Source organism: Crassostrea angulata, chromosome 4 (assembly GCF_025612915.1).
Source record: "Crassostrea angulata isolate pt1a10 chromosome 4, ASM2561291v2, whole genome shotgun sequence".
Lineage (NCBI taxonomy): Eukaryota > Metazoa > Mollusca > Bivalvia > Ostreida > Ostreidae > Magallana > Magallana angulata.
The window spans coordinates 14,246,800-14,305,735 of NC_069114.1; the positions used below are offsets into that span (position 1 = coordinate 14,246,800).

General features: G+C 33.2%; 2 protein-coding genes and 1 pseudogene across 2 annotated transcripts; 2 read left to right on the forward strand and 1 right to left on the reverse strand.

Annotated features, from left to right (window-relative positions):
- Window positions 1–1,975: 1,975 nt before the first annotated feature.
- LOC128182084 (zinc finger CCCH domain-containing protein 13-like) lies at window positions 1,976–6,001 on the forward strand. Its single transcript, XM_052850699.1, has 3 exons — window positions 1,976–2,621; window positions 3,225–3,616; window positions 5,450–6,001. The coding sequence occupies exons 1-3, from the start codon at window positions 1,976–1,978 to the stop codon at window positions 5,999–6,001; spliced, it is 1,590 nt and encodes a 529-aa protein (XP_052706659.1).
- Window positions 6,002–19,146: 13,145 nt separating this feature from the next.
- LOC128179891 (leukocyte elastase inhibitor-like) lies at window positions 19,147–20,743 on the forward strand. The gene has a single exon (XM_052847579.1). The coding sequence runs from the start codon at window positions 19,422–19,424 to the stop codon at window positions 20,544–20,546; it is 1,125 nt and encodes a 374-aa protein (XP_052703539.1). The 5' UTR covers window positions 19,147–19,421; the 3' UTR covers window positions 20,547–20,743.
- A 378-nt stretch (window positions 20,744–21,121) lies between these two features.
- LOC128179907 (cysteine-rich venom protein Mr30-like) lies at window positions 21,122–29,861 on the reverse strand (annotated as a pseudogene).
- Window positions 29,862–58,936: the final 29,075 nt, after the last annotated feature.

Here is a 58,936-nt window from a genome sequence, read left to right on the forward strand (position 1 = left end):
GTCTTCAACACGTTTAGCGGTTAAAGAACGCAGTAAAATGAATTAATTATTTGATGTAACTATTATTAAAATTGTTTGATATGCATGTAGAATTCTTCTTGGTCAATCGTTACACAGATTACCTACCTGCCTCATTCCTGTGTATTCTGTGCGTTAAAGCGTAGAGTGATTTCCTGTCAGTGCGACCACCGGTTTCACACCTTTGTGTAAAACAATTAGGACTAAAGTCAAATAAAGTTAACGACAGTCATAAAGCGGTGGGGGGGGGGGGGGGTAAGGTTACGATAACAGGAAACGGGTTTATATATTTGTAGTAGCTTTCAATAAGATTACATGTACATGCACACATAAAATAATATCAATACATTTACTGAAATGTTTTTTTTATCGGCATGAAATATCAACAGCAAAACTTTCAAAACCTGTTCTTAATTTCTTTGAAATGTGAAAGAACAAAAGAACGGTTTAACAACATTTCCTTCTCAAAATTTTTTATCTAGTTATTCTGTTAAGAGAGAGAGAGAGAGAGAGAGAGAGAGGCTCGGTCGCGAGCGAACGCTAACCTCCGTCACGGCAGGTAGCTGGTACACCACATGGGATACCCACAATATCTTTCGATTACATAATTTTATGAAACTCTGTGTATCTCTAAGGCTCCTTACTCTCTATTTGTTATAATTCAGTTCAGAGAGATATACGTTAATTTGACTTTTCGCATTACAATGCGGCGTATTCGAAGGTGGCAAAGATTTTGATGAGAAAGGAGAGGCTGGTAGACACTCGGTATCTTCCATCTCTCGCAGCTTGGCCCTCATGTCCTGCTCACATCCAGTATGCAAGACCACAGCTCGATCGACTTCCTCAGGCCGGCCCCACTGAACGTCATTCTCATTTCCACACTGAATATTCAAGTCAGACTGAGTCTTGAAGAACACACGGCTTTGCACTTAAAGATTGTCGTCGCAAACGTAACGCACTAGAAAGTGGGAATTCTCGCGCAATGACAAACGACGAGCCATACATGTACCTATAGTAACGCAACACAAATTCACTAAAACGTGAATTCACAAAAAATGTTCTTTACACAAAGAAGACCTTGTAAGAAATGAACGGAACGTGCTAAAAATACTGGGTTGGTAATTTTATAGTAAGCCCTAATTTTTAATCACTTGCTCATGATTAGTTGACACGCATGGACTTCAACAACAAACAATACAAATGTAGGCGGACCAATTAATTGTTAAGAAAACACAATCACACTGCATACACATTTATAATTTTATTGGCAAATAAAATCATTTCATGATAATTTTTAATTTAACGACCTTTTTAAAATATGATAATGGATTCGAAAATATTTTATTTGCAATTGCTGCACAAGTATTAAATTAAATACTTTTATAATTTATTTAATAGCTATGAAATTAAAAAAATATGTTAAAAAAGACTCCAAGTATTTTGATTATAATCTCTGTCAAAATCTGGTTAAATATCGTCATTAAATATAAAGAAACATGCAATTTATTTGTCATTCGGGGAGATAACTCCCGCTTGTATACGATACTCTTCCATCGATAATTTTACCGTGGCGGGGACAGGTAGATGATGAGTTTACCGTGATGGGAACGCGGTATACCTGTCTCACCTGGCCGATCACCTCGATGTGTTTATACCGTGACGGGTCGCGGGAAACCCGGGATCCGCGTTGCCTGTACTGTATATGAGAAACAAGAGACAGGATCCAGAGTTCAAAGACAAGGAAAGGGACAATAAGAGAAACAAGAGACAAGATCCAGAGTTTAAAAGCAAGGAAAGGGACAGTAAAAGAAACAAGAGACAAGATCCAGAGTTTAAAGACAAGGAAAGGGACAATAAGAGAAACAAGAGATAGGATTCAGAGTTTAAAAGCAAGGAAAGGGACAGTAAAAGAAACAAGAGACAAGATCCAGAGTTTAAAGACAAGGAAAGAGACCGTATGAGAAACAAGAGACAAGATCCAGAGATTAAAAGCAAGGAAAGGGACAGTAAAAGAAACAAGAGACAAGATCCAGAGTTTAAAGACAAGGAAAGAGACCGTATGAGAAACAAGAGACAAGATCCAGAGATTAAAAGCAAGGAAAGGGACAGTAAAATAAGCAAGAAACAGGATCCAGAGTTTAAAGACAATGAAAGAGACCGTAAGAGAAACAAACGACAAAATGCAGAGTTTAAAGGAAAAGAGAGGGACAGTAAGAGAAACAAGAGACAGGATCCAGAGTTTAAAGACAATGAAAGAGACCGTATGAGAAACAAACGACAAAATGCAGAGTTTAAAGGAAAAGAGAGGGACAGTAAGAGAAACAAGAGACAGGATCCAGAGTTTAAAAGCAAGGAAAGGGACAGTAAGAGAATTAAAAGGCAAGAAGAAGAATATAGGCATGATGAGCAAATAAGAGATTTAAAGAAGAAAAAACAAATGAGACAAAATTCTAACCAGTTAGAAAAAGAGAGATTGAAGATGAAAGAAAAGAGAAAAAATGAACACTATAGAACATCAGAGAATATTGCTGCAAAACAATCAAAAGCACACTCACGAGGGAATTTGGACGATATTGAAACTGAAAAACAAAGATACAGAAAAAGTAAATTTGGAGTTGATGCAATTGAGTGTGTTGACAATTTTCACAACAATGTAAGATTGGGTACTGTGTTTGTATGCACATGTTGCCAACAAACATGGTTTCAGGAAAGTGTTTCAAATGTAGATAATATTTTGTTGGATGCTGAAATCAAAAGTAAGTATTTTACTAATACAAAGTCTGTAAACGAGCAGGAATGGATATGCAGCACATGCAATTCAAGTTTAAAAGAAAGTCGAACTCCAAAACTCTCTATTGCAAATGGAATGATATGGATTCAAAAACCAAGTGAATTGAATCTGTTACCATTGGAAGAAAGACTCGTATCCTTAAGAATTCCCTTTATGCAGATAAGAGAATTACCAAGAGGAGGACAGTATTCTTTAAAAGGAAATGTTGTAAATGTGCCAGTTGACATTCAACCAACAATCAATAGTCTTCCAAGGAGACTTGATGAAAATATTACAATACCTGTGAAGTTAAAAAGAAAACTATCATTTCAGCACTCTTATTGTCATGGAAATATCCGACCTACAAAGGTTCTGATTGCTTTACATTGGTTAATGAAAAACAGTGAATATTATAAGAATTCAAACATAAACATAGATGACAACTGGTTCCATGAGGTCACCAATTCTGCAAGCGAATTAATGAGAGAATTTATAGAGGGTCACACCAATGAAGATTCAGCAATGCATGACCAATCAGATGGATCAGACTCTGATGAATTCTGTGAAGTTGATAGTGGTAAGGATGGAAATCGTGATACTCTATTAGACAGTGACTCATATGACATGAATCAGATCTTCACGTTTGCTCCAGGAGAGGGACAGCGTCCAATTAGTTTGTATCAAGATCAAATGGCTGAGTATTTGTCATTTCCAACAATATTTTGTGCTGAAGGAAGAGTAGAAAACGATCAGCGTCAAGTACCTGTTTCATATGCTGATATTGCCAAGTGGGAATTACGAAGTGCTGATAGACGTGCTGCACAGTCGGTACCAAATTTGTTTTTCAAATTGAAAAAGATTCAACTAAAACAGGTAACAGACAAATGCAATTTAGCCCTTAGGAAGTGCAAAACAAAGGGGAAAACCTTTACTGCAAATGAAATAAGAAATCCTGATCAAATCAGTGACATTGTTAGACACAATGAGGGATTTTATGTTTTCAAACAATTGAGAAATTCTCCTCCTTATCTTGAAACGAGAAAGAAATATGTTTTTGCAATGATACGACAACTTGGTCTACCAACTTGGTTTATGTCCTTTTCTGCTGCAGATACACGTTGGAATGATCTGATCAGAGCACTAGGAGTTTTAAACAATGGCAAACAGTACACAGATTCTGAAATTCAGAGCATGACATGGACTGAAAAGTCAAAGTTAGTTCAGAAAGACCCAATTACATGTACAAGATATTTTGATCATCGTTTTCGGACTTTTTTAAATACTGTGCTTAAGAGTGATCATCATCCTATTGGCAAGATACAGGACTTTTTCTATAGAGTTGAATTTCAACAAAGGGGATCACCACATGTTCACATGATTGTTTGGATTGAAAATGCTCCAAAATACTTAGAAAATGATAACAAGGAAATTGTTGCATTTGTTGACAGCTACTTGAAGTGTGAAAGGAATACAGAAGACAATTTGATAGAATTGCAAGTTCATAAACACTCACAAACATGCAAAAAAAAGGAAAGGCTGTTTGCAGATTTGGATTTCCACTTCCACCACTCAAAGCTACTATGATATTGGAACCTTTTGACAGTGACATTGAGAAATACAAGAAAATGTATAAGACTATGCAAGACAAAGTGAATGCCTTTAAAAATGGATGTGACATCAGCTGCACTTTCCAAGACTTTTTGCAGAATGTACTACAACTATCTGAAGATGATTATATAAAATGCATCAGAAGTTCTTTAAGAACACCCAAGGTACTTTTAAAACGTAAACCCTGTGACTTGAGAGTGAATGCTTACAACAGTACTCTTCTTCATGCATGGGCAGCAAACATTGATATTCAGTATGTTTTAGATCCATATGCTTGTGCAATGTACATTGTCTCATACATAAGTAAATCCCAAAGGGGCATGAGTGATCTGCTGAGTAGAGCTGCAAAAGAAGCAAGGGAGGGCAATCGTGACATTAAGAGACAAGTTAGACATATTGGAAATCAATTTCTTAACAGTGTTGAAATTGGAGCACAAGAAGCAGCATATCTAGTTTTGCAAATGCCCCTTACAAAAGCATCAAGAGATGTAATGTTTATAAACACATCTCCAGTTGATGACCGTGTAATACTTGTCAAACCTGATTCAGAACTTCAAAAGTTGAATGCTAATTCCGCAGACATAGAATGCAGTAACATAGTCAAAAGATATGCAAAACGTCCAAAACAACTTAAAAACTGGTAATTAGCTGACTATGTTTCACAGTTAGATGTAGTTTTCCCAAAGGAAAGTATAACTCACCTATCTGAAATGGAAACAAATGATGATGAGAGACACCAGTCAGAAAATGAAGATAGTGGATCTGATACTGAGGGTGAATTTAAAGACGACAGCACATTAGTTGTGTTTAGAAATGGAATTAAAATTAAGCGCAGAAAAACACCAAGAGTTATACGATATGTGCGCTATAGCTTAAAGACAAACCCAGAAAATTACTATAGAGAAAAACTAATGCTGTTCACTCCATGGCGAAATGAAAGTTCTGATCTTCTGTGTGGACATCAGAGCTTTGAACAATCATTTAACCAGAAAAAAAATTTTCTTAGCTAAGAAAATCAAACAGTATGAACATAATGCTGATATGCTTGAGCAGGCAGAACAGATGGCGCAGGATGATTTGACAGAAGCATATGATGAATTAGCTCCTGGTGCTCAACAAACTGATGCAGATGATGAATATGAAGGAACTGTTGACTCTGAAACATTTGTTCACTTTAATCCAGAAAGGCCAATTGAACAGAGAGAGTATGATATAGGAAGCGATGTTGGAATTCCATCAACAAGACAACTGAATGAGCAGAGTTCTGTTAGATTACCTGATGATGAGTATTTAAAGCTTGTAGCCAGTTTAAATTTGAAGCAACAGGAATTCTTCAATCATGTTATGCAATGGATCAAGTATAAACAGGAACCTATTCATGCATATCTGTCAGGAGGTGCAGGAGTTGGAAAGTCAGTGTTAATCAGAGCGCTTTATCAAGCTTTACATCGGTATTTAGCTGCTAAGGAGGGTGAGAATCCAGATGATATACGAATTCTTCTTTGTGCATACACTGGTAAAGCTGCATTTTACATTGGTGGTCAAACAATTGTTTCTGCATTTCACCAGAAAATTAACCAAAAAGCAGCAAAACATGCATTGTGATGAACTCAACACATTTAGAACTATGTATAGAAATTTGTCAGTAGTCATCATCGATGAAATTTCAATGGTTGGCAACGCAAAGTTGCAATTTATAAATGACAGACTTCAGCTTCTTACTGGTTTGAAGAGGCCGTTTGGAGACATTAGTATTATTGCTGTTGGAGATTTCTTTCAACTTAAACCAATCATGGATGGCTGGATTTTTCAAGATTTAAAACAAAATGCCCAAGCACTTGCATGTAATCTTTGGAAAGAAAACTTCACCTTATTTGAGTTAGATGAAGTAATGCGACAAAAGGATGATTTAGAATTTGCACAGCTTTTGAACCGTCTTCGTCACAATGAGATGACTTCTGAGGACTTAAATATAATTCACAGGCGCATCATTGCTAAAAATAGTCCAAATTATCCACACAATGCTCCCCATCTTTTCACAATGAATGCAAAAGTAGATGAATATAACAATAAACTTATAGAGCAACTTCCTGGTGAAAAAGTCATTGTTAAAGCTGTTGACAGTGTCCTCCAAGACCACAATAAATATGTGAAAGACCAACTACTCAGATCATTGCAATATCAAGATGATGTAAGCAAAACTGCAAATCTCATGACAAGACTAACTCTAGCCATTGGAATGATATATGACATTACGGTTAATATTGATGTTACTGATGGCTTGACAAATGGTTCATCATGTACTGTATTTCTTGTTGAAAACAGATTACCTGGTGTATCAAGTCCAAGTATTGTGTGGGTGAAGTTTTTAGATTCTGCAGTAGGAAGAATTGCTCGACAGAAATACAGACATCTTTTCCATGATGATGTTATGGATGATTGGACACCAATATTTGACTGTCAGCGATCTTTTGTTTTCAATTCAACTACATATCAAAGAATACAATTTCCTTTAAGACCAGCTGCTGGTAAGACAATTCATAAGGCTCAGGGCTGCACTGTTGATGAAATTGTAGTAGATTTGTCTCAATCAATGATAAGGAAAACACCCCACATTCATTATGTAGCTCTTAGTAGAGTTAGATCTGTTGACAAATTGCATATTCTGAATTTCAATGAACAAGCATTAACTGTTGATAAAAAAGTTGTAGAAGAAATGGAAAGAATGAGGAAGGAAGCACCTCTAAAACTGTGTTATTTTCCATTGTACAAAACAGAGCAGAACAAACTAAAAATTATGTTTAATAATGCAAGATCTCTTCACAAACATTTCAATGAAATTAAAAATGAACCCAATGTTTTAGCATCAGATGTTATTGGTTTTTCAGAAACAAGATTAACCATCAATGATGAACAGAATTTTATGATGGAAGGTTACTTGACTTTGTTTAATCATGAAAAGAGAAGTGACAGCTATCGTCCTCATCATGGAACAGCATTATATGTTAAAGAAGACCATTTGATGAAATGTATCTCAAAATTCAGCAACACTTTGCTTGAATTCATCATAGCTTTAATACATTTCAAAGACCTTGGAGAAGTGCAGATAATTGTTTTATACAAGTTCCCTGCATGTTCTTTTACAGAATTTGAACGTGAAGTTATGTTGCATTTAATACCTTTTGTAGACACAGAGAAGAAATTGATAATTCTTGGAGATTTCAATTTTGATTTGTTTACAGGTCACAAAGAATTTCTGAATTTTATGAACTTGAATTTTAAATGCACACAATTGGTAAAAAAGGCAACTCATGAGTCGGGTTCACAACTTGATTTGATTTTCACAAACTTTCCTCATTGTGAAACTGATGTGATTGAGGCATATTGGTCAGACCATAAAATGATTTACTGTACATTTACTTTATAAATCTGATACTAGGGACGCACTAGTATTTATTTGGGAGAGATAAGTCATCTTGTCCCCTCTCCCACCTACCAATGTGCCAGTGTCACTTAGTGACATTTGGTACATTGATTACTGTATACAGGGTTATATTTGCCCTAGCTGTGTTAATTAATTTCACCCTTTCACGTAATTTTGCAGCATTTAAAATTCTCCCCAGTCGCAGTTTTAATGAAGAAATCATACCATGTTCTTTTAATTTACCCCGTTTTAAATTTGTCTACCTCTAAGATGGATGACGGGGGAAAATAAAATGGGGCGAATATTTCCCTGTATACAGTATCTGATAGGCACCAATTACTTGATGTAAAATCTTGTTTCTTATTAAACATATGTATACTTTAAGGTCAGACGACACTTTCCTCAATTTTAGATAACTTTTTCCAGTAATTTGTTAATGGTTTACAACTACTTTGACAAGCTTTCTTGCAAAAAATTAGGGTCCTTACCAGGCATTTCTGCAAAATACTTGAGTATGCAATTTCCTGTATAATCGTCTTGAAAATACACTTGAAAAATACACCGGGGCTAGGCTTTGAACTCACGACCTCTAGAACCTATACACTTCTGGTAGTGTGCGGACCTCTAGAACCTATACACTTCTGGTAGTGTGCGGCCACGGTTCTAACCACTCGACCATCTAGACACATAACCAAATCCAAGTAAATTTTGAACATTCCTAAAGTAATTATAAAATTAATATTTTTTATTGGAACTCTTTATTTATAATCGTCTTGAAAATACACTTGAAAAATACACCGGGGCTAGGCTTTGAACTCACGACCTCTAGAACCTATACACTTCTGGTAGTGTGCGGACCTCTAGAACCTAAACACTTCTGGTAGTGTGCGGCCACGGTTCTAACCACTCGACCATCTAGACACATAACCAAATCCAAGTAAATTTTGAACATTCCTAAAGTAATTATAAAATTAATATTTTTTATTGGAACTCTTTATTACGAGGAGATAGAAAAAAGATTCTCGAGGAACATGTCATCTGACCTTAAACTATTTTTATATGCATGCATGGAATAGCTTAAAAAATTGCAAACAAATCATTAATGATCACAAAACAGTTGTACTAAACAGGAACCCTTCATTATGACTTTTTATTAATTTTCAACAGACAATTAATAAATGTACAAACTAATTGAATATTGTATGTTACTGAAAATTCATGTGCCATCAATGACAATCATTCATGTAAAAAAAATGATGATCATTGTATTATATGATAATTAATATTTATAAATTATGAATATACTGTATTGATGTTTGTGAGTTAGTTTTACCCTTGCTATTTATATTCTTTTCTTTAATGATACATGCATATCATGAACTTAATATTTTGAATATACATGAAATTTTTTGAGATTACATGAATTGTTTACAAAGTTTAATTTCAAGAAATTAATGACTTCTGGTAAATAATGATTAGAGTTGTACTAGAAATATACACTTGCATCAAGTAATTGGTATCATTGATATATGTTCAACACTGTATTCTATAGTTTTATCAAGTAAATTCACCGAATATTACCTCTTCATGAAATAATTGCTGTATAGAAAAATTGTAAATTTATTAATGTTACTATGTATGTGTCATTTAGTCCCTGCAGAACAATACTGGAGTACATGAGAATATAAACTTTTACAGTGTATATGAATTCATATTTTTTCCAGAGCAAATATAATAACAATTTCAGTGTCAATATTCTTATCATACATGAAATTCAAGTCTTTATGTAATTACTTTGTAATCAACCTAATGCAGTATTGTAGAAATCCCAATTGCTGAGGCTTTAAACAGGCTGTGTGGTCTACAAATTAACCAAATTCAATAGATGCACCTGAAAATGAAATACATGTACTTGCAAAAGTTCACACACTCTATTAAAAGCCATTATCTATGATTTTATTCAGAGCTCCAAGAAATTAGATTACTTATCATGACCATCCAGCATACTTATTGATTTTTGTTTCAGTCACTTGTTTATTCTTGAAGCTGAATTAGAATTTGATACATGAATTTTGAAAGCATGTGCAGCTCAGTTAGAGATTTTTTTTCCATATATATCATTTACATCATTTTATTTTGAAATAATGTTCATTGTATATATGAACTTATATGTTTAAGTTTATTGTATTTTTGTATTTCAAAACAGTCAGAAATTCCTTTAAACATTTACCTTTACTAGCTCTAGTTACCTGTGTAGAATAGGAATGCAACCTGCTTAATCAGAGAGATACCTACATCTCATTCTAAGTTACTAGTATATTGCTGATTTCAGTTAACTCCATATTAATTGATATTTAATTTTCTCCAGCATTGAGATATTTAATATGTGACCACCATTATATTATTCTCTAATGAGAATCGACTATATATTAAACACTTATAGGCAGGTAAGTATCAAAAGAGGGGGTCAATGGACAGCCCGTAAAGGGAAGTAAACCTACCTCTTTTTAACATTACAATTTTTCCTATAAAAGAGAGGAAAAAAGGTGGATCACTAGAATCTCTCATGACTGGTCTTTAAAATCAAAATTATTGATTGCAGAAAGATCTTAATCATTCCATCTTGGAATATTACCATCAAGTTTAGGTGATCTGATTCCTGCAGGTACTCCAATTAAATGTTACCTATTAAAAATTCTTTAAAGATAATATTTGATATTCAAAGTCAAAGTCTGTTGACCATCATATAATTAATTACTTTCAGTTGCAATCTTTCCGGTTTTCGCTTTCGTTATGTATAGGAAAGATTTACTACCGAGAGAACTTAAAAAAAAAGTGTATATTTCATATCTTTCAAATCATTCCTTTGATGTGTTAAACTTTTCTCTAAACAAATGTTTGAATTAAGGTATTCAATATATAACCACCATATTTCGTACCTAAGAAATGAATGGTCCAATATTTTTAATCATGGTAGCATTTTGAAGATGTTATCAAATAAAAATGCTCCACCAAAGGACTTTACAAAATTTTGATTATTGGCCGAATAATTTCACATTGAATTTTGCATTGAAGTCTATGGGCAGTGCATGAATTATATGATATTGTAAAATATGATTTGAATTTCAAACAAATCTCTTGGTTGGAAATATGCATAAACACCCTCCTCATTAAAATATGAAATAAATGAATTTTTTACCGCAGAAATTTTCTACTTTTCATCAAGGGCAAAACCTCTTCAAAAACTTTAAATGTGCAAAATGACCATGCATCTCCTTTCATGTTATGAGTCTTGTGAATTTTGTTAATTTCAATTTTTAATACCTTAACTGTTTAAAAAGCATCTATGTTTACATGTAATGCTATTGTCAAGAACTAGCTTCTGCATTTCTGTCGCAAAATTGTTGCAATATTGCATATTTGATACTGTGTACATAAATATGTCTTTAAGTCATATAAAATTTAGATAGTTCATTGTTAGTAAATAATGCTTCTTACTTTTTATTATATTATCTACATTTACTTATTGTCTGAAAAATTTTCACCAAATCTGTTGAATTTTGTAAACAAATAAAAGTAAAATCTTGTTCACATTTTCTGTTTTTATTATAACTATCTTAGCTAATATTAACCCCCCCCCCACCCCCCAAAAAAGGAGAAAAATGTTAAAGCATAATATTACACTTGAGAGTTGACAGTACAAGTGCTATATTCTGCAGAAATACTGAGATTGACCTCTTTATGACTAAATTGATAATGAGGTAGGCATTTTAAAAGCACTGGTTGGAAAGAAAGCCATTATGCTTAGATCAAGCCCAATTAAACAAAATGAATAAAAAGAGGAAGTCCATACTCTAACATCTACATGCATAATTCTTGCAAGTCAACGTCTTCCACTCAGGTGACCGATATGGCCCCTGGGCCTTTTTTTTTTAAATGTAACTTACGACGTCATGTGACGCCAAAGTCTAGACGAATGTCACGTGCAGTTTGACAAGCCTGATCTTATTTTAAAAAACAAAATAAATATCTGCGCTCGCCATAACGGTCGCACTGTCAACATATTAAAGATTTTCAAGCAAATATTTCTGCTTTATTTTCTTAAACTTGGTAAGACAAAGACGAAAACTCACCGAGTCGACCTCTAATATGTGGCGGCCAATGGGAGGTAACTCTATATATTATCATAATAAATTCAGTACTAAATAGGTACATGTACCAACGATAACTTAAATCCACAGGCACCTGACGTTACTTATTTTTCTTTTAATAAAAAATATATACTAGGTATGGATATTTTATTATTAAAAGAAAAATAAGTAATGTCAGCTGCCTGACTGTGGTTAAATAATAGTGTATTTTCCATGATGTATTCTTTTATATAAGTATTTTGATATAAAGTTAAATATATTGTTCATGAGAAATATATTAATTGTACTTGTATTTAAAAGCTAATTTTTAATGTAAATCCTGCTGTATTCTATAATTTCTATTTGCCATTTCCCGATTAAAGTCTTCGGCATATGCATTTTCTCTCTTTTGAGATTGGTAGATTGCATGATCAAAATTTTTTTTAAAATTATTTCATTGGTTGAAATGCTGTAAGAAAAGGTAACGGAATAAGCCGAGGCTTGTCGAAAGATCAACCTTTTACGGTACATAGAAATACTTACAAATTGTTTAGTTAAAAGCATCGGTAGGAAGTATAGATTTCAGTTTGTACAAAACCTCCCTCCCCTGCACTCACTTCAATACTGAACTCATTTTGGCTTCTACCTAGCAAGCTGCTCAGGTGAGCGATGTGGCCCCTGGGCCTCTTGTTTTGGTGTGTGCGGGGTTTTTTTCGGGAACAGACAGACTGATATAAATAATTGATATTTTCATGAATTCAGATACATGTATGTATTGTATCATGTGGACAAACTAATTAATTTTGAGTAGTCTGTCTCTCAAATCCTTGTAATTCATTACGGTAATGTAAATATTCATTCATTTTTAGACGGGGTCACGTGACCCCGTCTATTGGTTTACTGTCAGCCGAAGTCTCAAACCGGATGGAAAGCGTAGAACACATGAATTGAGTCTACGCGATAGAAAATAGTGCAGAAAGTTTTCATGCATTTCAGTAAATATGTATTATAAAAACACGCATTAAATCTTTTTAAGTCCTTTGTGTATAAACAAAATTCTATTTAGAAAATAAACAAATAGTTTTATTAATCAAAATATTCTTGCTCGGGTTCAAAAGTGAAATGAGTTACGTAACTGAATGCACATCGCCGTTGACGATTCAGTTGGTATACGAGCTCATGAAGCAATAGAAGAGGTTAATGGTGGAATCGAAATTAAAGTTCCCAAACGCAATGTGCCATTTTTGAAAAGTTTTGAATTTTGTTTTGACAATCTTTCACCTTTATACTACCAAACTTCAAGCGCAAGCGGAGGTTAAAATCGGGACGGATTATATACAGCTGTTTTACAAATCAAATAGGTATTTCATTGGCCTCAGTCTACTTGCAGGATGACTGCTGTTCGCCTCGAAAGGAATTTTGTACAAATAAAATAAAAACAAGTCTGAATTTGCATTCTCGTTCGTTGGCTCTTTAGTTGATTAAACTGAATTTAAATTCTAAACAATGCATTGTAAGCAAAATTTATATTAGATTATACATTAAGGAAGACTTATACATCATATTATATACACAATCTTATCGATTGAAGAACCAAGTTAAATGTTAATGTTCATGTTTCCGGCTTAGTTGGAATCAGGCTTGGGGTGAATTACATTGTAAAAAAATGCATTACATTACCATTACTTCATGAATTAGGGCATTAAATAACCATTACCTAATTTTCTAAAAGTAATGCATTACATTACAATTACATGAGTAAAGTACAAAGTAAAGTACAATTACCATTACTTTGTGAAAGGTCAATAAGTTTTCAAAAAGTAATTTAAAAACTAAATGAAGAGTTTTTGTAAATATTTGAATAATAAAACATGCTTAATATATTTAAAGGTTCACGTTCATGTTCACTATAAGGTTCAAATTTAATGACATATACAATATTGCTGTTGCACTTGTAGTTCTCAAAGTAAGGCTGGTCCCGTAACATTTACACGCTAATGGCAGAGTTGACAATCTCTGTTATTTATGTCTCTGATTTTCGGAGTATAATTTTTAAGGAAAGGAACGGTTGTATCGTAATTCGTGAATCGATGCACGAGTTTACACAAAAAAGTAGTAAGTGGCGAACGGATTTATTTTTACCAATTAATTTTGCATGAATCACAATGAAGAAAATCGTGTCAGATAAGTCAGTCTTAATTGGCGACCATGACAAATCTTTTTATTGTCAAAGTTCTTGGAATCTTATTGTAAAAAAATATTTCTAACGTCAGGTGCCTGTGTTTGTTATCGATATACAAATGTTCACTTTGTTTGTTAATTCAGCCGTTTTAGAGTTTTCGGGGTTTTTTAAATAAAACTCTTATTACAGATACCGTCCGACTTGTGGATTTTCCCTTGGATCACAAAATTGAATAAATCTAATGATTAAAATCATCTACTTTGAAATAGTTGTTTGATTTTCCCGGTTAGTAGTAATTTTTAAAAGTTTTCTTTGGGGTCTTATTTTACATAATCTATTACATTGTGTCAATTTTCTACAATTATGAAGGCTGGGATTGAGAAAAATTTAGACAAAGTATCAGACAATTGCAAAAAAGCCGAACTAACATAGAATGTAACAACTAATTCAAACTCATAAATTTTGGAAGCTTATTCGAGGAAACTCAGGACAATTACAAATTCAAACTTTCAAGACCCCGTCTTTCTGTAATCTCAGTACTTTGATATTATTTAACCCTGTTGGCAAATAGTGAAATGAAATAAATAATAATACACGCTAAAGTCGTACGATTTAAAGCAGCATTTTAGTTTTTGTGGTCGGTTCACTATTCAAATTACCGTATGTGTTCTAGATAACGTAAATTCCTTTAAGTTATATTATCACGAGAAACAACGAAATAATAAAAATTGTCGCTCCAAATGGCTTGACCATTGACTTATTGAGCTGTCCTTGAAAGGGTGAAGGTAATACATGTACGTAATAATAGGAGTACTATCAATGGGTTTTTTAACATATATGTAACGTAGTTGAGCCAGGCGATCTCCAAATAACACTCAAGACAGTTTCAAATAATGAATTTATTTACAAGAAAATAAATCAAAAGAAAATATTTACAAATTCTCACTGACTTTCACCCTCACTCACACACTCACGTTCGTTCAAAAACTAAATGCTTACATCTAAACCCCAAAAATTAAATTCCCTTCTTAACAATACAATGTAACTTGTATAAATTTTAAATAATAGACAGCTAAATGATCTTATTCATAATGTTCAGTTTACAAACACCATTGTATTGTATATTATATTCTATATATATGTTGCCAAACGTTCCCAAGAACACTTCTTGTCCACTAGTCCTATCGCTATAGGGTTTCACTTATCTCAACCATCGACATACGAACGTCTACGCTGGTGGCTAAAAAAAAAACCACAATCACATGTCCACCCTCATCACAATTTCTGGGGCTGTAGTCCTAGAACTGGTTGTGGTGTGGCGTGGTAGTGAAACAGTTCTATGGATCCAAACGTGTGCCACATCATCATCATGCTCATCGACCACTGTCACAACGCTACAAAGTCAACACTAATAAATCAACTGTATCAAAACGCACAGTATATAAATCCATGTAAATCCATGTAGGCAACAACCATAGGCAACATTATTCTATTACTATAGTATATAATATCTTATAGCTGTCTATAATGATTGAAATACATATGCATGGTAACATGTAAACACAGTTTAAACCAATATGGCTTCCACTTCCGGGAAATCACTTCCGCCCACAACATATAATTCATTTTACTAAAAAAGTATCTCCACATTACAAAAATACGTTTATAAGGAGAGTAAAAATAAAAATACAAAAGGCGTTTAACATTATCGATAGAAATAAGAATGGGGTATTTAAACTTTCTCTCCACTGTCACACCTGAGTGAACAACACAGGTAAGTTTTGTGAACGCTAACCAAGCTATATTTAAAAAAAGGTTAAACGACAAACTTTTACTTTATACGCAAAGATAACAAGAATACATATCGAATGCACTGTACAGTACTCACCACGGTCTGTTTCCGTGCCCGTGTTATGAAGTAAGTTATGCAGCTATATGCATAGACATGATAGTAGATTAATCGTGCGCCCCTCTCGCAGCACGACCGCACACCTGAGAAAATGGCTCGATTCTACTACGTCACAAACGATCACGTGTTTTATAGAATTGTGGGTAATACCAAGCCGGGTTTAAAATACAGGGCCGTAAAGCTAACCTGATATATGTGATTGTTACAATATATACAATCTCATATTTAAACGTTCATCTTTGATCAGGACGGAACCGTTGACCCTAAAAAATAATTAGGTTTACACGACCATTAAGATGTTTAGCTAGCCTATTGAAACTACAATGAAATATCTCACTTCTTTTTTTATTTTTGTGTTTGTTATTGAAATGTCAATTTTCAAAAATATGAATACGTTATAAATTTTGTTACGTACGTTTAACTAATCGGTTTATTAAGATAAGATATAAACATATTTTTTTAATGAAATATTGGTATGATTAGAACACTTTTATAAGACATGAAATGTCCTTATCTTTAATAGGATATTGGGTTAAGGTTTTCAATATAATAAAAGAAAACTTATCTTTCGATAATTAATAATATGTCCCGGGTTGTAAATAAACACATATAGAGTACAATGTGCATGAATCGTATTATAGAAAGTAAACTGAAAATAACATTAAAATATAATAACGTAAAATTCAACTGGATAAAGTTCTTGGTGGGATGGGAATCACCGATATCTTTTCCAGAAAAGCCAACTTCGGCGCCATGATGGAAAACCCGCCAGAGGACACTCATGTATCTGACGTCATTCATAAAGCGTTTGTTGAGGTCAACGAGGAGAGCACGGAAGCCGCCGCTGCTACAGCAGTGATGATGAGACTGATGAACATGCCGCTAGAACCAATGGTGATTAAAGCGGACCACCCCTTCCTCTTTCTGATCAGAGAAAGTTCGACGGGAACTGTATTGTTTATCGGTCGCTTCTTGAAACCAAGCAATTAATATCATGAAATGTAAACCATCATTTTTACGAACTAAATTCTATTATCAAAATTTATTGTATTAATACACAATCTTGTATAAATTCTTTATACATTGTAATTTCATTGTTAGACATGTGCATTTATTTTGTTATTGTTTTCACATATATTTTGTACTATGAATTATTCATAATATTCATTGCAATACAAGGCAAAGTTCGACAACTCCATTTCCTGAAGTATACTGTAAACACATACAGCTGATAAAGAAGTAACCAATAATTTTAGAAAAACTGGTATAAACATGGCTCTTATCGGAAGAAAACGAAGAGCTTTTCAAGTTCCTGCGATAGATATGTCGCATTCTTATCTGTCATACGAAAACGTGCTACTGGAATTTGGACTCAATGGTACGCGGATCGAGTACCAGGGTTATCCTATGTTTTCTGAAAGTTGTCCGTCGGCATATTTGCCTGTTCCAGCTGGGTTCTCTTATCTTTCTGTTGACTGCATAGTCAAGTGTGCAAAGAATTATCATATACAATTTGGAAATTACAAAATCTTCAGCAATAACTGTAATACATTCACCAATATAATGTCGGACATTTTGTGCCATGAAATCCGCTGTCCTTACTGGTGTAGATAGTAATGCTAATTTGTGTTTCTCTCGAATGAATAAACGCATTTCTTAAATTTTAAATTAATATTTACATTGTATAATTATTGATAGGTATTTTTTAAGATGTGTTGATATAATGTGTATTATACAGTCATATTCTCTCTCTCTCTCTCTCTCTCTCTCTCTCTCTTTCTCTCTCTCTCTCTGTTTTGTCTATATAGTATAATATATATTCTTAAGTTTAGGTATTTATTAATAATATTTAAAACTTTTATTTAGACACTAGCATATAAAAATGTTTCACCTTGCATCATATACATGTATGCACTGGTCCTAGGTTTTACTTCATTAAGATGTATTCCATTAATTCTTAACTAAAATATTTGTAAGTCATATGAAGCAGGTGTTTAAAATTTGATTTTACATTCGTTACTTTCTTTAGGATTTCAAGTTTCTATGTAACGATGATCATGATGAAAGAATTCAATTTTTGTTGCGATAAACCACTAATACACGTCTTTAGTATAAATTTCTTAGGAATCTTGGAATTTGTTTCTTTAAAAAAAATATGCTAATAAGCAGATGTTTACTCTAAAATTATTTGAGTATTGAATGTTCAAAAATCTTGCCCTATTTTTAAACCCTACCCCCTCCAATTGCTTTATATAAAGAAAGCTTGCCTTATCTTTTAAACCCTACCCTCCCCCTTCCAAAACAAATAGAAAAAAAGAATCCCCCTCCTCCCCCCCCCACCAAAACAAAAAAAAAAACCACCAAAAAACAACAACAATTAAGAAATTAACGAAACTAGCACAATTCATTGATTGTACATAGAGTGTTTTAATTTTTATTCGAACATAATTTTTATTCTTTTATACATTTAACATTATGACAAATTACAGAACATTACGCATGTATAGTTAATCAAAAGTCTACTTTTGTACCAATACAAGTGTGTGCTAAAATTTTGAGGATTTTTTTAAGGATATAAACATAATGGCGTGAGATAAATAAAAGCTAAAACTGTAAAAGTACATGTTTTGAAGTAGATCTCTCTTTTCTTAAATAATTCAGTATTATATACAAAAATAGATGCAAGCGTATATGCTATATATGTTATCACTACATGTTGAGCTGCACATGTGCATGCCTCTCAGTCTACACTATCGTTAATATATGTATGTATAATTGCGCTTGTTGAGTTCATACTATATTTTCAGCTGTCGATACTATTCAAATATACACCTTTACAAAACAATTGAGTTTGATTTTTACGGTACATCTCTTGTAAGAAAACAAAAATACCACTAGCTGCAATCTTCTTTGTTTCACATAGGCTACTTGGGCAAAGAACTTATCATGATTAACTACATTTAAAATTCCTTTTTATTGCATACTTTTTAAAATACCAACGCTGTACAGTACTGAGCCCATAAACGTGTTATACACGTATAGAGAGCTTGTATACGGAAACCCTGTGGGGAGCCCCATCTACAGGTCAAAATGAATGACAATTGTAAACAAGACGGAGGATTATAAATAACATAGTGAGGGATGACCAGGTAGTGCAGGTATCACATAGTTATCGAGCAACACAGGTAAATAAAATTACAGCTTTATTGCACACTATAAAAGTGGCAGACGATCTGTGCAGTTTGTGAAATCCGCATAATCCGCATAATCCCACGGAATCACGCCAGAACGGAGATAAACACGGAAAGAGACAGGAAGTGATAGAATTTATCAGCTCTACAAGATTTTCTAATTTCAACTGGATCTTTACAAGATCAGTCATGGAGAGTGCAGTCACAGACTTCTCTTTTAAACTCTATCGAGTTCTATGCGAAGGGGGTGGGAATCTGTTTATGTCACCCTACAGTGTATCGGCGGCTCTTATGTTAACGATGTTGGGCGCCAAAGGGGAATCCGAGGAGCAGATAAAACATGTATTGGGAGTAGCGGGAGTTCCTAACCCGCACCAGGCGTATCAAAAGCTACACGCCACCCTGACGGGAAAGTCTAAGGTCGGGGCAAAGCTCGCTATAGCCAACCGGATATTTTCCAAACTCGGTCTGGAGATAAAAGAGTCATATAAAAAGGAATCGCTAGACTATTACAACAGTGAAATAGAATTGTTGGATTTTGTGGGAAACCCGGAAGGGTCGAGAACTCGAATCAACACCTGGGTTGAGGACCAGACCAACAATAAAATCAAGGAATTGATTCCAGAGGGAGGGATTAACTCCCTTTCGTTAATTGTTTTAACCAATGCTATTTACTTCAAAGGGGATTGGGAAAATGCATTCAAGGCCTCGAATACAAAGAACGAACCATTTCGAATATCCGAGACAGAGTCGGGCACGGTTGAAATGATGAATATGAAAAAGGAAAAGTGGCTAATTGGTATGTCCAAATCACTGGATTGCCAAGTTCTGGATCTTCCATACAAAGGGGGGGAACTGAGTATGCTAATTATTCTTCCGAACAAGGTTGACGGGTTGTCGTCATTGGAATCAAGCTTGTCGGCTGACACGTTTCGGGAACTAACAAAGGAAATGTACAGCGAGGATGTCATTGTATCCATACCGAAATTCAAACTAGAAAGCTCGTTTCAACTGGATAAAGTTCTTGGTGGGATGGGAATCACCGATATCTTTTCCAGAAAAGCCGACTTCGGCGCCATGATGGGAAACCCGCCAGATGGCACTCATGTATCTGACGTCATTCACAAAGCGTTTGTTGAGGTCAACGAGGAGGGCACGGAAGCCGCCGCTGCTACAGCAGTGATGATGAGGTTTATGTGCATGCCACTAGAACCCATGGTGTTTAAAGCGGACCACCCCTTCCTCTTCCTGATCAGAGACAATTCGACCGGAACTGTATTGTTTATCGGTCGCTTCTTGAAACCAAACAACTAATATCATGAAATGTAAACCATAATTTTTACGAACTAAATTCTATTATCAAAATTTATTGTAATAATTCATGATCTTGTATAAATTTCTTATAGCTTTCAATGTTTGACATGTACATTTAATTTGTTATAATTGTTTTCACATATATTTTGTACTATGAATTATTCATAATATTCAGTGCTATAAAAGGCTGAGAAATATCAATTTGTTTATTATCTCACTTCTAAAATAATCTTTGGATTTAGGCAAAGTTCGACAACTCTATTTCCTGAAGTAAACTGTAAACACATACATCTGATAAAGAAGTAACCAATGATTAATACCTTTGAGATATTTTAGATGGTACGTGTAACTGCAATTCTTGAATGTAAACAAAATTGGCATTGTTTAATAGTTTAAATATTTCATTCAGGGTTGAATAGCAAGCCATGGATGAAAAGTTTTGAGGCTACGCTATAGCAAAAAACAGTATTTTATATGATTGTATGTATCGAATGTGTATAAAACCATGTAATTGGAAACAGAAAAATATAAGGACGTTTAAATATTGGCTAAATATAAGCAGAACAATAGAATAATAATTGTTCTTTTTCTTTATTGTCATAATATATTGTACATTTATAAAGATACATGACGTTACATTGAGCAGTAAAGTAACATAAATTAAGATTTAAGGGTGACCCGACAAACAGATTTGGTGTGTCGGTCGTAAAGATTTCAACATTTTAATTTTCTGATAAAACTACAGATACAAAGCAAAATAAACATTAAAAAGTTAAGACCCTATTTACCAGGGGCCATGTATTATGGGTATAAATTTGAGTTAAAGTTGATTTTTTATAGTTTACTGTCTGTAAGCAGACAAATAACGTACATATATGCACATAGTTTTGGTGAACAAGGGGGCCTCTATATAATTGTGAGATAACACCCCCCCCATATAGAACCAGGATTTATGGTGTAAGGGTAAGAATCTGTTAGGTTATTATTATTATTATTATTTATTCTTCAATTTTATCCCATTGCTTCTTTTACCGATGAATCTTGACAAGTGTGGTCCAGAGATATTTATAGTGACCCCCTCCTCCTTAAAAAACTGTATCAGTTATTTCATACAAAAATGTCTGACACAAAAACATAACACGATATCATTTACATTCATTTTCAGAAAATTAATCGAAATGAAATCAATACAATCATCGTTGTTAAGATCGATAACCGTGTATTTGACTTGACTGGTTCTTGTCCCCCGTCAGGTGCCGCGAATCCGATCCCAGCATCTGTAAACAAATTGTACTTATTGTCACAATTCTATACCAGAGCGTGTCATAAAACCATACAGTATCACCGTAACCATTCCATACCAAAACTTATAAAACCTTATTTAAAAAAAAGCTTCCATTCTATTCCACATCGTTCCATAAAACAAATATCACTGTCGCGGTGAGAATTATTTTGTAATGACGAGATACTCGAGAACGTCGCGTAAAATTCTTGCACGCGTTTAAGGTGAAATGGGACACCTGTCGATATTAATGTGGACAAAAGAAAAGAAATATCAATATACTTTAACAGATTTAGAATTTTCAAATTTCACAATATTTAACCAAGAAATAAGTTTTCAATTTTTTTTTTAGAAAGTTAAAACTTATTAAAGCCCCAGCGGTAATCGAACTTATGACTTACAGATTTGTAGTTAACGCTATAACCAATTGCGCTAAGCTGTTAAGTAACAATTTCGGAAAAGGAAATATTCATAAAATTAATATACTTGATTTTATTGTTTCGATAGTAAACACGTCACAATATTGAGGTGTCCCATACCACCTTAACAGTTGGTTTACAGTATACGTGTATACTAGTATATACAAGTGAATTATAATATAAAAGCGTTTATCAAGGACTTACTTGGGTACATAATACAATGCATTTAATATAAAAGTGTTTATCAGGGACTTACATGGGCACGCTTTGCAATATGTAAAAGTGTTTGTCAGGGACTTACATGGGAACGCTTTGCAATATGTAAAAGTGTTTGTCAGGGACTTACATGGGCACACTTTACACATGGTGGGACAGTCCTGGGGGACATTAGTGAACCTGTCACACATTGCTGGGGTGAACTGTGGGCCGCAGATGTAGGAACGGTCCTTTTGACCGGTACAGTTCACTGAAAAAAAGAACAACAACGAAAATTTATCATTATTATTATTACAGACTGAGCTGATTATGGAAATAATACAACATGCTAGTATTCAAGGAAATGATTGCCTTTTGTTCCGTCCAGTTTAAATTGCCCTTACATTTTTTTTTATAAACCTATAAATCATAATATTTGAGCTTGTATCTCTAAATAATTAAATGTATTTAGGTAATGTTTTTTTTACATTAAAAAGAAATTGAACACGGAATATAAATATCAAAAGCAATTTGCATTCTCTACGTGTACACTGACAGAAGCCAATAGCCCTAGGATATCAAGAATATGGTCAGACACTTCTAAAAAAAAAATATAAACAGGCACGTACATGTACGTATAAAGCAATTAGGTACAATTAAGTATTGCAGAATTAAAAAAAAATTCAGATAACACGCCGCTGTATTATGGCCGCTTGTTTCCAGAAGTACAATATCTGACGAAATCTCACGTGGCGCGAGATTTGTAATTTCTTACTCAGCCTGTACTTACACTGGCAGGACGGACCGACATAAGTTGTGGTCGGTGTTTTACAGGTGCATGCGCACGCATTAAAGTCCATAGTTCCTCCATTCTCACATGCCTTGCCTTGACAATCTGAAAATAGTCCAGATATAGTAAACACTCAATTTAAGGTGGTATGGGACACCTGTCGATATTAATTTGGATTAAAGTAAATTATAATCATAATGTATAATTCACTGTTTTAGAATTTTCAAATGTAACATAATTTGACCCAGAAATATGCTTTAAGAAAATTATAAAAGCCCCAGTGCGATTCGAACTCATGACTAATAGCTTAGTAGCTAACGCTCTAACCCGTTACGCTACGCTGATAGGTACCAATTGTTATAGTCTGCCCCAAGTAATTGCTTCCGTCACTTTTTGATGATTTAAAAAAAAATACACATACCTGTGAAAGAAGTACAGTTGAAATCAATGAAATGGAAAATATCCTAGATATCTTCATTGACAAATTATCCCTTTTAACTCATAAAATTTCACAAGAACGAAAACAAATTTCTTACGGAGATTTATGATGGGAAATGTTTACATCTTTTCTCCATTTGGAAGTACTCGGGATACCTCGCGCAATTATTCAACGTTATCATCCGGGCTTATTAATGGCTGATGCAATGCAAAATCCCCGTAGACTTTTTATTTTGGGATGTGTATTGAAACCTGAAGCGTTAGAGGGGGCGTTTCAAAACAGATAATCTGGACATTTTTCATATTAAAGATGAATGTAGATTAAGCACAAAGGTATTTATTATTACCGAAATAATATGTTTTACGGTGCTACCGTTATGGCGAGCGCAGCAAGAATTACACATACCTTGCATCATTGTCAACTTAAAGTTTTATTTAGGTATCAACGAACGTCAAAGAATTTTTGAGAGAGTATTGCTCTACAACAAGTATGCCAAATGTACTAATTTTAATGGTTATGATACATACAGCGCAAGCCCCTTCCCAGAGAGAGAGAGAGAGAGAGAGAGAGAGAGAGAGAGAGAGAGAGAGAGAGAGAGAGAGAGGAGAGAGAGAGAGAGAGAGAGAGAGAGACCGGTTCCTGTCTGTAGGTGTGTAATTTCCCACATTTAAATTTAATGGTCTGACTATATGCAATATCTACATAATTTTTTTTAACTGTTTATTTTTTCATTTTAATCCTTTTTATTTATATATATTTCAAAATGTCCTATTGTTTATTTCCTCCCTACTCATGCATGCACAATTAGCTTAAAAATGGATCGTTTTGACAGTTAAGTATGGCTCTTGCTAATATAATTATATATACATAAAATCTCTATATCAAAAAAAATTAAAAACAAGTCATCCGTCAATGAGGCAGGTATCGCAGTCTATTCTGGAATAGCTAGTACACGCATTACAGATGTTTGATCCACCTCTAAATTTATCGCGGGAAATATAGCGCGAGTGCACTGTGACGTCATCCATGACTTTGATCGTCTTTGTTTACGTTTCTCGACTCAATACGGAGGTATGGAAGAATGTAACAAATCTTTTGAGTCTCGCCATAGCATATGCGGTACTCAAAACGTGTCTTCAAACTTTAAGCCACTGTAAAATACAAGTTAAAAGTCGGCCATTTTTGGCATAGCACCACGGGTGAAAACATTAGAGAGCATTATGGGACGTAGACAAAAAATTTTGTTTGATGAACTATAGGTTTAGCTCGTTCTTTTTCCCGCGCACACTGGTTCTTAGAGCTCGCTTCGCTCGCCGGCGCTGCGCGCCGGCGAGCAAAGCGAGCTATTATAGTCTGTCCCAAGATATTCATGCAGCACATTTGGACGATTTGTAATAAAAATACACTTACCTGTGAAAGAAGTGCAGTTGAAATAGTTGAAAGGGATATTTTCCAAGATAATTTCATTGACACATTATCATCTTTCACTTGGAAAAATTCACAGGAACGAAAACAGATTCCTTACGGAGATTTATAATGGGGAATGTTTACATCTTTTCTCCATTCGGAATACACTCGGAATACATCGCGCAATATTTCAACGTTATCATCTGGGCTTGCTGCAATACAAAATCTCCGTAGACATCACACTTTTTAGCATTGTATTGAAACCTGATAAGCTAACAGGGGCGTTTTGACTGAGATATCTTGGAAATTTTTCATACTTTTGAATGAACATCGTTTGAATCCTGAGGTATTTATAAATATCAAGCAATTAAGCCAAATGTGATTCCAAAATATCTTGGGACAGAGTATAAGCGAAAAGTGGTGAAAACAAAAACTCGGCACAGTGTATAGAAAGAGAATAATTAAAAATTATACTTAATTGATTTTATTGTTTATTTCGATAGGAAGTACGTCACAATATGGCGGTGTCCCATACCACCTTACGCAGGATCCTGGCTCATTATATTCATTTCAATTATCATTTCGAAAGATAACTGTTTTATTCTAAATCAGTTAAGCTGAAATTTCTAATCAATGATTCATCTAAAGCCCTTAAGAGAGCTGGATAGTCGAGGCCGTTTTAAGACTATACAAATCTCCTTTAGAAAAAGAGCTTTGTATGATAATTATCGGAAATATATTAATTTTTTATAAAGTAAAATATTTGGAATTTCTCTTTACAAAAAGTACTTGATGGCTTAGAAAAAAATCATATTCAAAACTTTAAGAAAGATTTGATGTTTAATATGTTGACCACCCAACCTCCTTAAAATTAATGCTTGATTAAATATGTGTGTAAAAAGATATCACTGTTCATATTGTCAGTTTAAGGTTGGACAAAGAAGTGAGAGATAAACACGAACAAATTAATTTACGTTGCGTTTCTAATGTGTAATTTACGTAATATCTTACCACATAGATTATCATTACAGCTGTTTGGACATTTGCTGCATGACGATCCCGATTCATACGGGTTATTTATGTCCAGATTACCTCTGCAAAATCAGAAGAATTTAGCTGTTCTTTTTTAATGTATAAAACATGCCATGAATAAAAACGAAACAATTTAAATTTATCATCGCCTGCTCTCTAATAATACGCAAGTTTATGTTCATACATATAATTTTACAAAACAAAGATAGTGCTAACCTATCTGGGATGAACTGTCAAACTATAAAACGATTTTGGGAAATAAATTATATATTTTTTTCATTGATAGAGTAAATGATATATATTCAAACTAACAGACGCACAAGCAATATTTGGACGCTAGCACTGTTACATGTATGAAGGTATGAGACAGTAAAGAAAATAGTCATGTGTACAGGATACATGTAACTTTGGGACAAAATTGACTACATGTATATCTAATTTAATTAAAAGCAGGGGGGGGGGGGGCAGTGTATCATAGAATTTTGTTCAAGATGCCTACATCCTAGTATGGGAGTATTTTTTTCTGGTAGAAAGAAAATTAATGCTGTCTGTGTGAGAAAAGTGTTTTTTTAGCAGACAATTATTGCCGTCATATGAGAATTTGGTAAACAAAAGAGATATTTTAGATCGAATTATTTAAGAAATTACGTACAAATGGGCAAGCAGTACTACATTGAGTAAGAAATAAAAGGATATGGTTATTGAATTATATGTACCGAATGTTTAGACGTTTTATATACGACTTGACAATTCGAGCTACACAACGTGTAAATATCAATGCCATCAAAGCAGGAAGACAGACAACCACACAGAAAAACAATATTATGGGCAGAGATAACGCCAGAACTTATAAGTTTGTGTTGAGGTTACTGACCCGGGTCCGTAATTACACACGTAACTCCTCGTTGAGCCACAGACGGCAAACCCACAACCTATCTTTATGGAAGTCGCCCAGATAACCTAGAAATAGACCATAATTGTTAAAACATGTAGGTTATATGTGGATGCTTAATCAAATTATAAAGGTAAGCCATCGTCATCGTTTAAATTAAATAACTTGACAAACTAGTATAATTATTTTTTTTAGGTAATTTTAATATTATGAAATATGATTTCGCAAAATGGTTACGTAACTGTTTTCTTTTTTAAATAAATGATGTAATTGGTATAGCAAATATTCTCTGCAACGTACTTTGAGAATTACATTAAAATTATATAGGGACACAATTTGAAATATGTTGAAGCATTTAACGTACTATGTTTTTAATATTTATTAAACATCTTGTATATATATTATCAGGCACGTAGCATCGTTTTTGAAAGTGGGGAGGGGGGGCCAGACTCATCCAAAAATTCTTGACAAGCAAAAAAACAAAAACAAAAACAGAAAAAAACCCCAAAAAACAAGATTTAAAGTTTCCACAAATCTTCAAAATCCAAATCCTGGGGGGGGGGGGGGGGGGGGGGGGGGGGAGAAGGTGACTTTAATTTGACTCCTCATTTCCTAATTTTCGTAACAATTTTTTACATACTTCCAAAAAAAAGTGGGGGGGCCAACTCCATGATAATTCATTTTTTTATATGTAAATTTTTAAAAATTTGTTGCTGCGAGACAAAGTGGGGGGGGGGGGGGGGCCCTGATGCTACGTGCCTGATTATGTAAATGAAAAAAAAAACTCATTGCCACTTTGATAAATTTTAATATTTTCGATTCTACTATCTGTTTATCATTATACGTTTTAGTTATCAATTTATAACCTAACATAGCAGATTCCGAGTAGACAAAAACATATTGTAATGCATTCATTGCCATTAGTTTTAAAGTTTTCATGAAACGCAGCTACTTGCAACTGGTTTGGCAATACTGTCTATACAACGTACCCAGTCCTTCTATTATAAACATACACATTTTTGTTATACCTGGGTATAGTGGCCCACTTTCTTTAAGTCATTGTTTCCCCCCAGGGTGAAGTCCTTGACCTCATCATACCACAGCTTGATCACGCCTGCCCAAGCCAGGTCGTAGGACGCACTGGCCAGGTTCTGACCCACAGAGAAACGACCTTGATGTAGAAAGGACGAAGATCAATTTTCCTCTAAACCATGTTTAACATTAATTTTTGTAACATCACTTGTCCTTTAGCTGAGCTGATAATGTATACGTGTCAAACCATTTAATTTATAAGTGTAATATACATGCAGTCAATTTTGAATTGGTAACGTTTTCAATTGAATAGACTCAATATGATTATAACAACGTTGTTTTTTCTCGACATGCAATCAGATGTCAAAAGAAACTAAAGAGAACAGTACTAGTGCCTTTGTTGATTAATCAGTAACAATCATAATATCTTCATTAAATTTTGACAACATTAAGTAACATATAAACCGTTTATTTTGTTTTCTCACGATAAAATGATCAGCTTACTAATAGGAATACATAGGAAACTGCGTTCGATTTACTCATCCCGAGTAGGCAACACGACACGGAAAGTTGCGTTCGATTCACTCACCCGGAATACTCCGCTGTCGACCTCCATCATGAACGAGACCCTTACAGGCGTCAGCGTACTTCTGAGCGATCATGGCTATTTCATCATCCCAAGACTTAAATTAAAATCATACGAACCATCTTGATATAAGTTAATATATAAAGGTATTTACAATGAATGTAGATGTACAAAATTTAAGTTCTAGTAATTGAAAATTTAATGGGTCAAACTTACAACTCCAAGTATTACAAATCACGTTCGATTTTAACGGTTGGGGGCTGTGTTTTGTGACTCTTACTCACCATTTTTGCCATGGCAACAGCACGCGGGTTTACACCTGATCTGTACTCGTTATGTTTACTGACTATTACATTTTTGTCCTCATCAGAAATACCTGCAGGTAAGAAGAGTCAACATTTATCTTTTTGCTTGACAGTCAACATAATTTGTAAGAGTTACAGTTCTTGATTTCTTTATGTTTTCTCGATATATCTGTATACACACACAATAAGTTGACAGAGAGAGAGAGAGAAAGAGAGAAGGAGAGACAGACAGACAGACAGACAAACAGACTTTACCGGAATCAGTAGCAATGGCAGTCTTTTGTAAACACGCAGAATGATTTGGAATTACCTGGTATTTCTGAGCACAACTTGTCTGAAAACAAATTGTTCAGCATAAAAACAAACAGCAATAGTCATTCAAGCAATAATAATTTCGACTTTTTAATAATTCATGATAAGAATAATTTATATATAATAAAATAATTTTGGAAAATAATAATATTTCATAATTTTTTAAAATATATTTTACAACTTGAGTAGATGGTCACTGGTCAAGAAACTAAAAGTTTTTTTTACTGATTAATTAGATTTTGCAAGTTCAATGTATGGCGATTGACATCTTCGCTAGCCCAGGATTTCTGATCCGCGATGCGGATCAGAAACCCTTGGCTTGCGAAGATGGGCGATTGAAAGTGTGCGTTACTTAAGCATGCAGAAGTTCCTATACACAACAATACAGAATAAACAAGTAAATGAATAGAGATACACAAACCACCAAATAAAAGAATAAAGTTGGAAAAAAGATAAACACAAGACTCACAGATCTTTCGATGCGATGACCAGAGCAAGGAAAGAACAAAACACCTACAAGTAGAGACAGGTGCTTCATAACAAACAGTATTTTGTAGGACGTTTTCATCTTGTCCATGTTGTCAGAGTGTCCCCCGCGTACGCAGACATCGGGCTCTAATTATGTGTGATGCTTTGGTATAATTGGTGTTGTTTATGGTTGGGTCAGGGAATATTATGAATGTGATTGACATGTAACCTACGTGTCTAAATGAGAGAGAGAGAGAGAGAGAGAGAGAGGAGAGAGAGAGAGAGAGAGATTAAATAGTTTGCCTTATGAAGAATATGTTGTTTTATTATTAAAAAAAAACCCACAAACAACATAAAAGTTGAAATAATCATTCTAAAGTCAATAAATCAAATTTAATAGACATTACAAATCACCGGAGATGATATCAACAGCCATCGTTTCAATCTAGAACTTTTGTAATTAAATAAAATAAATAAATATATGCCTTGTGACTGTCATGAAATTGCCAGCAATAAACAAAATGTTCCACGGTTCTTTATGATGAATCAGTGACAAACTTTGATGTGTGGAATATTCATCTCCCAGTGACATTAAGTGGTCTTGGTCTATTAAAATCATGCATAACAATCTCTATTGTTCGGTTTTGAAATCATAATATATTTATTAAAACCACAATCAAACATATCTCTCAACCTTACTAATCTATATATCTTATAGATGTATGTCTCATTTGGATTAGGTTAAAATTACTTGGATAAAGTAGTTTGTTTTCTTTCCAAATTCATTTAAGCAATATGAGCTGTATTTTTTAGAATTTTATTTTGCCGCAGAAACCTGTTAGTATGAGAGGTCTGCATGTAACTTACACTTTTATGGTGCATAAAGTTTGAAAATTTCATTAATTTTTGTCAGAGGAAAGATTTCTCTTCTAAAGAATATATAGCAAATCAATTGTTGTACAGGACGACAATAATTCAATTTTGCTCCAATACAGGCTTCTTAACTTCTTAACGGCTTTTCCCAGAAAAATACAGCTTACAGCATGATTTTTTTGTCATTTTAGAAGAAACACACCTTTTCGTAAAAAAAAGTATTTAACATGAAAATTGCAGCTCATATTGCCTTAAGCACAGTTTTTGGACACATTCCTCTTCTCTAAATACTGTTGATTTGTGATCACTCTGATGTGTAAACTATTAAAAATATTTAAGATATGCTATGGAACATGTTAGAAAAACAATTACCCGTCGTGAGTTATCTTGTTTTACTATTGTTTTAATCTGCTATACTTTTAATTGTCTAAGTATTAATTATGAATTTATCTGTTTCCTTAAGTTCATGTCATGATTTTACTTTTTATAACACTGTATGATACTGTATTTCGTCACTACATTTTTTTTTCATTAAGTCGACTAATACATCGTTAAGTACTTCCTCCCTATATGCAAAATACAGTTTTAACAAATCCACAAACATTATGCCACCAACCATAGAATACAGAATATACATGTTCTCAAAAATATTATTATAACACAATGAATTCGTCAATGAATTGGTATTCTTACCTATATACATGTAAGTCAATAATTAGTCTTACCTGTGAAAGTCAAAAAAATGACTGGGGTAAGGATTTCTTTCATATTGGTCCAACAGCTGCCCCCTATGACATTAATTCGTCGAAATAGAAATAACTAAAAACATGTAGTTCCTGTCTGGAAAGTAAAGCCCCAAATGAAAATAACTGGCATTTTTTTAACATCTACTTAGAAATCAACTTGAAGCCATCCTTCCGTGTCCTATTGATTTTACTTAGCAATTGTTTTTGTTTTTGATTTGGTGTGTGCGGGTTTTTTTTTTCGGAAGCAGACAGACTGATAAAAAAATTGATATTTTCGTGAATTCAGATGCATGTATGTAATGTATCATGCGGAGAAACTAGTTAATTTTGATTAGTGTGTCTCTCAAATCCTTGTAATTCATTACGGTAATGTAAATATTCATTCATTTTATTATTTAACCCTGTTGGCAAATAATGAAATGAAATAGATAATAATACACGCTAAAATCGTACGTTTTAAAGCAGCATTTCAGCTTTTGTGATCGGTTCACTATTCAAATTACCGTAGGTAATCTAAATAACGTAAATTCAAAATCCACATAGACTTCCTTTAACTTATATTATCACGAGAAACAAAAAATAATAAAAATAGTCGCTCCAAATGGCTTGACCATTGACTTATTGAGCTGGCCTTGAAAGGGCGAAGGTATTACATGTACGTTATAATGGAAGTACTATCAATGGGAGTCGTTAACAAATATACGATCTCATATTTAAACGTTCACCTTTGATCAGGACGGAACCGTTGACTCTAAAAAATGATTTGGTTTACACGACCATTGCACGCACGTAGCATTAGGGGTGGGGGGGGGGCTTCCCCCCCCACTTTTTCTCGTAGCAACTAATTTTTTAAAATTTACATATAAAAAATGAATAATCATGGAGTTGCCCCCCCCCCCCACTTTTTTGGGAGTATGTAAGGAATTGGTAGTTATAGATATACTACGCCAGCCCCCCCCCCCCCCCCCCCCCAGTCAATTCAACCTAGTTTTTTTTTTGTTTTTTTTTTTGCTTGTCAAGATTTTTTGGATGAGTCTGCCCCCCCCCCCCCCACTTTCAAAAACGATGCTACGTGCCTGCATTAAGAAGTATAGCTAGCCTATGAAACTGCAATAACATCTCTGACTTTTTGTTTTATTTTTGTGTATGTTATTTAAATGTCAATTTTCAAAAAAGTATGAATACGTTATAAATGTTGTTACAAACGTTTTTAGTCATTTTAACTAATCGGTTTATTAAGGTGAGATACAAACATATTTTTTAATGAAATATTGGTATGATTAGAACACTCTATAAGACATGAAATGTCTTTATCTTTAATAGGATATTTGGTTAAGGTTTTCAATAGAATAAAAGAAAATTGATGCATAAAATGACTTGAAATCTTTCGATAGTTGCTAATATGTCCCTGGGTGTAAATAAACACATATAGAGTACATATATCTTATTATAGAAAGTAAACTGAAAATAAAATTAAAAGATAATAAAGTAAAATAAATTGCCCAGAACTCATATGTCTCAGACAACGACTGTGAAGCTTTTTTTCAATCACAGTACATTATGAGAAGTAGAACCCAAGAGTTTACGGTGTATGACCTAAAATCAAGAAGTGGAACGGAAATAGATATGCTTTTTCTATAAACAGAAACCAATACCGGCCCTATACGTCAATTCTTTTGTTATATACAATTGATCCTTTAAGGATAGATGTATGGTAAGTCTTAATAAATAAATTGATTTTCCCGATATAATAACCTGACATTGCCAAATAAATTTGTTTATTCAAAATGTTATAAATGTACATGTAACAACCCATTGCTGATTATATATTTATTTTATATTTTAAACAATTCTCCTAAATTGTGGATGGTCATCTATACCTACATATTAAATATATCTTTGAACTGCTGGTTAAATGTTTAACCCTTCGCAAAGTAAACAGGCCTGTATAATGATAAGAGCACACAGTCGGATCAGGGCGTTATACATGTATAACGATAGAAATAAGAAACCAGTCTCCCTCACACACATCCGTTTACATTAAATCGCTATTACATGTAGCAGCTGATTAACAAAGGTCAAAATGGGAGAGTTCTAGATATCAGTTCACTGGTCATTGTTCCGTTTCTCGTTGCTTTCATCGTCAAAACAAATATAGCTGGTTATTAACTTATCTATTAGTTATATACACTTAGTAATCTCCGGTTGCTTGATATATGTAGAAAACTTTTAAAAAAACCTTTATAGGCCATGCTTTTAGTCAGGAGGAGGAAGTAAAGAAGGCAAACGTTGAGATAGTTATCATCAGTTAAATAAAAGAAAAAAAATATTTAGGTTTTAGTTAACTTTATCAGCGTTAATAAAGATTAAACTCTTCGGAAACCCCACCAATAAACTTACTTATCATGTAATCTCTCTCTTTCTCTCTCTCTCTCTCCCCCTCTCTCTCTCTCTCTCTCATATTCAAATTAAGAAAATAAGGGGAAAAAGAATACTTACGATTATTTTCCGGATCCTCCGAGACCTCTCGATGCAAGTTACGATGTTTAGACGAGCATTGTATATGTATGTTAAGTATATGTATTTTTGTTGAACTCGATTTGGGCGTCACATCAACAAAGTGGCTATTTCCGCTCAATGGATTATCCGCAAACAAGCCACACGGCAGTGATCACTTTTATCTATTGTTGTTATGTTAATGAAGAGAAATCTCTCACATATTTATGTTCAACAGATAAGTTGTGGTGTACTCTACTAAACTGAGCAGGAAATTGAACTTGCAAGAAAATAACTACATGTTAACATACATCATGTCTTTTTCTCTCTTTTTATTGTACATCTCATGAAGTTATAATGGTCATTTCCTTTATTTTTATGTATAACATGCATGATACTTTCTTTTAAGCATTTATGACTTTTTTTTTATACATTATGTTTCATAGTATATCTTCCAAGAAACTATACAGAACCACGAAGATGGAACACGAGAACTGAAAGTAAACAAAGGCCAAGGTGAAACATACTGAATTAGAAGACAAACTAGAATTAGTTGAAAATCAGATTTCATGCTATTAATTAAAGTTAAGAAAGTATGTTTTAAGTTCTATGGTACTGACAATAGGTTTTCCATTGTATAAAAGGATCTTGAAAGTACCAGGTGTAACAGGTTTCCCGATTTAATGGAGACTGGGGGCAGCCCATGTAGGCAGTATTGTCACGAAAAAGTTTCGTGCTTAGGATTGTTGTTGTTAAGGTTAGTTTTCTGTAATTGATAAATGGAGTCGATATACAATGAAGATATTTATTCCACGAAGATCCAGCATAAAGTCAATTATAAACAAATGATAAAAGTGATGACAAATAAAACAGAGTACTAAACAATGAGTCTTTACAAAATATGTATAGAGATGCAACATAAAAAGGACCACAATAAAAATGAGTCTTTGCATACTCTAACACAATTGTAACATATACACATGCTAAGTGAATATTGACCACATTAAATCTGTGTTTTATAAGTACATAGCTATATCATATGATTATAAATAAAAATTAAAATAAGGGGAAAATTAACTAAAATGGAGAGATCGCTTGGCTATGATGAGGACCATAATTATTGAAAAGTCAACTATATTTGTTTACATGTAGTAGTAAGCTACGAACCTATACTTAGCGCGAGTACACATGTACCCGGCTATGTTGACGAGCCGAAATAAAGACGTAGAGTGATTAAAGTTAAATATAGATCTTAAGTTCAAATAAAAGAAAGCGTAGATAAAAATAAACATGTTAAACACTTACATTATAATTTAGGAACGATCGATTGTAATTATATAATGAAATACGCATTCTCTTAACGAAATAGATTTGTAAAACCCGCATTTCCTCTTGGGCGGAAGTATAAACAATGACTAAATTTAGAACCAATCACGTGGTAATTCCGGAAGACGCTTTAGCAATTATCAAAGTGAGAAGCGGGGAATAGTAATTATTGATAAGTAAGAGAATCAAAAATAAATCAAATAACAAAATATTAGAACAGATGGGAAAATGATTATGAACATAAAATGATTGAGAAAATAAACATTCCAGTTAATATTTTTGGCTAACAATATTTTCTTATCAAAGCATGTAATATACATGTATATAAATGTAATTTCAAGATATTGTAAAATTCAATGACAGGAAAAGTTGAACGTTTTACCCTTTAAAAAGACAAATAGTTGTAATAAAAATGCATATAAAAATGTATATAAAATAATGTCCTACCTGTAATTGATAAATGGAGTCGATATACAATGAAGATATTTATTCCACGAAGATCCAGCATGAAGTGACGCGCTGGGATCTTGGGACAAAAATCGACTTAGTCCAGGTGAGGTACATTATAGGTTAATTACTTATTGTATCAATAAAAATAAGAAAGGATTCCCTTGCGAGGGCCTCTTGACAAAAAGATAGGTAAAGCGTGGGTACAGACAAAGGGGCTTAATCCGATGACCTGACACTAATTGAGTAGATCAAACATCAAAAGAAATTTCTAATTGAGAAGTGATTTGTTACGTAAAATTTGTTTGACCTTAACTAGATAGATATTTCACTCATCGCCGTGATAAGTGTGAATATTTACGAAACTGATTATCAAGTGAAAGAAAGTATTTCCTTGCGGCGAAATGGGTTTTATAGTGACAAAAGATATTAGTTACTTTTTGTGCATTTTGTTCCTGAAATAGTTTGAAACACAATTACAATATAAAGATACAATATGTAGAAAATAGGAAAATTTTCTATAATAAAATATTTCTGATAAGGGGTCAAATGTACCTTATGATAATTCCCTCCCTTGTTCTTTAGTCATCAGTTTGTCATGGCTATAGGTCCTGGAGCTTGCTAGTTGACTCTTCAAAGGGATGAACCGTGTTCTTCCACCATTTGTCACGAAAATGTTTTGTGCTTAGGATTGTTGTTGTTAAGGTTAGTTTTCTGTAATTGATAAATGGAGTCGATATACAATGAAGATATTTATTCCACGAAGATCCAGCATAAAGTCAATTATAAACAAATGATAAAAGTGATGACAAATAAAACAGAGTACTAAACAATGAGTCTTTACAAAATACGAGGGTTGTTCGGAAATTATTGAGACAACACAGATATTTCCATTTCTAAGTGACGAATTATGGTGAAAGTTGGCATGAACATTGAAGAAACCTTAGCAAATAATTAAAGAAAGTAATATTTAAAAAATGTTTAATATTTTGTATAAACGGTAGATTAACAAATCGGTGGTCGCGGTACCCGGCGCAAGCATAAACTCGGAGAATAAGAAAACTAAAACATCGTCTATCTAAGTGTCCGCAAACTTACAGCTTAAACTAAAAGAAATCAAATTATATATGTTCATTTTGCTATTAATTGTGACTAACTTTTGATCAACTTTCACGAGTGTGTGAGTTGAAATACGGATATGGTACAAACATATTTACCAAGCAATAGGAATTTGAAAACGACAGTATATAGAAATTTGACGTCAAGGCGGCGCAGCGAATAAACATCAAATTGATGGAAATTTCGGAAAAAGACCTTTTAATACCACCCAACTGCTTTAACAAAATCTATACGATGGCAAGGGATAAAGAACTTTAGTTTATCGTCTTTTTTCACTAATTTTTTAACTAGAATTCAGTCAAAATGACTAAATATCAAGTACTTTTTACACACTAACTGATGTAAACAGTTCTAAAATATGTACACAGAATCACTGTAGGAGACATTTCACAGTAATTTGACTTTCAGTTAGAAATGACCCGTTTTTATCCCACAAAATCAAGAATGGGGGGAATATGCGAATGTTGACATCTTGAAATGTAAACAAAAGATGAGAAATGAAGAATTAATTCTAATTTCCCTTCGTTTGTTAGGTTTTTAAAACATTGGATCAATAAGAAGCGTCAAAATGACGTTGCGGTAAGTTTGCGGTTGCGCCGGGTCACTGGGCGATGGCAATTTGGTCAGCTTACCAGGAATGATCCAATCATGCTATGGACAATAATTTTTTTACATTGAAAAACTCTATCCTGGTGTACGTTTTGGTGAAATTTCAAGGATTTATCTTTTTCCCAAAGGAAATAAGAGTAAATGTCTCAATAATTTCCGAACAACCCTCGTATGTATAGAGATGCAACATAAAAAGGACCACAATAAAAATGAGTCTTTGCATACTCTAACACAATTGTAACATATACACATGCTAAGTGAATATTGACCACATTAAATCTGTGTTTTATAAGTACATAGCTATATCATATGATTATAAATAAAAATTAAAATAAGGGGAAAATTAACTAAAATGGAGAGATCGCTTGGCTATGATGAGGACCATAATTATTGAAAAGTCAACTATATTTGTTTACATGTAGTAGTAAGCTACGAACCTATACTTAGCGCGAGTACACATGTACCCGGCTATGTTGACGAGCCGAAATAAAGACGTAGAGTGATTAAAGTTAAATATAGATCTTAAGTTCAAATAAAAGAAAGCGTAGATAAAAATAAACATGTTAAACACTTACATTATAATTTAGGAACGATCGATTGTAATTATATAATGAAATACGCATTCTCTTAACGAAATAGATTTGTAAAACCCGCATTTCCTCTTGGGCGGAAGTATAAACAATGACTAAATTTAGAACCAATCACGTGGTAATTCCGGAAGACGCTTTAGCAATTATCAAAGTGAGAAGCGGGGAATAGTAATTATTGATAAGTAAGAGAATCAAAAATAAATCAAATAACAAAATATTAGAACAGATGGGAAAATGATTATGAACATAAAATGATTGAGAAAATAAACATTCCAGTTAATATTTTTGGCTAACAATATTTTCTTATCAAAGCATGTAATATACATGTATATAAATGTAATTTCAAGATATTGTAAAATTCAATGACAGGAAAAGTTGAACGTTTTACCCTTTAAAAAGACAAATAGTTGTAATAAAAATGCATATAAAAATGTATATAAAATAATGTCCTACCTGTAATTGATAAATGGAGTCGATATACAATGAAGATATTTATTCCACGAAGATCCAGCATAAAGTGACGCGCTGGGATCTTGGGACAAAAATCGACTTAGTCCAGGTGAGGTACATTATAGGTTAATTACTTATTGTATCAATAAAAATAAGAAAGGATTCCCTTGCGAGGGCCTCTTGACAAAAAGATAGGTAAAGCGTGGGTACAGACAAAGGGGCTTAATCCGATGACCTGACACTAATTGAGTAGATCAAACATCAAAAGAAATTTCTAATTGAGAAGTGATTTGTTACGTAAAATTTGTTTGACCTTAACTAGATAGATATTTCACTCATCGCCGTGATAAGTGTGAATATTTACGAAACTGATTATCAAGTGAAAGAAAGTATTTCCTTGCGGCGAAATGGGTTTTATAGTGACAAAGATATTAGTTACTTTTTGTGCATTTTGTTCCTGAAATAGTTTGAAACACAATTACAATATAAAGATACAATATGTAGAAAATAGGAAAATTTTCTATAATAAAATATTTCTGATAAGGGGTCAAATGTACCTTATGATAGTATAATCATACGCCAAGACATACCATCATTGAAAACGCGGGAAAATAGAGAGTGATAAGGTTATCATTACACGCCAAAATAGTTCCTTTATTTGCATATAAACATAATAACTTGATATTTACATTTTTAGTGTCTTTGTCTGTGGTAATACTACGAATAGATTTTGTATTATAGAGTCCAATAAATTCAAATATTTTTGGGGCGCAAGCGGAGTTTATTCCTAATTAAAAGAAATGAAAATCACATTAACATATCAGCATTCTAATATTTAATCGTACAATTGCTGAAAATTATATACATATAAGTAATAGGGAATCATTCTTTGAATATCATAAGGTGATAATTTCGGTCAGAGCGTGATCAAATCTGTCATAATATCCTTTGGGCTTTTTTGGATTTGATCACGCCCCGACCAAAATTTGCACCTCATAATACTCAAAAAACGATTCCTTATTCGTTATTTAATTCTGATATTACATTCAAGACCATGAGAATCCTTCTGTAATTATTAAATACTTTTCCGTGATTCCCTAAAACTCTTTATCGGTATGTTGGAATCTATCTCAAATCAGAGAGCTCACATTATAATCAGAACACGATCATAACCAAAATCATGTGTCCACGCCCTTTGCACCTGAACGATAGAAACTATATGTAAGTGCTGTCAGAAAAACATGCTAAAGGAAATGCCATTTGATGTGACTAACAAGGACCGTTAACGTACATGTATATGTAGCTGGACAGTTTTTTTTTTATACAATTCACTTTAGCCTGGGATGTGTATATTCAAAACTCTGTAACTAGAATTTCTCCAGTTCCCATTAAGCAAAAATACATTTCATTCACTTCTAAAATGGGAAACGACTAATTCTGAGGAAAATTACTAGTCAGAACGTGTAAAATGTTCTATGGTTTTTTTTTTAGATTTCGACTCTCATATTTCACCCATTTTTATGATTTTTCAGCTTTTCAGACCTCGAACCCGAGCTAATACCCTGCTAAGGATTGATATTCCGAACCCTGTGCAAGTTGCATGATCGGATGTCAAAAACTTGACGATGTATAATCTACAGTGTCCCACCTAACGACTTTTTGTGAAATTTAAGGTTCCGTCTGTAACTTTTTCACTGTGTAAAGTTGCACTACAATCATATCCGCAAGTTTCGTATTTTACATTCAGTACTCATGTACTTAACATTAGAGGCCTTCATATTGCATACCAATTTCAACATGTGTTATCCCTAATAATAATCATGAAAAATTATTCCATGAATTTTAGCAACAATCATAATCCTTCAAGTACAGCAACTCTCAAAACGAAAATATTGACGCAATCTCTTTAAAATTAGACATTCGGATACCGATACCGCATCTCAAACTGTTTGAAAAGCGAGGCGGATTCAGAACGTCTTATTTTATTTATTTGATAAAATTAATTGATATTGACGGGTACTTTATTCGAAACTGCCCTTTATCCGAAACTGTTTCTTTCCTAACTCAAAAAAGAGAATCAGGCTCGTTCTAGAAAGTGGAATTTCTAGAACACACAAAGTATTGAATCTAGAAATGACATTTACTTGGATGTAAAGGGAAAAAAGGACATGGCCTGGCGATTTAGTCCGACAAAGTAATTTAGTTGATGTTATAGTGACGGTTATGCCGTCTGATAGACAGATGCTATTTTATTCATACAGTCAGTGTAATATAAAAGTCCTGTAACCTAGACCTATTGTGACATTAGTAATATTATACACGTTTTGATTTTGAATAAATGACCAAACTTTTTTCTATAAACATGCATATGTGTTTCGTTCAGCATAATAAATATTGTAATTATAAGTTGCCAATTTTGTTTTTAAAGAAACAGCACGAAACTGCCCCCCCCCCCCTCTTTTGGTCGCATTAAACGTGTTTCTAAAATTTACACGTATAAAAAAGTGTATCATCAAGAATTCCCCCCCCCCCTTCCACGCTTCCTATTTGAAACAAGGCGATAAAATGAAGTTAAAATTAGAAAATGAACAGTGAAGCTGAAAGTGAAGTTGTACTACCCTTGGGATCAAAACATTAACAATTACGTAGAAGGCCTCCTTGTTAACTTGATGTTTGATTGTTAACTCACCGTGACAGACGCTGTCAATCTAGCATATTGATGGAAACCCCTTTCTACCAGATCTAGGTTATTAAATTAAAAAAAAAATCGAGGACGTTTGCTTTTGTTTCGTTTCATCTTTTGTTCTTTATCCCTGCACAATTCTCCTGGTTGTATTTCATTAAACAATATTTACAACTAGACTCTTGTTGCAAAAGCAACAAAAAGGTCTTCCGTTTTGATATAGAAGTATCAATTTAACTGTAAGACATTGCTTCTCTAACATAAATAAAAAATGGATACGAAAATTATTGTGAATGATAAAAATATCAAAACTGGGTGTACTTCCTGTGACGACCGGAAGTTATGCCGGATAAAACAAAATAGTGTTAACACATGTACATACATAGGTCTATCATCCCACAAAGTTTGGTTGTTCAAGTCGTTACTGTTTTTGAGATCTCGTCGAAATCAGGTTTTTGGTCTCTGGACAGGAAACGGGCAAACGGAAGTGTTCAATGTAAATTGTATTCAATATTTCTTGTATACTTGCCTTTTGTACATTATTTTTCATTTATCTAACTAAAATATATCAAAGGAAAACAGTTAAACTTATAGACAGCTCTTTTTTTTTAACTTTTCCGGTATGGACCGGAAGTGACGGAAGACAAAATGAAACCGGTTAAATACATCTTCAATCAAATGTCTATCATCTATGAAAGTTTCGTGTCTTGAACGCTTATAGTTTCTGATATCTCGCGGGTACAAAATGTGTTTTAAAAAAGCTACCTGAGATAATTGAGATATCTCACCGGAAGTAGAAATTTTTTGTTGATATTACATCGCAGAGATTTCCTATGAATAGATTTATTCTTATATATTTATTCTATTGACAAAAAAATTGATGCGTAAAAAAATTATTTTTTAAGTGCTTCCGGTGACGACCGGAAGTTATGACGAACAAAACAAAAGTGTTTAAACACATCTACAGCTATAGGTCTATCATCCCACAACGTTTGAATGTTTAAGTCTTTACCGTTTCTTAGATCTCGAGGTGACAAGCTTTTTGTCGCGGGACAGGAAACGGACGACCGGAAGTGAATTTAGAACATTTTTAATTAAAATCCTTTAGATCTTTTTATTTTCTGTCATTCCTGAAAATTTTATAAAAATCCATCAAGACATCTCTGAGAAATTCACGAGAGAAAAAGGGGAAAAAAATAATAATAATAATAATAATAAAAAGAAACATTACAATCACTATAAGGTCTTCCGTTGGAAACGGAAGACCTTAACTATACCAAGTATAACTTTCTTTATTTTTTACGGAAAGTTATAGTTAACTCATAGCTCTATAGAAACAGCCAGACTTTTGTTAGCGGCTATAAACAAAAATATTTCTGTCTAGTCGAAAAACGTTCAACAGTTGCTGCCTTGAATTTTGCAACAACCGTCATATATTCAATCCCCATTTCTTCAACGCGCAGCAAAGTAGTTCATGAAAATTCATGCGCATTGAATGTATCCAAAATGATAGTCTTGTTTTTAAAACAAGTGATTAATAAGAAAACTAGAAAAGATAGACAATTCTCTCGAAATTAAAATAAAAGAAACAAAATGCCAACACTTTTAACAAAACGTGGCTCTTTGTGTAACTATTTGGTTTAGCGGAAGCTTTTACTTTGACGCTGTTTGGTTTTTTGTTTACTTTTGAAGTTGTGCTATTTATAGTAACATTGGCGATTTGCCTGCCTACAGCCAGGACTCTGCTTTCAGCAGAGCCCGGCTAAAAATGAAATGTGTTTATTGTGTATCTAAATATAGATTTTTGGAACTCTTTTATCCTCCATTCTCGTTCAAACCGAATGTGTAAGTGCATTATTTACTTTTATGGATGGTGAAATATTTTTCTTAATTGATAACCATAAATTTCATAATAATTCAGTAATGTCAGGCACAACTTTACGAACACCATCCAAACTCCGGGTCTGCTTTCTTTGTCCCCTTGGGTCTGTAAGCTAAAAACTGACGCAGAGCAGACCAGTGCGGACACAGAGAACAATTTTCTATTTTAATATAAGTCCCTTTCATTCATTTTATCTTTATTTCTTCCCATAGGAGATTGCATGAAGAATAACATTTTAACACAAATCATGAATACAGCACATGAGTGACAAAGTTAAATAGAAGTTATAGTGAAAAAAAAGGAACATAATTGAATAAGTATATTGCAACTGCTGGCGAGAACAGTCGCGTCCCTTAGGAAATGGAAATTAGGGATGTGCAGGCTGCGCTCGTTGTGATATGATACGGTGACGGAGAGAAGTCTTGATCCTAGTAGGAATAGATAGAGGTCTTGTGAACAAAGGCCGCTAAGTGAAATGTCAAAGCCCTCAATCACTGTGTTCCATTAAGCGTCTCGGAGAGCAACGGTTCCTAGTCAGACGGTCGAGATGTGCTGAAACACATCAGTGAAGCAACTGTCACACACAGTACATATTTCCGGAGGTAAGGTTGGAAGACTCCATAGCTTGACAAAGAATTTACAGAGTTCTATTTCGTGTATGTTGAATGGAAATTTCCAAATAGCGAACGGAGGTCTTCCTGCATTTATGGTGTTAAATAAGATGACGGCGGGGTCAGAGAGCATGCGCTGACGCCTGAGTCGATGTGGGGGTTGATTACAGCTGCCTTATTCCAGAGATCCTTAGGGGGAAGTAACCAACTTGCAGGTAAATCAAGAGATGTTGAGTGAGATTGTATCTAGCCAAAATGTTGATAACGTTGTGAATGTACCCAAATTGTTTGCGCTCAAGTGAGTTGCTGTAGGAAAAGAGTCGGTGAAAACATCTTAGTAAGAGTTTGGGTGTCCGGATTGCATAGGCGGCCGAAGAATTGAAGTTTCCTTTTTTCAAATTCAGATGTTATTGGGAGAATCCCAAGGAGTGATTCGCAATTGTCGGATCTGGTACTCTTTGGAAGACCAAGTGCATGTTTGCAGATAAAATGCTGAGGAGTGTTCAGATCTTGGAGACCTTTTTTGCGGTCAAACCAGAGTTTACAGCTATACACGATTGAAGGGAGAACAACTTTGGTGTAAAGCCGGGTATGGTATCTGGGTTGAGATGTTCACGTATTTTTAAGGCAAAATAGACTTGTCGTCCTTTTCTACAGGCGTTAGCGATTTTCTCAGTATGGCTAAGTTTTGAGTGAAGGTGAATTCAGGTCTAAGTGAATATATTAGACAGGTAGACAGGTTCTCTACCTAGAAACCATGTAACAACGTTAGCGGGTTATTTAATTTTTTTCTGCAATGATCGATACCTTCATAACCCGCATGAACCCGCATAGAAAGCATTTTATTGTTTATATTAATATCTTTCTTTTGGTTAATTAATAAATTGATTATGAAAGTATGTAAAATTCAATAAAGTTCTGTAAATGTACATAAGTTCGTTAGCTAAAAGAAACAGCCAAATCGTCTCCTGTGAGACTTTGAGTACATCATCATCATTATTTCGTGCAGTCCGTGATTTTTCTTAGGTCGCTGTAGGTTTCGACCACTCGATAAAGAGGACGTGTCGATTTTTAATCCTGTCAGTTTCTTGTCAGTTTCAGCCGCTATATTTCGACCAATCAATTAACAGGGCGTGTAGATTTCAGTCTGGCTGTTTCTATAGAGCTATGAATAAACTATTTTTTTGGTAAGAAATAGCAGGAATAATACTTGGTAGATGTAAATATAATATATTATCCTGATGTCCGATCATGTACGTGAGTCAATTTAAAACTAAATGTTAGAAATATTTTAAAAACAGTAGTGTAAAGTGAAAGTGTATACGTTTATATGTTCATTATGATTATTCCTGGGACATCCATCCTCGCCGTAAATGTTGATCGTCGCCCCAATCAGACGAAATCGTGAGAAGACACTTAATTTTTTTTATTTTGTAAATTATTTACTAGTAATGTGTATTGTTTGTTCTCAAAGTTAAACTTTTGATTCTATATATTTATAAAGTTTATTTCTACTTACAATTAAACAAACACAACTTTAAATTTTGTTGACAGTGTTTATTTTGACCTCAATCCTAGAGAACCTGGATTATGCTGATGACCTGAGTCTCTTATCAAACAGACACCAGGACATCCAACAGAGGACAGAGCTGCTCGGAGCAACAACGAGCAAACTCGGATTGAAAGTCAACAACAAAAAGACACAGGTTCTTCGTGTAAACACTACCAACAGAAATCCAGTACCTATCAATAGCAAACCAATAGAGGATGTTGAGGAGTTTACCTACCTGGGCAACAAAGCCACCACGGGAGAACAAGAAATCGACACAAGGATCAGCACGGCAAACCAAGCTTTTGCAATGTTGAAAACTATATGAAGATCTACTGCAATTAACATCCGCACCATGATCAAGATCGTCAATAGTAATGTACTCAGCGTCCTTCTATATGGTTCAGAGTGCTTGAAAACCTCTCTACTGATTGAAAGTAAACTTGAGTTTTCCAAATCAAATCCCTCAGACGCATCTGAAAGATCTTTCAGCCAAACACCATCTCAAATGAAGATCTGTTGAAAAGAACTGGGATGACTACAATATCAGAGATCATCCAAGCAAAACGCTGGCGATGGCTTGGTCATGTCCTGCGCAGGCCCCCAACTCACTACTCAGGGTCGCCCTAAGATGGACACCCCAGGGAAAAAGGAATAGAGGCCGGCCAAAGGAGACCTAGAGAAAAACTACCCCAAAAGATCTTAAAAGCAGAGGCATGGCCATGGAGACGGCACCTAGAGTAGCTGCAGGCCAAGCCAGGTGGAAATTCCTTGTAGACGCCTCAAGCACCTGACGGCGCAAAGAGGATTGAGTGAGTTTATTTTGGAAATTCCCGTCCTATCAATAGTGTAAAATCAGAACGCTAGAGAAAAATAGAAAAAAGAAAAAGAAAAAAAAATTATTGATGCAGGTATCAATAAAAATTTTCAACCAATCAGAAGCGCTAATATATCGTCAAACTATATATTTATTGTTTTGGGGAAGGTTCATACAAAGCAGCATTTCTTCATTTTACATCCTACATTTTGTAGTGAAAAGTTTAATATATGCTTATGCAAATGCTATCCAGAATGACTAAACTGTGTGTAATACTGCCGGATAAATATCCCAGTGCAAAGATGCAGTTTTGTATAAATCTATGTATACCAAATGATAGACCATTGTGTAAAGGATAAATAAGCACTTCTGTTTTAAGTGTGTCTCATCTGACGGGTAAATCATTTTATTATCTTTAAAAATTAATATTATATAGTAATTAATAATTCCCATAAACAAATATTTTTTTTTATAAGAAATATTAAAATTGCCATTCTAAAACACTAATGGAATTATATTTCTCACTGAAGAAAAGTATTCCCTGCAGGAATTCGATTTAAACAAGCAGTTTTAAATTGATATCGGAAAGTAGGATTTCTTATCGGAACTTTAAATACTATAGGTGTTTTGTTCAAATCCTTAAAGAATTTTAATTTCCATAAGAAGTTCAAGTATTTCGGTAAGAAATTTCGAATATCTTAAACGGAAATTGTTTTGTTTTGGGTTTTTTTCTGTGGGAATTTTTTTTTCACTATAAATTATTTTTAAAGGTAAATATCTCACCTGACAGGTAAGATACATCAATAACAAAGGTGGTTCTAAACTCTTTAAGCGACTGTCTCTAATATGGCATAATTAAATTGTTCGATACATACAGCATAAACGTGTGCAAAACTGTCACCTGGGCCAGGCGTAATGTACGGCACAGTAATTCCGTACATGTGTATATGTGATAACCCGCGAGCAAGGCTTACAGGCAAGAATAAAAAAAAGATGGGTCCACATCACATTTCAGTGCATAAAGCGGGTCCCAAAAGATTACTTCGAACATCATGTCACCATGTTAATCTGTAAGATTTTAACACTGAATGCATTTTCAAAATCCTATTACGATGCAAATATTATCATTTTTAAATGAATAATCTGTAAATATAAAATGTATACATTGATATTATACAAATATTGACTGGGGTTGAGGGCAACAGTGATTATATTAGCCCCCGAGGGACGAAATATTGCCCGACGCGAAGCGGAGGGCAATATTTTCGTCCAAAGGGGGCTAATATAATCAATGTTGCCCGAAAACACAGTCAACATTTGTTTTGTTATATGAAGAAACAAACCAAAATTTAAGAAATTAATTGAAAACAGATCGCCGTAATTTTCTCAGCTCAACAAAGAATTCACGAATTCATATTTGTGCAAAGTTCATTTCAAAAATATCCTCAGCATCAAACGGCGCCGTCACTTGTGATATTCCGCCGACCGTAAGAATTATCAGACAGGTGTTCTACCTGATTTTACTTCACAGTAATTCGCAAATCCTTATATCCGTTATGATAGCAAACCGTTGCATTGCGCGTTCGTTGTTTACTTGCCTTGACTGACTGTCTATTATGACGTCACCTTGTTTTGGAGTCGCGAAGAATTATTTACGTCACCGTTTACGAATCAACAAATCAGAGGCGATTATTTGAAATAGAGGGAATGTTCTCTAGATATTATTCCTAGCCGGTCAATATCTAAAAAATATTGACCGGTCAATATTTTTCGGACGAGCTGATATTACAATTATTGACTATTCGTCTATATAGAGTTATATAGTGAGAATATACTACTGAATATAACAATGCTGATTGCATAATTTCCGTAACTCATCAATCTTTTTGCCAATCTTGAACAATAACACAATGAAGCTTAGCCTAGGAAACTCATGGACAGTCCTTAACGACGGTCAGCCTAGAAATTTTGTTTTCTTGGTTTCATAAGTACCGGTATTCACTTCAACGTCTTTTCATACGTAACATGTAAATAATATTGATGCGATATGTGATACAATATTTGGTGTCGCTCACTGGAGTACTTGACCATTAGTAAAAACTTTTTTTGCAAAGCTCTGCTAAACATCAGTTTTACCATTTCAAAGTGTTTAACTTTCGCAAGATGAATTCTCACTATCATCTGTGGATTTTCTTTTCAGTCGGAGTAAATATCAGTCGGAGTAAATATCATTTTAAAGTAGGTAGAATTAATAAATGTTGTCGATTTGTACATGAAACGGGAGCAACATCCTATTCTTTTATTTATTGGAAAGTCGCAATAGTGTCTTAAACTACTGTACAATCTTAGTCCAGTCCATGTTAGTTCATAATAGAGATCGTGCAATCAATATAGTTTCAATTTTGATTGATCAAAAAATATTTTTTCGTTGACACAGGACTGCGTGTTCATCATAGACAAAATCAGATATGAACGTTGTTCACATTGTTTGTCATAACTACATATTGTACTTCAATTACTTCAACCTTTAATGACCTCTACAAAGTTAAAGGGTTGCAGACGTATGTAAATCGATTTACCAGAACGATTAGATTTCAGTTATGTTCGTTTCCATATGAATAACAATCGTTTGAAAATCAGAGGGAGAAATCGTTGTTACGTGTATTTATATAGGACGTATATTGGTTGCTCTAATTATATTTGCTTTTATTAATTGGAGAATTCAGAACACATTCAGATGCAACACGTGTGCGGTTTTGTCTATTGAAAACCGTGGGCTGAGACGGATTAATTGCACCTTTGGGCATGCAAACATTTATTGGTGTTAGGTTGCAGAAATGACGTTTAAAACGAAAGATGTTTTACTGTACAGAAGTACTCGTTCATATTTTGCCTAGCTGAACTAATGCAACGTATCAAATTAAACATCCGATCCCTTAAACACTACAAGATATTAAGCAACCAATAGTTTTTTATCAAAACATGCATATAGTCATCTGACTTGAAGGTGATACATATTAGACAAACCTTGTTAATACACTTGGTGTCTACAGGTACAGCTTTATGTATAACAGCATAAATTATCGCGAATGTATTTCTTATATACTTCAAATAATATAAATAAAATTATTGTTTTTTTCTTTGTTTACCAGAAATATGTTCTTTCTTAATCATGCGACTCTGTTGTCAACCCTTGGAACCAAAATATCAAATGCACCCTCTATTGGAGCGTGTAATAGATCCACATATTTGTATGTTATTTTTTTTAAAATATAGCTAGCTTTTCTTTTACGCTAGGTATAGGGGTATCATATGACCGCTGCCTGCTAATTTGTTATGACGTTAAATTTATAAATACATTGTAGTTTGAATCGTTACGTTTAATTGTTTGGCTTTTCTGTACCGTAAGTATATATATATATATATATATATATATATATATATATATATATATATATATATATATATATATATATATATATATATATATATATATATATATATATATATATATATATGAGATTTAAACAATTTGAGAATAATTTATACCGAACTTTTATATACCATGAAAATCTATGAATTTTCAGATGAAATAATTTTATTTCAATGTAGTTGTCAGAAATAAAGCCGTTGACAATTAAGAAACTTATGATTGTTTTTATATAGTTTGAATAAATAACACCTGTCATTGTAAATCACAATTGATACAAATTAATATTCACCTGGTGTTAACGTTGCTGTTTCACATAGTTATCATTAAAAACCCTGCAATTTAAGAGTAATGTTATACAAGAATGGATAAAGTATTATTCAAGAAACAATCTTGCGTGAAATTTAATGAAATATGATATTTCTCATTTTGCACGGTGGGCCTATTAAGTGACGATAAGATTAAAGCGCGTCTACCTTGGTCTGTTAATCACTTATCAAGTGATGTCTGTTAATATCACAATACTTTGTGTATCGCAAAGTTTTATTTTCAAGCGTAACACATGGGTCAACTGATCTGTTATATGGTTTAATATTTAGGGCCGTTCACAGATTTTTTTAAAGAAGAGACAAGTCAAACAAATTGAATAACAGGTCAATTTTCTCTTTGATCATATATTTTACGGCTGTAACCATTCAAAATTGATTCTGAAATAAATATAAACTATTGTTCTGTGTATTTTAAATTCATTTCTAATAAACAGATATATAATCACACGATCCTATTGATGAAATTACGTAAAAGTCAAATTTCCCAGGTCGTGGACTATATATGCATCGACAGTGTCATTTTTTAAAGGACATTTTTTTCAAATATGCGACTCTGTAATAAAAAACCGAGCATAAAAATACCATCTTTGTCCTGTGTTCTATATCAGAGGATTCTTGGTATTGTATTGTAAAACAGTCTCCATATTTGGATGTATTTCTTATTTACGCTAGATGAAGGGTCTTTTGGGATAGTGTATCATAAGTGTGGTTTTCCATAGACTATCATAATTAGCTTGAAATCAATTTTGATATGTGGAATTTATTCTCTTTCCTATACGTACATTTACTCTTTATTGGATCGAGAATATTAACTCGTCATGCATGTATTAATTTAATCCATAATCTTTAGATACCCTTCTGGTGCCCCAACAGGTGTACCCTCTATAGAAAAGACCAGAAAAAACGTTTAAAACTGATATGTTTTTATTTTTAGGTCAAGAACAGTTTTGTTGCCTTAACGCCTTGTACAGCATTATTTCAGAGTCTTCGCACACACTTCAAAGCGTATTTTAAGTGCGATTTTTGAAACTCATGATGTATCCTCCATTCATGTACTAAGAAAACGTGTAAGTACAATTTTCATTTCTTTTCATGGTAAACATTTCTTCTTAATACCTGTGTATTTCATAAGTCAGTACGGATTAGACACTACCTAACAGAAACTCCATTAAAACCCTAGGTCTGCTTTCTGTGTCCGTTAGTGTCTGCTTCGGGTCCTCACGGCCGGACCCAGAGCTGACCCGGATAAACTCCAGGCTGACGCATAACAGACCAGAGCGGACTCAAAGAGCAGACTTTGTAATCATATTCCGGGTCCGGTATAACTTTAAACCTGTCGAATAAAAGTATCGATAAAATGCGTTGTATAATCAGAGCATCGACCAATCAGCTCTCTAGTTGAAAACCCATTATTTGTAATCGAATCAAAATTCAAGGGAAATGTGGTTATCGTTTAATATTTTTTAAAGATAAATGTATACTTCACATATAGATATTTGTTTTTATTAACATTTATTAAGTTGGCTTTTTCATTCCGTTAAGTCTAATTACGGCGTATACGGACTTCAATCCACCCCACCTACGTCTAATTACGGAGTATATGGTTTTCAATCCCCCACGGCGTATATGGATTTCAACCCCCATCCCCCTTAACGGCGTATATGGATTTCAACCCCCCAAACCCTCACAAAAAATTCTGCTGAAGACAAACAACATAGTAAGAATCAAGTTATATGCACTACGATTTAAAGTTATAAAATTTAAAAAAAAAACAAAAAAACATATTATTGTTGATTTTTAAGGACAATATTTTGATGACAATTATTGATAGTCGGGCTTGTATATTAATTGTAAATTCAGAGAAGTCTAATAAAATCGGTTTCTTAAAACATTCATTGATTTGGTCTTGAATTAAGTATGTCAAAATTTAAATTAAAATATCAAAGTAAAAATGATAGTGACTGTAATTAATTTCCAGACTTACAATTCCAACCGATTCGCTAACTATGTATTTACTCTCAATCTTTCTACCTTTATTTAATTGTCTTGCAAGTAAAAACAATTAAATATTTGTCGAAGATAATACATTGTAAAAATGAAAGAAGCTGTTGTTGTCAATTTCCATTGATTACAGAAAATCATCCACTTGTTGACAACATATCTTTATTGAATGGGGTACTAAAAATCTCTTTGATTTTTGTGATTCTGGGATGAATAAAGACTGCATGCATATGGGGAAATTTCACAAATTGAACTACTTTTTTGAATCCCATTTATGTATTCATCCAAAGAGGCATTTCTTCGATTTACAAAGAGCAAGCGCAAATGTTTAAAAATCAGACGTTGAAGGAACCTGAAGTCAACTATTTGGGAAGTGTCTGGTTTCAAATGTATGGCACAGAAAATATCATTTTATATAAACATATCATTCTGTTGATAGAAAACGTATATATTCATTTTCCTGATTGCAGAGTCATTTTTAAGTCTTCATGCCGCTGATATTATAGTTTTGTGACATCGTCATTTAACATTTTTTGTTGATCATTAAGATATGGGGCCTTATGAGGAAGCTTATTCCCGGAAACTTACCGTTCGCCAATTTTGTTCTTGCTATGTTGTTATTGGTTTTATAAATATGTACTTAAAATACACATTGAAATGGTTACAGAAATAAGTTGTTATGATACAGTTTATTGCTGTTTAATTCCGAAACAAAGTTATCACAAATAAAAGTTAACTCACATTTAGAAAGCAAGTTACAAGATATAATATTGTATAACGTTTATTTTATTATAAAGTTTTCTCTTTTTTCCCTTAAATTATCTTTAGTAGGAAACAAAGGAAGTGAAAAATATATTACAATATTTCGTCGGGTTAATAACTACTTTATTTTTCTCATTTTTTAGTCGCTTTTTAGGACAGGTGCAAGGGGCGTTTATATTATTCTAATTACTGTAATTACTCTTTCATTTTATATGCATGATGCAAAATATCAATCTTGCTTACTTAAAAAAGATGTGCGTGAAAAGAAATTTAATATTTCTTGCTTGACAAGGTCCATTATTTTACAACAACAGGGCGATTTACCACGGTCTGATAATCACTTGTTATGTGTACATATAAATACTTTGCAAATCGCAGCAAAGTTTTTATACGTGACACAGAAATAAAAATTTTATTGAAAAATAATGTTTAAAATAATATTCAAATTTAATTTTAAAAAAAGACTTCACAATAATAGCTTGTCGTTATCTGCAGTACTCTTTTCTTATTTTTATACTATATTTTAAAATTTTATTGACATCAGTTTTACGATTGTTTTTTTCAATTTTATTTTATTCAAGACAAAGGGGGGGGGGGGGGGGTCGAGAATATCATCAAATGTAAATTATATGATATACCTGTATAATAAACAATGGAATATCATTTTTAGCTCACTTGGAGCTTTTCTGATCACCTGTTGTCCGTCGTCCGTCCGTCCGTCTGTCAATCCGTCTGTATACTTTTCACATTTTTGACTTCTTCTCTAGAATCACTGAGACAAATTTAACCAAACTTGGTACAAAGCATCTTTATGGAGCGGGGATTTTTCAATTGTAAAAATAAAGCACACAACCCTTTTTTACAAGGGAGATAATTGCAAAACTGTTAAAATTGGGTGGATATCTTAAAAAAAAATTTTTCCCAAGAACTACTGCACCAGATATGCCAATACTTTCACTAAAGCTTGTATATATAGTGAAGATTCTACATTGTAAAAATCGTGACCCCCGTTCAATACTGGGGTCTTAAGAGGGGTTCAAAGTTTATTAACTGAAAGACGAAATTAACATAGAAATATATAGGAAAAAGGGTTTTTAAAAATATATTCTCAAGGACTACAATGATACAATTAGTGAGATTACTATGCAAGTACCCTAAGATAGTGTAGATTCTAAATTGTGAAAACTCTTCTTTTCAAAAATTACAATGCTATAGTTTGTGAGATTTTTATACAATTATTCTAAGATAGTGTAGATTCTAAATTGTCAAAATCATTTTTTATTAAAAGAAATATTTAAAAAAAATTACATGATAAGGTTATGATAGTTTATGTATCTTGAAATAGTTTATCGACTATTTGTTTGAATTTCAATCCCGACATCAATAACTAACATATCGGGATCCAAGTGATCGGGATCAAAGATAAAAACAAATTCAAACAACTTCAAAAGGTGTGGATTTTAGTTCTTACGAAGTTTTAATTCACAAACACACAATTAGGAAAGATAAAGGAACTAAAGATAATAAAGGTTATGGAGAGAAAAGTGAGAATCATTAATAGACTATATCAACCATATATAGACCATGGTTTTGTTTAGTTCAGTCTATAAGACTGACGAAAATGCAAAAGCTAACAGGTCTAATGTCCTCATCACACCTGCAATATTTTATTTGATGAATTAATAAAGAATATTTTAATGATTGAAAAACAAAACATAGACCAATATCATCTTTAATTATTTAATGAATATTTTTCAGTGCAATGGGAATTATTTTCTTCAAATGGGTATTCTGGAGCTTTAAATTCAGTTTAATTTGATGTGTAAAATAATTATGAATACACACATGCCAAAGATGTGATTTTTTCTCCTTTTTATGTTTTGTTTCATATATGGCAAAATCTTCAAATATATGATACTTTTACAATATTTTTCTCAGAGTTCACTTCATAATAAACCTTTTCGAAATAAAATGATACAAGAACTGTTGTTCAGGTGAGGCAATGTGCGAGTTGAGAGTGTTATTTAATAAGAGTTTGAGTTGCTTGGTTGTACTTTAAAGTTTAATATCTTTGAAATTTAAAAAAATTAGTTTAATCACACTAAATATCTATGAAATGAAAAAAAAAATAATAATTTAACAACTAATCTTAGTAATTATTTGAGGATAAAAAAATAGACATATTGGAAAACAGAGAATTCTGACTACATTATTATGATTTAAATTTTACACTTAAATTTGGGGCATTATTTAAACAAAACATCACTTTTCTATGTAAGGGAATATAAGTTTGCCAATGTTTATGGTATTATCTAGTTTGCACCCTCTTATTGAATATGTATTTTACTATTTACTTCGAGCTGTATCTCAAACGGAAGACGCAGTCAATATCTCATATCGTCATCGAATGTTACAACGGTTGCTACACTGTACAATTATTTTTAAGCCGGAGACCAGTCCGACCAATTCCATAGGATCGTGCGTTCAATTTAGTCGATTAAGAAATATTTTACGTAAAGTTAACTCCAAATAGTCACCATAGACAAACCCATCCATGAACGTTGTAAACGTTTTTATGATTGCTACTTATATTAACGATGGAATTTAACAAGACTAACAATATATTGTTAATATTAGAGGGATGCAGACAGGTCATTTTTTACTAGATCGTTTGTAAGCATTTTAGTCTTGTTTGTTTTCGAATGAGTTATATCGAAATTTTTAAAATAGGAGGGAATTATCCATGTTAGTTATTGTTATTTACACATAACTCCTGTCATTTGCTGTAGTTTTTGAACTAAATGTATATATAAAATGAAATTATATCTGATCTTATTAAAGAAGAGTATATAACACACTCAGCTGCAACAAGTGTGATGTCTTGTCTATAAAAAATTCGTTTTAGCTGAGACGAATCATCAAACCCACTAAGCATGCGAACATTTTTTGGTGTTAGGTTGCAGAATTGACTTTTAATAAGGAAATGATGTTTCACCGTATACAGGTTTTCGCTTACATTTGGCCTAACTGAAATGATGCTTCATATCAAATTTTATACAGAAATACAAAAATTTCATAAGCTTACATACAATAAGTATTTTGTTAAAAATAAAGTCAACACAAATCCTCTAACCAAAGGATTATCTTTTAACGATTATGAAACTGATAGTTGGCTTTGAAATACTTAAAAACAAAAAAAAAATATTTCAAAAAAGAGAATCAATCATTGTTGCTGCTTTACATACTCCTAATAAAAAAGTTTCAAGTTCATCCAATACCGGTATTAGAATGTTGTATATATCATACAAGAAACGATGTTGCGTAACATGGAATTTAATGTTTCCTTTTTGTCACGGTGTGCCTATTTAACGACGAGACTCGTCTACTACGGTCTGGTAACATATTATCAAGTGGTTTCTGTAAATATCCCATTACTTTGTGAATCGAAAATGTGTAATTTGCATACGTACATGTAATACATGCATTGAATTGATCAGATGCAAATACAATAATTAGGGTTAGATCCCATTATTTGGCATAACTTGGCCATGGGTACAAGATGGCCATTGTACCAATGTCATCGTACAAGATGGCAAGATGGCATTGTATAAAATAGTTTTAAAAATTAGACTAATATCAGTCTTGCAGATTTATAAATAGAATAGACAAGTAAAACAGATTGAGTAACAGAACTCATCTCCATTAATCATATATGTTAACGTCTGAAACCATTCAAAATTGATTCCTACTACTCTTTTTTGAGTATTTTGAATTCTTTTTTTAGTTACGAGACATACCATCGGTGGGGGTGTGGGTGGTGGTGGAGTAAGATATGTAAACCTTAAAAAACCTCTGAACGTAAACTTGAAAGTATACGTCTAAAATAAAGATTGGAATTTATTGATTATTCTATTATTTATTATTTCATTCGAAGGAAGGTATTAAATATCATATTGCGCTAACCTCTATTAATTACTAGTAATCTGTATTGTTTATTTTCAAAGTTAAACTTTTGATTTTATATATTTTTAAAGTGTATTTCTACTTGCAATTAAACAAACACAACTTTTCATTTTGTTGACAGTGTTTTTTGGAAATTCCCATTCTATAGATAGAGTTTAATCAAAACAGTAGAGAAAAGTAGATCCTGAAAAAAAAATTATTGATGCAGTAGATCCTGAAAAAAAATTATTGATGCAGGTATCAAAGGAATTTTTCGACCAATCAGAAGCGCCAATATCTCGTCAAATTATATATTTAAAGTTCTTTCGGAAGATTCATACAAAGCAGCATTTTTTCGATTTACATCCTACATTTTGTAGTAAAAATATTAATGAATGCATGTGCAATTGGTATACAGAATGATTAACCTGTGTGTAACACTGCCGGATAATTATGCCAGTGCAAATGTGGCAATTTTGCATCCTCTTCAGACGCAAATATGTAAAAATCTATGTACACCAAATGATAGAACATTGTGAAAAGAATATATAAGCACTTTTGTTTTAAGTGTGTCTCATCTGACAGTTAATTTTAATCACCATTAGAAGTTCAAGAATTCCAGTAAGACATTTCGAATATCTTAAAGAATTTTTTTTTCTGTGGGAAAAACTATTTTTCACTAGAAATTAATTTTTCAAGGTAAATATCTCACTTGACAGGTAATATACATCAATAACAAAGGTGGTTTGAAACTCATTAAGCGATTGTCTATAATATGCATAATTAAATTTTTCGATACATACAGCTTAGACGTGTGCAAAACCGCTACCTGAGCCCGGCATAAATGTACGGCAGAGTATTCCGTACATGTGTATATCTGATAAACCAGGAGCAAGGCTTACAGTCTGTAATAGAAAATATTCGGACACCATGTCATCATGTTTATCCGAAACATTTCAGCACATACATGTAGTGCATTTTGACAATCCTATTTTGATGCAAATATTATCATTTTTAAATAAAAAATATGTAAATATGAAACTGATACATTCATATTAAAGTGGGTATCATAATAATTAATAAATTTTGTCTATTTGTACATTAACTTGGAGCAATATTCAATTCTTTTATTTATGGGAAAGTTCTAATAGTATCTAAAACTACTGTACAATCTTAGGCCAGTCCATGTTAGTTCATAATAGAGATCGTGCAATCAATATAGTTTCAATTTCGAGACTGAGTGTTCATCATGGACAGAATCAGAAATGAACGTTGTAAACATTGTTTGTCATAGCTACATATTGTACTTCAATTACTTAAACCTTTAATGACCTCTACAAAGTTAAAGTTAAAGGGTTGCAGACTTATGTAAATCGATTAACAAGAACCCTTAGATTTCTGTCATGTTTGTTTCCATTTGATTTACAATCGTTTAAGAAAAAGAGGGAGAAATGTATATTGTTTGCTCAATCATATCTGCTTTTATTAATAGAAGAGTTCAGAACACATTCAGATGCTACAGTGTGCGGTTTTATCTATTTAAAACCGTGAGCTGAGACGGATTGCCTACACCTTTGGCCATGCGACATATATTGGTGTTAGGTTGCAGAAATTACTTTTAAAACGAAATGATGCTTCGCTGTACACAAGTAGTCGTTCATATTTTGCCTAACTGAAGTAATGCTACGTATTAAATTAAACAACCGATCCCTTAAACACTACAAGATAATAAGCAACCAATATTTGTTTATTTTAAAACATGCATATAATCATCTGACTTGAAGGTGTAACATGTTGGACAAATCTTGTTAATACACTGGGTGTGTAAAGGTATAGCTTATTTATAACAGCATGAACTATCGCAAATGTATTTCTTATGCACTTTAAATAAAATAAACAATAATATAACTCGAAGTTTTCATTAACGAAAGCTTAGCCTCGGAAACTCAAGGAGAGTCCTGAAAATTTTGTTTTCTTGTTACCTAAATATTCAGTTCAACGTCTTCTTTTCATAAATTACATATGGATAATATTGATTCGATATGTGAAACAATATTTGGTGTCGTTCACTGGAATACTTGACCATTTGTACAAACTATTTTTTTTTTGCAAAGCTCTGATAAAGATCAGTTTTACCATTTCAAACTTTCACAAGATAACCTTTCATTATCATCTGTGGATTTTCTTTTCAGTTGGAGTTAATGTCATTTTAAAGTGGGTAGAGTTAATAAATTTTGGCGATTTGTACATGAAACGGGAGCAACATCAAATTCTTTTATTCATGGGAAAATTTTCTAAAAATACATACTGTATAATATTAGGCCAGTCCATGTTACTTAATAATAGACCGTGCATTCAATATAGTTTCAATTTCAATCGATCTTAAAATATTTTTTCGTTAACACAGGACTGAGTGTTCATCATGGACAGAATCAGAAATGAACGTTGTAAACATTGTTTGTCATAGCTACATATTGTACTTCAATTACTTAAACCTTTAATGACCTCTACAAAGTTAAAGTTAAGGTGGAATGCTACACCAAAATTTTATTTTATGGATCGTTAGAGT

Coding starts and splice junctions, on each gene's coding strand:
- LOC128179891 (XM_052847579.1), top strand. CDS start 19,422: ATGGAGAGTGCAGTCACAGACTTCTCTTTTAAACTCTATCGAGTTCTA.
- LOC128182084 (XM_052850699.1), top strand. CDS start 1,976: ATGAGAAACAAGAGACAAGATCCAGAGATTAAAAGCAAGGAAAGGGAC. Junction 2,622..3,224: donor AAAACAAAGATACAGAAAAA/GTAAATTTGGAG, acceptor ACATAAACATAG/ATGACAACTGGTTCCATGAG. Junction 3,617..5,449: donor ATAGACGTGCTGCACAGTCG/GTACCAAATTTG, acceptor ATGCTTGAGCAG/GCAGAACAGATGGCGCAGGA.